The sequence below is a fragment of the Eurosta solidaginis genome, chromosome 4 (genome assembly GCF_040869045.1).
Source record: "Eurosta solidaginis isolate ZX-2024a chromosome 4, ASM4086904v1, whole genome shotgun sequence".
Lineage (NCBI taxonomy): Eukaryota > Metazoa > Arthropoda > Insecta > Diptera > Tephritidae > Eurosta > Eurosta solidaginis.
Window position 1 is genome coordinate 83,225,058 of NC_090322.1, and position 72,089 is coordinate 83,297,146.

A 72,089-nucleotide genomic window follows, 5' to 3' on the forward strand; every position below is an offset into this window, starting at 1 on the left:
AGCATGCTAACCTTTAGCCCGGTAAGCAAATTAAAAAAAAACGCATTATGTAGGCTACACGAGAACGGAGACGTCGAGTAACCAAAACAAATGCGTTAAACAAATTCGTACACGTTATTTATCAATTTAACTCTAGAATTAAAGGATATACAACGAGAAACAACGTTTGACAACCTATAAACAGTTTTAATAACTATCTCAAAAATTGTCGCTCTGATGCAAACAACTGCTGAGTTATCTACTCAAATTTGTTGAACAAAACGACTTACGTATTTTAAGCATGCTAACCTTTAGCCCGGTAAGCAAATTAAAAAAAAAACACAATATGTAGGCTACACGAGAACGGAGACGTCGAGTAACCAAAACAAATGCGTTAAACAAATTCGTACACGTTATTTATCAATTTAACTCTAGAATTAAAGGATATACAACGAGAAACAACGTTTGACAACCTTTAAACAGTTTTAATAACTATCTCAAAAATTGTCGCTCTGATGCAAACAACTGATGAGTTATCTACTTAAATTTGTTGAACAAAACGACTTACGTATTTTAAGCATGCTAACCTTTAGCCCGGTAAGCAAATTAAAAAAAAAACGCAATATGTAGGCTACACGAGAACGGAGACGTCGAGTAACCAAAACAAATGCGTTAAACAAATTTGTACACGTTATTTATCAATTTAACTCTAGAATTAAAGGATATACAACGAGAAACAACGTTTGATAACCTTTAAACAGTTTTAATTACTATCTCAAAAAATGTCGCTCTGATGCAATCAACTGATGAGTTATCTACTTAAATTTGTTGAACAAAACGACTTACGTATTTTAAGCATGCTAACCTTTAGCCCGGTAAGCAAATTAAAAAAAAAACGCAATATGTAGGCCACACGAGAACGGAGACGTCGAGTAACCAAAACAAATGCGTTAAACAAATTCGTACACGTTATTTATCAATTTAACTCTAGAATTAAAGGATATACAACGAGAAACAACGTTTGACAACCTTTAAACAGTTTTAATAACTATCTCAAAAATTGTCGCTCTGATGCAAACAACTGATGAGTTATCTACTTAAATTTGTTGAAACAAACGACTTACGTATTTTAAGCATCCTAACCTTTAGCCCGGTAAGCAAATTAAAAAAAAAACGCAATATGTAGGCTACACGAGAACGGAGACGTCGAGTAACCAAAACAAATACGTTAAACAAATTCCTACACGTTATTTATCAATTTAACTCTAGAATTAAAGGATATACAACGAGAAACAACGTTTGACAACCTTTAAACAGTTTTAATAACTATCTCAAAAATTGTCGCTCTGATGCAAACAACTGATGAGTTATCTACTTAAATTTGTTGAACAAAACGACTTACGTATTTTAAGCATGCTAACCTTTAGCCCGGTAAGCAAATGAAAAAAAAAAAACGCAATATGTAGGCTACACGAGAACGGAGACGTCGAGTAACCAAAACAAATACGTTAAACAAATTCCTACACGTTATTTATCAATTTAACTCTAGAATTAAAGGATATACAACGAGAAACAACGTTTGACAACCTTTAAACAGTTTTAATAACTATCTCAAAAATTGTCGCTCTGATGCAAACAACTGATGAGTTATCTACTTAAATTTGTTGAACAAAACGACTTACGTATTTTAAGCATGCTAACCTTTAGCCCGGTAAGCAAATTAAAAAAAAAACGCAATATGTAGGCTACACGAGAACGGAGACGTCGAGTAACCAAAACAAATGCGTTAAACAAATTTCTACACGTTATTTATCAATTTAACTCTCGAATTAAAGGATATACAACGAGAAACAACGTTTGACAACCTTTAAACAGTTTTAATAACTATCTCAAAAATTGTCGCTCTGATGCAAACAACTGATGAGTTATCTACTCAAATTTGTTGAACAAAACAACTTACGTATTTTAAACATGCTAACCTTTAGTCCGGTAAGCAAATTAAAAAAAAAAACGCAATATGTAGGCTACACGAGAACGGAGACGTCGAGTAACCAAAACAAATGCGTTAAACAAATTCCTACATGTTATTTATCAATTTAACTCTAGAATTAAAGGATATACAACGAGAAACAACGTTTGACAACCTTTAAACAGTTTTAATAACTATCTCAAAAATTGTCGCTCTGATGCAAACAACTGATGAGTTATCTACTTAAATTTGTTGAACAAAACGACTTACGTATTTTAAGCATGCTAACCTTTAGCCCTGTAAGCAAATTAAAAAAAAAACGCAATATGTAGGCTACACGAGAACGGAGACGTCGAGTAACCAAAAAAAATGCGTTAAACAAATTCGTACACGTTATTTATCAATTTAACTCTAGAATTAAAGGATATACAACGAGAAACAACGTTTGACAACCTTTAAACAGTTTTAATAACTATCTCAAAAATTGTCGCTCTGATGCAAGCAACTGATGAGTTATCTACTTAAATTTGTTGAACAAAACGACTGACGTATTTTAAGCATGCTAACCTTTAGCCCGGTAAGCAAATTAAAAAAAAAAAACGCAATATGTAGGCTACACGAGAACGGAGACGTCGAGTAACCAAAACAAATGCGTTAAACAAATTCGTACACGTTATTTATCAATTTAACTCTAGAATTAAAGGATATACAACGAGAAACAACGTTTGACAACCTTTAAACAGTTTTAATAACTATCTCAAAAATTGTCGCTCTGATGCAAACAACTGATGAGTTATCTACTTAAATTTGTTGAACAAAACGACTTACGTATTTTAAGCATGCTAGCCTTTAGCCCGGTAAGCAAATTAAAAAAAAAACGCAATATGTAGGCTACACGAGAACGGAGACGTCGAGTAACCAAAACAAATGCGTTAAACAAATTTCTACACGTTATTTATCAATTTAACTCTAGAATTAAAGGATATACAACGAGAAACAACGTTTGACAACCTTTAAACAGTTTTAATAACTATCTCAAAAATTGTCGCTCTGATGCAAACAACTGATGAGTTATCTACTTAAATTTGTTGAACAAAACGACTTACGTATTTTAAGCATGCTAACCTTTAGCCCGGTAAGCAAATGAAAAAAAAAAAACGCAATATGTAGGCTACACGAGAACGGAGACGTCGAGTAACCAAAACAAATGCGTTAAACAAATTCGTACACGTTATTTATCAATTTAACTCTAGAATTAAAGGATATACAACGAGAAACAACGTTTGACAACCTTTAAACAGTTTTAATAACTATCTCAAAAATTGTCGCTCTGATGCAAACAACTGATGAGTTATCTACTTAAATTTGTTGAACAAAACGACTTACGTATTTTTAGCCCGGTAAGCAAATTAAAAAAAAAACGCAATATGTAGGCTACACGAGAACCGAGACGTCGAGTAACCAAAACAAATGCGTTAAACAAATTCCTACACGTTATTTATCAATTTAACTCTAGAATTAAAGGATATACAACGAGAAACAACGTTTGACAACCTTTAAACAGTTTTAATAACTATCTCAAAAATTGTCGCTCTGATGCAAACAACTGATGAGTTATCTACTCAAATTTGTTGAACAAAACGACTTACGTATTTTAAACATGCTAACCTTTAGTCCGGTAAGCAAATTAAAAAAAAAACGCAATATGTAGGCTACACGAGAACGGAGACGTCGAGTAACCAAAACAAATGCGTTAAACAAATTCCTACACGTTATTTATCAATTTAACTCTAGAATTAAAGGATATACAACGAGAAACAACGTTTGACAACCTTTAAACAGTTTTAATAACTATCTCAAAAATTGTCGCTCTGATGCAAACAACTGAAGAGTTATCTACTTAAATTTGTTGAACAAAACGACTTACGTATTTTAAGCATGCTAACCTTTAGCCCGGTAAGCAAATTAAAAAAAAAACGCGATATGTAGGCTACACGAGAACGGAGACGTCGAGTAACCAAAACAAATGCGTTAAACAAATTCCTACACGTTATTTATCAATTTAACTCTAGAATTAAAGGATATACAACGAGTAACAACGTTTGAAAACCTTTAAATAGTTTTAATAACTATCTCAAAAATTGTCGCTCTGATGGAAACATCTGCTGAGTTATCTACTCAAATTTGTTGAACAAAACGACTTACGTATTTTAAGCATGCTAACCTTTAGCCCGGTAAGCAAATTAAAAAAAAAACGCAATATGTAGGCTACACGAGAACGGAGACGTCGAGTAACCAAAACAAATGCGTTAAACAAATTCGTACACGTTATTTATCAATTTAACTCTAGAATTAAAGGATATACAACGAGAAACAACGTTTGACAACCTTTAAACAGTTTTAATAACTATCTCAAAAATTGTCGCTCTGATGCAAACAACTGCTGAGTTATCTACTCAAATTTGTTGAACAAAACGACTTACGTATTTTAAGCATGCTAACCTTTAGCCCGGTAAGCAAATTAAAAAAAAAAACGCAATATGTAGGCTACACGAGAACGGAGACGTCGAGTAACCAAAACAAATGCGTTAAACAAATTCGTACACGTTATTTATCAATTTATCTCTAGAATTAAAGGATATACAACGAGAAACAACGTTTGACAACCTTTAAACAGTTTTAATAACTATCTCAAAAATTGTCGCTCTGATGCAAACAACTGATGAGTTATCTACTTAAATTTGTTGAACAAAACGACTTACGCATTTTAAGCATGCTAACCTTTAGCCCGGTAAGCAAATTAAAAAAAAAACGCAATATGTAGGCTACACGAGAACGAAGACGTCGAGTAACCAAAACAAATGCGTTAAACAAATTTCTACACGTTATTTATCAATTTAACTCTAGAATTAAAGGATATACAACGAGAAACAACGTTTGACAACCTTTAAACAGTTTTAATAACTATCTCAAAAATTGTCGCTCTGATGCAAACAACTGATGAGTTATCTACTTAAATTTGTTGAACAAAACGACTTACGTATTTTAAGCATGCTAACCTTTAGCCCGGTAAGCAAATTTAAAAAAAAATGCAATATGTAGGCTACACGAGAACTGAGACGTCGAGTAACCAAAACAAATGCGTTAAACAAATTCGTACACGTTATTTATCAATTTAACTCTAGAATTAAAGGATATACAACGAGAAACAACGTTTGACAACCTTTAAACAGTTTTAATAACTATCTCAAAAATTGTCGCTCTGATGCAAACAACTGATGAGTTATCTACTTAAATTTGTTGAACAAAACGACTTACGTATTTTAAGCATGCTAACCTTTAGCCCGGTAAGCAAATTAAAAAAAAAACGCAATATGTAAGCCACACGAGAACGGAGACGTCGAGTAACCAAAACAAATGCGTTAAACAAATTTCTACACGTTATTTATCAATTTAACTCTAGAATTAAAGGATATACAACGAGAAACAACGTTTGACAACCTTTAAACAGTTTTAATAACTATCTCAAAAATTGTCGCTCTGATGCAAACAACTGATGAGTTATCTACTTAAATTTGTTGAACAAAACGACTTACGTATTTTAAGCATGCTAGCCTTTAGCCCGGTAAGCAAATTAAAAAAAAAACGCAATATGTAGGCTACACGAGAACGGAGACGTCGAGTAACCAAAACAAATGCGTTAAACAAATTCCTACACGTTATTTATCAATTTAACTCTAGAATTAAAGGATATACAACGAGAAACAACGTTTGACAACCTTTAAACAGTTTTAATAACTATCTCAAAAATTGTCGCTCTGATGCAAACAAATGATGAGTTATCTACTCAAATTTGTTGAACAAAACAACTTACGTATTTTAAAAATGCTAACCTTTAGTCCGGTAAGCAAATTAAAAAAAAAACGCAATATGTAGGCTACACGAGAACGGAGACGTCGAGTAACCAAAACAAATACGTTAAACAAATTCCTACACGTTATTTATCAATTTAACTCTAGAATTAAAGGATATACAACGAGAAACAACGTTTGACAACCTTTAAACAGTTTTAATAACTATCTCAAAAATTGTCGCTCTGATGCAAACAACTGATGAGTTATCTACTTAAATTTGTTGAACAAAACGACTTACGTATTTTAAGCATGCTAACCTTTAGCCCGGTAAGCAAATTAAAAAAAAAACGCAATATGTAGGCTACACGAGAACGGAGACGTCGAGTAACCAAAACAAATGCGTTAAACAAATTCGTACACGTTATTTATCAATTTAACTCTAGAATTAAAGGATATACAACGAGAAACAACGTTTGACAACCTTTAAACAGTTTTAATAACTATCTCAAAAATTGTCGCTCTGATGCAAACAACTGATGAGTTATCTACTTAAATTTGTTGAACAAAACGACTTACGTATTTTAAGCATGCTAACCTTTAGCCCGGTAAGCAAATTAAAAAAAAACGCAATATGTAGGCTACACGAGAACGGAGACATCGAGTAACCAAAACAAATGCGTTAAACAAATTTCTACACGTTATTTATCAATTTAACTCTAGAATTAAAGGATATACAACGAGAAACAACGTTTGACAACCTTTAAACAGTTTTAATAACTATCTCAAAAATTGTCGCTCTGATGCAAACAACTGATGAGTTATCTACTTAAATTTGTTGAACAAAACGACTTACGTATTTTAAGCATGCTAACCTTTAGCCCGGTAAGCAAATGAAAAAAAAAAACGCAATATGTAGGCTACACGAGAACGGAGACGTCGAGTAACCAAAACAAATGCGTTAAACAAATTCGTACACGTTATTTATCAATTTAACTCTAGAATTAAAGGATATACAACGAGAAACAACGTTTGACAACCTTTAAACAGTTTTAATAACTATCTCAAAAATTGTCGCTCTGATGCAAACAACTGATGAGTTATCTACTTAAATTTGTTGAACAAAACGACTTACGTATTTTAAGCATGCTAACCTTTAGCCCGGTAAGCAAATTAAAAAAAAAACGAAATATGTAGGCTACACGAGAACGGAGACGTCGAGTAACCAAAACAAATGCGTTAAACAAATTCCTACACGTTATTTATCAATTTAACTCTAGAATTAAAGGATATACAACGAGAAACAACGTTTGACAACCTTTAAACAGTTTTAATAACTATCTCAAAAATTGTCGCTCTGATGCAAACAACTGATGAGTTATCTACTGAAATTTGTTGAACAAAACGACTTACGTATTTTAAACATGCTAACCTTTAGTCCGGTAAGCAAATTAAAAAAAAACGCAATATGTAGGCTACACGAGAACGGAGACGTCGAGTAACCAAAACAAATGCGTTAAACAAATTCCTACACGTTATTTATCAATTGAACTCTAGAATTAAAGGATATACAACGAGAAACAACGTTTGACAACCTTTAAACAGTTTTAATAACTATCTCAAAAATTTCGCTCTGATGCAAACAACTGATGAGTTATCTACTTAAATTTGTTGAACAAAACGACTTACGTATTTTAAACATGCTAACCTTTAGCCCGGTAAGCAAATTAAAAAAAAAAACGCAATATGTAGGCTACACGAGAACGGAGATGTCGAGTAACCAAAACAAATACGTTAAACAAATTCCTACACGTTATTTATCAATTTAACTCTAGAATTAAAGGATATACAACGAGAAACAACGTTTGACAACCTTTAAACAGTTTTAATAACTATCTCAAAAATTGTCGCTCTGATGCAAACAACTGATGAGTTATCTACTTAAATTTGTTGAACAAAACGACTTACGTATTTTAAGCATGCTAACCTTTAGCCCGGTAAGCAAATTAAAAAAAAAAACGCAATATGTAGGCTACACGAGAACGGAGACGTCGAGTAACCAAAACAAATGCGTTAAACAAATTCGTACACGTTATTTATCAATTTAACTCTAGAATTAAAGGATATACAACGAGAAACAACGTTTGACAACCTTTAAACAGTTTTAATAACTATCTCAAAAATTGTCGCTCTGATGCAAACAACTGATGAGTTATCTACTTAAATTTGTTGAACAAAACGACTTACGTATTTTAAGCATGCTAACCTTTAGCCCGGTAAGCAAATTAAAAAAAAAACGCAATATGTAGGCTACACGAGAACGGAGACGTGGAGTAACCAAAACAAATGCGTTAAACAAATTCCTACACGTTATTTATCAATTTAACTCTAGAATTAAAGGATATACAACGAGAAACAACGTTTGACAACCTTTAAACAGTTTTAATAACTATCTCAAAAATTGTCGCTCTGATGCAAACAACTGAAGAGTCATCTACTTAAATTTGTTGAACAAAACGACTTACGTATTTTAAGCATGCTAACCTTTAGCCCGGTAATCAAATTTAAAAAAAAACGCAACATGTAGGCTACACGAGAAAGGAGACGTCGAGTAACCAAAACAAATGCGTTAAACAAATTCCTACACGTTATTTATCAATTTAACTCTAGAATTAAAGGATATACAACGAGTAACAACGTTTGACAACCTTTAAATAGTTTTAATAACTATCTCAAAAATTGTCGCTCTGATGGAAACAACTGCTGAGTTATCTACTCAAATTTGTTGAACAAAACGACTTACGTATTTTAAGCATGCTAACCTTTAGCCCGGTAAGCAAATTAAAAAAAAACGCATTATGTAGGCTACACGAGAACGGAGACGTCGAGTAACCAAAACAAATGCGTTAAACAAATTCGTACACGTTATTTATCAATTTAACTCTAGAATTAAAGGATATACAACGAGAAACAACGTTTGACAACTTTTAAACAGTTTTAATAACTATCTCAAAAATTGTCGCTCTGATGCAAACAACTGCTGAGTTATCTACTCAAATTTGTTGAACAAAACGACTTACGTATTTTAAGCATGCTAACCTTTAGCCCGGTAAGCAAATTAAAAAAAAAAACGCAATATGTAGGCTACACGAGAACGGAGACGTCGAGTAACCAAAACAAATGCGTTAAACAAATTCGTACACGTTATTTATCAATTTAACTCTAGAATTAAAGGATATACAACGAGAAACAACGTTTGACAACCTTTAAACAGTTTTAATAACTATCTCAAAAATTGTCGCTCTGATGCAAACAACTGATGAGTTATCTACTTAAATTTGTTGAACAAAACGACTTACGTATTTTAAACATGCTAACCTTTAGCCCGGTAAGCAAATTAAAAAAAAAACGCAATATGTAGGCTACACGAGAACGGAGACGTCGAGTAACCAAAACAAATACGTTAAACAAATTCCTACACGTTATTTATCAATTTAACTCTAGAATTAAAGGATATACAACGAGAAACAACGTTTGACAACCTTTAAACAGTTTTAATAACTATCTCAAAAATTGTCGCTCTGATGCAAACAACTGATGAGTTATCTACTTAAATTTGTTGAACAAAACGACTTACGTATTTTAAGCATGCTAACCTTTAGCCCGGTAAGCAAATTAAAAAAAAAAACGCAATATGTAGGCTACACGAGAACGGAGACGTCGAGTAACCAAAACAAATGCGTTAAACAAATTCGTACACGTTATTTATCAATTTAACTCTAGAATTAAAGGATATACAACGAGAAACAACGTTTGACAACCTTTAAACAGTTTTAATAACTATCTCAAAAATTGTCGCTCTGATGCAAACAACTGATGAGTTATCTACTTAAATTTGTTGAACAAAACGACTTACGTATTTTAAGCATGCTAACCTTTAGCCCGGTAAGCAAATTAAAAAAAAAACGCAATATGTAGGCTACACGAGAACGGAGACGTCGAGTAACCAAAACAAATGCGTTAAACAAATTTCTACACGTTATTTATCAATTTAACTCTAGAATTAAAGGATATACAACGAGAAACAACGTTTGACAACCTTTAAACATTTTTAATAACTATCTCAAAAATTGTCGCTCTGATGCAAACAACTGATGAGTTATCTACTTAAATTTGTTGAACAAAACGACTTACGTATTTTAAGCATGCTAACCTTTAGCCCGGTAAGCAAATTAAAAAAAAAACGCAATATGTAAGCTACACGAGAACGGAGACGTCGAGTAACCAAAACAAATGCGTTAAACAAATTTCTACACGTTATTTATCAATTTAACTCTAGAATTAAAGGATATACAACGAGAAACAACGTTTGACAACCTTTAAACAGTTTTAATAACTATCTCAAAAATTGTCGCTCTGATGCAAGCAACTGATGAGTTATCTACTGAAATTTGTTGAACAAAACGCCTTACGTATTTTAAACATGCTAACCTTTAGTCCGGTAAGCAAATTAAAAAAAAAACGCAATATGTAGGCTACACGAGAACGGAGACGTCGAGTAACCAAAACAAATGCGTTAAACAAATTCCTACACGTTATTTATCAATTTAACTCTAGAATTAAAGGATATACAACGAGAAACAACGTTTGACAACCTTTAAACAGTTTTAATAACTATCTCAAAAATTGTCGCTCTGATGCAAACAACTGATGAGTTATCTACTTAAATTTGTTGAACAAAACCACTTACGTATTTTAAACATGCTAACCTTTAGCCCGGTAAGCAAATTAAAAAAAAAACGCAATATGTAGGCTACACGAGAACGGAGACGTCGAGTAACCAAAACAAATACGTTAAACAAATTCCTACACGTTATTTATCAATTTAACTCTAGAATTAAAGGATATACAACGAGAAACAACGTTTGACAACCTTTAAACAGTTTTAATAACTATCTCAAAAATTGTCGCTCTGATGCAAACAACTGATGAGTTATCTACTTAAATTTGTTGAACAAAACGACTTACGTATTTTAAGCATGCTAACCTTTAGCCCGGTAAGCAAATTAAAAAAAAAACGCAATATGTAGGCTACACGAGAACGGAGACGTCGAGTAACCAAAACAAATGCGTTAAACAAATTCGTACACGTTATTTATCAATTTAACTCTAGAATTAAAGGATATACAACGAGAAACAACGTTTGACAACCTTTAAACAGTTTTAATAACTATCTCAAAAATTGTCGCTCTGATGCAAACAACTGATGAGTTATCTACTTAAATTTGTTGAACAAAACGACTTACGTATTTTAAGCATGCTAACCTTTAGCCCGGTAAGCAAATTAAAAAAAAAACGCAATATGTAGGCTACACGAGAACGGAGACGTCGAGTAACCAAAACAAATGCGTTAAACAAATTTCTACACGTTAGTTATCAATTTTACTCTAGAATTAAAGGATATACAACGAGAAACAACGTTTGACAACCTTTAAACAATTTTAATAACTATCTCAAAAATTGTCGCTCTGATGCAAACAACTGATGAGTTATCTACTTAAATTTGTTGAACAAAACGACTTACGTATTTTAAGCATGCTAACCTTTAGCCCGGTAAGCAAATTAAAAAAAAAAACGCAATATGTAGGCTACACGAGAACGGAGACGTCGAGTAACCAAAACAAATGCGTTAAACAAATTCCTACACGTTATTTATCAATTTAACTCTAGAATTAAAGTATATACAACGAGAAACAACGTTTGACAACCTTTAAACAGTTTTAATAACTATCTCAAAAATTGTCGCTCTGATGCAAACAACTGATGAGTTATCTACTTAAATTTGTTGAACAAAACGACTTACGTATTTTAAGCATGCTAACCTTTAGCCCGGTAAGCAAATTAAAAAAAAACGCAATATGTAGGCTACACGAGAACGGAGACGTCGAGTAACCAAAACAAATGCGTTAAACAAATTCCTACACGTTATTTATCAATTTAACTCTAGAATTAAAGGATATACAACGAGAAACAACGTTTGACAACCTTTAAACAGTTTTAATAACTATCTCAAAAATTGTCGCTCTGATGCAAACAACTGAAGAGTTATCTACTTAAATTTGTTGAACAAAACGACTTACGTATTTTAAGCATGCTAACCTTTAGCCCGGTAATCAAATTAAAAAAAAAACGCAATATGTAGGCTACACGAGAAAGGAGACGTCGAGTAACCAAAACAAATGCGTTAAACAAATTCCTACACGTTATTTATCAATTTAACTCTAGAATTAAAGGATATACAACGAGTAACAACGTTTGACAACCTTTAAATAGTTTTAATAACTATCTCAAAAATTGTCGCTCTGATGGAAACAACTGCTGAGTTATCTACTCAAATTTGTTGAACAAAACGACTTACGTATTTTAAGCATGCTAACCTTTAGCCCGGTAAGCAAATTAAAAAAAAACGCATTATGTAGGCTACACGAGAACGGAGACGTCGAGTAACCAAAACAAATGCGTTAAACAAATTCGTACACGTTATTTATCAATTTAACTCTAGAATTAAAGGATATACAACGAGAAACAACGTTTGACAACCTTTAAACAGTTTTAATAACTATCTCAAAAATTGTCGCTCTGATGCAAACAACTGCTGAGTTATCTACTCAAATTTGTTGAACAAAACGACTTACGTATTTTAAGCATGCTAACCTTTAGCCCGGTAAGCAAATTAAAAAAAAAACACAATATGTAGGCTACACGTGAACGGAGACGTCGAGTAACCAAAACAAATGCGTTAAACAAATTCGTACACGTTATTTATCAATTTAACTCTAGAATTAAAGGATATACAACGAGAAACAACGTTTGACAACCTTTAAACAGTTTTAATAACTATCTCAAAAATTGTCGCTCTGATGCAAACAACTGATGAGTTATCTACTTAAATTTGTTGAACAAAACGACTTACGTATTTTAAGCATGCTAACCTTTAGCCCGGTAAGCAAATTAAAAAAAAAACGCAATATGTAGGCTACACGAGAACGGAGACGTCGAGTAACCAAAACAAATGCGTTAAACAAATTTGTACACGTTATTTATCAATTTAACTCTAGAATTAAAGGATATACAACGAGAAACAACGTTTGACAACCTTTAAACAGTTTTAATTACTATCTCAAAAAATGTCGCTCTGATGCAATCAACTGATGAGTTATCTACTTAAATTTGTTGAACAAAACGACTTACGTATTTTAAGCATGCTAACCTTTAGCCCGGTAAGCAAATTAAAAAAAAAAACGCAATATGTAGGCCACACGAGAACGGAGACGTCGAGTAACCAAAACAAATGCGTTAAACAAATTCGTACACGTTATTTATCAATTTAACTCTAGAATTAAAGGATATACAACGAGAAACAACGTTTGACAACCTTTAAACAGTTTTAATAACTATCTCAAAAATTGTCGCTCTGATGCAAACAACTGATGAGTTATCTACTTAAATTTGTTGAACAAAACGACTTACGTATTTTAAGCATGCTAACCTTTAGCCCGGTAAGCAAATTAAACAAAAAACGCAATATGTAGGCTACACGAGAACGGAGACGTCGAGTAACCAAAACAAATGCGTTAAACAAATTCGTACACGATATTTATCAATTTAACTCTAGAATTAAAGGATATACAACGAGAAACAACGTTTGACAACCTTTAAACAGTTTTAATAACTATCTCAAAAATTGTCGCTCTGATGCAAACAACTGAAGAGTTATCTACTTAAATTTGTTGAACAAAACGACTTACGTATTTTAAGCATGCTAACCTTTAGCCCGGTAATCAAATTAAAAAAAAAACGCAATATGTAGGCTACACGAGAAAGGAGACGTCGAGTAACCAAAACAAATGCGTTAAACAAATTCCTACACGTTATTTATCAATTTAACTCTAGAATTAAAGGATATACAACGAGTAACAACGTTTGACAACCTTTAAATAGTTTTAATAACTATCTTAAAAATTTTCGCTCTGATGGAAACAACTGCTGAGTTATCTACTCAAATTTGTTGAACAAAACGACTTACGTATTTTAAGCATGCTAACCTTTAGCCCGGTAAGCAAATTAAAAAAAAACGCATTATGTAGGCTACACGAGAACGGAGACGTCGAGTAACCAAAACAAATGCGTTAAACAAATTCGTACACGTTATTTATCAATTTAACTCTAGAATTAAAGGATATACAACGAGAAACAACGTTTGACAACCTTTAAACAGTTTTAATAACTATCTCAAAAATTGTCGCTCTGATGCAAACAACTGCTGAGTTATCTACTCAAATTTGTTGAACAAAACGACTTACGTATTTTAAGCATGCTAACCTTTAGCCCGGTAAGCAAATAAAAAAAAAAACGCAATATGTAGGCTACACGAGAACGGAGACTTCGAGTAACCAAAACAAATGCGTTAAACAAATTCGTACACGTTATTTATCAATTTAACTCTAGAATTAAAGGATATACAACGAGAAACAACGTTTGACAACCTTTAAACAGTTTTAATAACTATCTCAAAAATTGTCGCTCTGATGCAAACAACTGATGAGTTATCTACTTAAATTTGTTGAACAAAACGACTTACGTATTTTAAGCATGCTAACCTTTAGCCCGGTAAGCAAATTAAAAAAAAACGCAATATGTAGGCTACACGAGAACGGAGACGTCGAGTAACCAAAACAAATGCGTTAAACAAATTTGTACACTTTATTTATCAATTTAACTCTAGAATTAAAGGATATACAACGAGAAACAACGTTTGACAACCTTTAAACAGTTTTAATTACTATCTCAAAAAATGTCGCTCTGATGCAATCAACTGATGAGTTATCTACTTAAATTTGTTGAACAAAACGACTTACGTATTTTAAGCATGCTAACCTTTAGCCCGGTAAGCAAATTAAAAAAAAAATGCAATATGTAGGCTACACGAGAACGGAGACGTCGAGTAACCAAAACAAATGCGTTAAACAAATTCGTACACGTTATTTATCAATTTAACTCTAGAATTAAAGGATATACAACGAGAAACAACGTTTGACAACCTTTAAACAGTTTTAATAACTATCTCAAAAATTGTCGCTCTGATGCAAACAACTGATGAGTTATCTACTTAAATTTGTTGAACAAAACGACTTACGTATTTTAAGCATGCTAACCTTTAGCCCGGTAAGCAAATTAAAAAAAAAACGCAATATGTAGGCCACACGAGAACGGAGACGTCGAGTAACCAAAACAAATGCGTTAAACAAATTCGTACACGTTATTTATCAATTTAACTCTAGAATTAAAGGATATACAACGAGAAACAACGTTTGACAACCTTTAAACAGTTTTAATAACTATCTCAAAAATTGTCGCTCTGATGCAAACAACTGATGAGTTATCTACTTAAATTTGTTGAACAAAACGACTTACGTATTTTAAGCATCCTAACCTTTAGCCCGGTAAGCAAATTAAAAAAAAAAACGCAATATGTAGGCTACACGAGAACGGAGACGTCGAGTAACCAAAACAAATACTTTATACAAATTCCTACACGTTATTTATCAATTTAACTCTAGAATTAAAGGATATACAACGAGAAACAACGTTTGACAACCTTTAAACAGTTTTAATAACTATCTCAAAAATTGTCGCTCTGATGCAAACAACTGATGAGTTATCTACTTAAATTTGTTGAACAAAACGACTTACGTATTTTAAGCATGCTAACCTTTAGCCCGGTAAGCAAATTAAAAAAAAAAACGCAATATGTAGGCTACACGAGAACGGAGACGTCGAGTAACCAAAACAAATGCGTTAAACAAATTCGTACACGTTATTTATCAATTTAACTCTAGAATTAAAGGATATACAACGAGAAACAACGTTTGACAACCTTTAAACAGTTTTAATAACTATCTCAAAAATTGTCGCTCTGATGCAAACAACTGATGAGTTATCTACTTAAATTTGTTGAACAAAACGACTTACGTATTTTAAGCATGCTAACCTTTAGCCCGGTAAGCAAATTAAAAAAAAAACGCAATATGTAGGCTACACGAGAACGGAGACGTCGAGTAACCAAAACAAATGCGTTAAACAAATTTCTACACGTTATTTATCAATTTAACTCTAGAATTAAAGGATATACAACGAGAAACAACGTTTGACAACCTTTAAACAGTTTTAATAACTATCTCAAAAATTGTCGCTCTGATGCAAACAACTGATGAGTTATCTACTTAAATTTGTTGAACAAAACGACTTACGTATTTTAAGCATGCTAACCTTTAGCCCGGTAAGCAAATTAAAAAAAAAACGCAATATGTAGGCTACACGAGAACGGAGACGTCGAGTAACCAAAACAAATGCGTTAAACAAATTTCTACACGTTATTTATCAATTTAACTCTAGAATTAAAGGATATACAACGAGAAACAACGTTTGACAACCTTTAAACAGTTTTAATAACTATCTCAAAAATTGTCGCTCTGATGCAAACTGATGAGTTATCTACTGAAATTTGTTGAACAAAACGACTTACGTATTTTAAACATGCTAACCTTTAGTCCGGTAAGCAAATTTAAAAAAAAACGCAATATGTAGGCTACACGAGAACGGAGACGTCGAGTAACCAAAACAAATGCGTTAAACAAATTCCTACACGTTATTTATCAATTTAACTCTAGAATTAAAGGATATACAACGAGAAACAACGTTTGACAACCTTTAAACAGTTTTAATAACTATCTCAAAAATTGTCGCTCTGATGCAAACAACTGATGAGTTATCTACTTAAATTTGTTGAACAAAACGACTTACGTATTTTAAACATGCTAACCTTTAGCCCGGTAAGCAAATTAAAAAAAAACGCAATATGTAGGCTACACGAGAACGGAGACGTCGAGTAACCAAAACAAATACGTTAAACAAATTCCTACACGTTATTTATCAATTTAACTCTAGAATTAAAGGATATACAACGAGAAACAACGTTTGACAACCTTTAAACAGTTTTAATAACTATCTCAAAAATTGTCGCTCTGATGCAAACAACTGATGAGTTATCTACTTAAATTTGTTGAACAAAACGACTTACGTATTTTAAGCATGCTAACCTTTAGCCCGGTAAGCAAATTAAAAAAAAAACGCAATATGTAGGCTACACGAGAACGGAGACGTCGAGTAACCAAAACAAATGCGTTAAACAAATTCGTACACGTTATTTATCAATTTAACTCTAGAATTAAAGGATATACAACGAGAAACAACGTTTGACAACCTTTAAACAGTTTTAATAACTATCTCAAAAATTGTCGCTCTGATGCAAACAACTGCTGAGTTATCTACTCAAATTTGTTGAACAAAACGACTTACGTATTTTAAGCATGCTAAACTTTAGCCCGGTAAGCAAATTAAAAAAAAAAACGCAATATGTAGGCTACACGAGAACGGAGACGTCGAGTAACCAAAACAAATGCGTTAAACAAATTCGTACACGTTATTTATCAATTTAACTCTAGAATTAAAGGATATACAACGAGAAACAACGTTTGACAACCTTTAAACAGTTTTAATAACTATCTCAAAAATTGTCGCTCTGATGCAAACAACTGATGAGTTATCTACTTAAATTTGTTGAACAAAACGACTTACGTATTTTAAGCATGCTAACCTTTAGCCCGGTAAGCAAATTAAAAAAAAAACGCAATATGTAGGCTACACGAGAACGGAGACGTCGAGTAACCAAAACAAATGCGTTAAACAAATTTGTACACGTTATTTATAAATTTAACTCTAGAATTAAAGGATATACAACGAGAAACAACGTTTGACAACCTTTAAACAGTTTTAATTACTATCTCAAAAAATGTCGCTCTGATGCAATCAACTGATGAGTTATCTACTTAAATTTGTTGAACAAAACGACTTACGTATTTTAAGCATGCTAACCTTTAGCCCGGTAAGCAAATTAAAAAAAAAAAACGCAATATGTAGGCCACACGAGAACGGAGACGTCGAGTAACCAAAACAAATGCGTTAAACAAATTCGTACACGTTATTTATCAATTTAACTCTAGAATTAAAGGATATACAACGAGAAACAACGTTTGACAACCTTTAAACAGTTTTAATTACTATCTCAAAAAATGTCGCTCTGATGCAATCAACTGATGAGTTATCTACTTAAATTTGTTGAACAAAACGACTTACGAATTTTAAGCATGCTAACCTTTAGCCCGGTAAGCAAATTAAAAAAAAACGCAATATGTAGGCTACACGAGAACGGAGATGTCGAGTAACCAAAACAAATACGTTAAACAAATTCCTACACGTTATTTATCAATTTAACTCTAGAATTAAAGGATATACAACGAGAAACAACGTTTGACAACCTTTAAACAGTTTTAATAACTATCTCAAAAATTGTCGCTCTGATGCAAACAACTGATGAGTTATCTACTTAAATTTGTTGAACAAAACGACTTACGTATTTTAAGCATGCTAACCTTTAGCCGGTAAGCAAATTAAAAAAAAACGCAATATGTAGGCTACACGAGAACGGAGACGTCGAGTAACCAAAACCAATGCGTTAAACAAATTCGTACACGTTATTTATCAATTTAACTCTAGAATTAAAGGATATACAACGAGAAACAACGTTTGACAACCTTTAAACAGTTTTAATAACTATCTCAAAAATTGTCGCTCTGATGCAAACAACTGCTGAGTTATCTACTCAAATTTGTTGAACAAAACGACTTACGTATTTTAAGCATGCTAACCTTTAGCCCGGTAAGCAAATTAAAAAAAAAACGCAATATGTAGGCTACACGAGAACGGAGACGTCGAGTAACCAAAACAAATGCGTTAAACAAATTCGTACACGTTATTTATCAATTTAACTCTAGAATTAAAGGATATACAACGAGAAACAACGTTTGACAACCTTTAAACAGTTTTAATAACTATCTCAAAAATTGTCGCTCTGATGCAAACAACTGATGAGTTATCTACTTAAATTTGTTGAACAAAACGACTTACGTATTTTAAGCATGCTAACCTTTAGCCCGGTAAGCAAATTAAAAAAAAAACGCAATATGTAGGCTACACGACAACGGAGACGTCGAGTAACCAAAACAAATGCGTTAAACAAATTTGTACACGTTATTTATAAATTTAACTCTAGAATTAAAGGATATACAACGAGAAAAAACGTTTGACAACCTTTAAACAGTTTTAATTACTATCTAAAAAAATGTCGCTCTGATGCAATCAACTGATGAGTTATCTACTTAAATTTGTTGAACAAAACGACTTACGTATTTTAAGCATGCTAACCTTTAGCCCGGTAAGCAAATTAAAAAAAAAACGCAATATGTAGGCCACACGAGAACGGAGACGTGGAGTAACCAAAACAAATGCGTTAAACAAATTCGTACACGTTATTTATCAATTTAACTCTAGAATTAAAGGATATACAACGAGAAACAACGTTTGACAACCTTTAAACAGTTTTAATAACTATCTCAAAAATTGTCGCTCTGATGCAAACAACTGATGAGTTATCTACTTAAATTTGTTGAACAAAACGACTTACGTATTTTAAGCATCCTAACCTTTAGCCCGGTAAGCAAATTAAAAAAAAAACGCAATATGTAGGCTACACGAGAACGGAGACGTCGAGTAACCAAAACAAATACGTTAAACAAATTCCTACACGTTATTTATCAATTTAACTCTAGAATTAAAGGATATACAACGAGAAACAACGTTTGACAACCTTTAAACAGTTTTAATAACTATCTCAAAAATTGTCGCTCTGATGCAAACAACTGATGAGTTATCTACTTAAATTTGTTGAACAAAACGACTTACGTATTTTAAGCATGCTAACCTTTAGCCCGGTAAGCAAATTAAAAAAAAAACGCAATATGTAGGCTACACGAGAACGGAGACGTCGAGTAACCAAAACAAATGCGTTAAACAAATTCGTACACGTTATTTATCAATTTAACTCTAGAATTAAAGGATATACAACGAGAAACAACGTTTGACAACCTTTAAACAGTTTTAATAACTATCTCAAAAATTGTCGCTCTGATGCAAACAACTGAAGAGTTATCTACTTAAATTTGTTGAACAAAACGACTTACGTATTTTAAGCATGCTAACCTTTAGCCCGGTAATCAAATTAAAAAAAAAACGCAATATGTAGGCTACACGAGAAAGGAGACGTCGAGTAACCAAAACAAATGCGTTAAACAAATTCCTACACGTTATTTATCAATTTAACTCTAGAATTAAAGGATATACAACGAGTAACAACGTTTGACAACCTTTAAATAGTTTTAATAACTATCTCAAAAATTGTCGCTCTGATGGAAACAACTGCTGAGTTATCTACTCAAATTTGTTGAACAAAACGACTTACGTATTTTAAGCATGCTAACCTTTAGCCCGGTAAGCAAATTAAAAAAAAAGCGCATTATGTAGGCTACACGAGAACGGAGACGTCGAGAAACCAAAACAAATGCGTTAAACAAATTCGTACACGTTATTTATCAATTTAACTCTAGAATTAAAGGATATACAACGAGAAACAACGTTTGACAACCTTTAAACAGTTTTAATAACTATCTCAAAAATTGTCGCTCTGATGCAAACAACTGCTGAGTTATCTACTCAAATTTGTTGAACAAAACGACTTACGTATTTTAAGCATGCTAACCTTTAGCCCGGTAAGCAAATTAAAAAAAAAACGCAATATGTAGGCTACACGAGAACGGAGACGTCGAGTAACCAAAACAAATGCGTTAAACAAATTCGTACACGTTATTTATCAATTTAACTCTAGAATTAAAGGATATACAACGAGAAACAACGTTTGACAACCTTTAAACAGTTTTAATAACTATCTCAAAAATTGTCGCTCTGATGCAAACAACTGCTGAGTTATCTACTCAAATTTGTTGAACAAAACGACTTACGTATTTTAAGCATGCTAACCTTTAGCCCGGTAAGCAAATTAAAAAAAAAACGCAATATGTAGGCTACACGAGAACGGAGACGTCGAGTAACCAAAACAAATGCGTTAAACAAATTCGTACACGTTATTTATCAATTTAACTCTAGAATTAAAGGATATACAACGAGAAATAACGTTTGACAACCTTTAAACAGTTTTAATAACTATCTCAAAAATTGTCGCTCTGATGCAAACAACTGATGAGTTATCTACTTAAATTTGTTGAACAAAACGACTTACGTATTTTAAGCATGCTAACCTTTAGCCCGGTAAGCAAATTAAAAAAAAAACGCAATATGTAGGCTACACGAGAACGGAGACGTCGAGTAACCAAAACAAATGCGTTAAACAAATTTGTACACGTTATTTATAAATTTAACTCTAGAATTAAAGGATATACAACGAGAAACAACGTTTGACAACGTTTAAACAGTTTTAATTACTATCTCAAAAAATGTCGCTCTGATGCAATCAACTGATGAGTTATCTACTTAAATTTGTCGAACAAAACGACTTACGTATTTTAAGCATGCTAACCTTTAGCCCGGTAAGCAAATTAAAAAAAAAACGCAATATGTAGGCCACACGAGAACGGAGACGTCGAGTAACCAAAACAAATGCGTTAAACAAATTCGTACACGTTATTTATCAATTTAACTCTAGAATTAAAGGATATACAACGAGAAACAACGTTTGACAACCTTTAAACAGTTTTAATAACTATCTCAAAAATTGTCGCTCTGATGCAAACAACTGATGAGTTATCTACTTAAATTTGTTGAACAAAACGACTTACGTATTTTAAGCATCCTAACCTTTAGCCCGGTAAGCAAATTAAAAAAAAAAACGCAATATGTAGGCTACACGAGAACGGAGACGTCGAGTAACCAAAACAAATACGTTAAACAAATTCCTACACGTTATTTATCAATTTAACTCTAGAATTAAAGGATATACAACGAGAAACAACGTTTGACAACCTTTAAACAGTTTTAATAACTATCTCAAAAATTGTCGCTCTGATGCAAACAACTGATGAGTTATCTACTTAAATTGGTTGAACAAAACGACTTACGTATTTTAAGCATGCTAACCTTTAGCCCGGTAAGCAAATTAAAAAAAAAACGCAATATGTAGGCTACACGAGAACGGAGACGTCGAGTAACCAAAACAAATGCGTTAAACAAATTCGTACACGTTATTTATCAATTTAACTCTAGAATTAAAGGATATACAACGAGAAACAACGTTTGACAACCTTTAAACAGTTTTAATAACTATCTCAAAAATTGTCGCTCTGATGCAAACAACTGAAGAGTTATCTACTTAAATTTGTTGAACAAAACGACTTACGTATTTTAAGCATGCTAACCTTTAGCCCGGTAATCAATTTAAAAAAAAAACGCAATATGTAGGCTACACGAGAAAGGAGACGTCGAGTAACCAAAACAAATGCGTTAAACAAATTCCTACACGTTATTTATCAATTTAACTCTAGAATTAAAGGATATACAACGAGTAACAACGTTTGACAACCTTTAAATAGTTTTAATAACTATCTCAAAAATTGTCGCTCTGATGGAAACAACTGCTGAGTTATCTACTCAAATTTGTTGAACAAAACGACTTACGTATTTTAAGCATGCTAACCTTTAGCCCGGTAAGCAAATTAAAAAAAAAACGCAATATGTAGGCCACACGAGAACGGAGACGTCGAGTAACCAAAACAAATGCGTTAAACAAATTCGTACACGTTATTTATCAATTTAACTCTAGAATTAAAGGATATACAACGAGAAACAACGTTTGACAACCTTTAAACAGTTTTAATAACTATCTCAAAAATTGTCGCTCTGATGCAAACAACTGATGAGTTATCTACTTAAATTTGTTGAACAAAACGACTTACGTATTTTAAGCATCCTAACCTTTAGCCCGGTAAGCAAATTAAAAAAAAAAAACGCAATATGTAGGCTACACGAGAACGGAGACGTCGAGTAACCAAAACAAATACGTTAAACAAATTCCTACACGTTATTTATCAATTTAACTCTAGAATTAAAGGATATACAACGAGAAAAAACGTTTGACAACCTTTAAACAGTTTTAATAACTATCTCAAAAATTGTCGCTCTGATGCAAACAACTGATGAGTTATCTACTTAAATTTGTTGAACAAAACGACTTACGTATTTTAAGCATGCTAACCTTTAGCCCGGTAAGCAAATTAAAAAAAAAAACGCAATATGTAGGCTACACGAGAACGGAGACGTCGAGTAACCAAAACAAATGCGTTAAACAAATTCGTACACGTTATTTATCAATTTAACTCTAGAATTAAAGGATATACAACGAGAAACAACGTTTGACAACCTTTAAACAGTTTTAATAACTATCTCAAAAATTGTCGCTCTGATGCAAACAACTGAAGAGTTATCTACTTAAATTTGTTGAACAAAACGACTTACGTATTTTAAGCATGCTAACCTTTAGCCCGGTAATCAAATTAAAAAAAAAAACGCAATATGTAGGCTACACGAGAAAGGAGACGTCGAGTAACCAAAACAAATGCGTTAAACAAATTCCTACACGTTATTTATCAATTTAACTCTAGAATTAAAGGATATACAACGAGTAACAACGTTTGACAACCTTTAAATAGTTTTAATAACTATCTCAAAAATTGTCGCTCTGATGGAAACAACTGCTGAGTTATCTACTCAAATTTGTTGAACAAAACGACTTACGTATTTTAAGCATGCTAACCTTTAGCCCGGTAAGCAAATTAAAAAAAAAACGCATTATGTAGGCTACACGAGAACGGAGACGTCGAGTAACCAAAACAAATGCGTTAAACAAATTCGTACACGTTATTTATCAATTTAACTCTAGAATTAAAGGATATACAACGAGAAACAACGTTTGACAACCTTTAAACAGTTTTAATAACTATCTCAAAAATTGTCGCTCTGATGCAAACAACTGCTGAGTTATCTACTCAAATTTGTTGAACAAAACGACTTACGTATTTTAAGCATGCTAACCTTTAGCCCGGTAAGCAAATTAAAAAAAAAACGCAATATGTAGGCTACACGAGAACGGAGACTTCGAGTAACCAAAACAAATGCGTTAAACAAATTCGTACACGTTATTTATCAATTTAACTCTAGAATTAAAGGATATACAACGAGAAACAACGTTTGACAACCTTTAAACAGTTTTAATAACTATCTCAAAAATTGTCGCTCTGATGCAAACAACTGATGAGTTATCTACTTAAATTTGTTGAACAAAACGACTTACGTATTTTAAGCATGCTAACCTTTAGCCCGGTAAGCAAATTAAAAAAAAAACGCAATATGTAGGCTACACGAGAACGGAGACGTCGAGTAACCAAAACAAATGCGTTAAACAAATTTGTACACGTTATTTATCAATTTAACTCTAGAATTAAAGGATATACAACGAGAAACAACGTTTGACAACCTTAAAACAGTTTTAATTACTATCTCAAAATATGTCGCTCTGATGCAATCAACTGATGAGTTATCTACTTAAATTTGTTGAACAAAACGACTTACGTATTTTAAGCATGCTAACCTTTAGCCCGGTAAGCAAATTAAAAAAAAAATGCAATATGTAGGCTACACGAGAACGGAGACGTCGAGTAACCAAAACAAATGCGTTAAACAAATTCGTACACGTTATTTATCAATTTAACTCTAGAATTAAAGGATATACAACGAGAAACAACGTTTGACAACCTTTAAACAGTTTTAATAACTATCTCAAAAATTGTCGCTCTGATGCAAACAACTGATGAGTTATCTACTTAAATTTGTTGAACAAAACGACTTACGTATTTTAAGCATGCTAACCTTTAGCCCGGTAAGCAAATTAAAAAAAAAACGCAATATGTAGGCCACACGAGAACGGAGACGTCGAGTAACCAAAACAAATGCGTTAAACAAATTCGTACACGTTATTTATCAATTTAACTCTAGAATTAAAGGATATACAACGAGAAACAACGTTTGACAACCTTTAAACAGTTTTAATAACTATCTCAAAAATTGTCGCTCTGATGCAAACAACTGATGAGTTATCTACTTAAATTTGTTGAACAAAACGACTTACGTATTTTAAGCATCCTAACCTTTAGCCCGGTAAGCACATTAAAAAAAAAACGCAATATGTAGGCTACACGAGAACGGAGACGTCGAGTAACCAAAACAAATACGTTAAACAAATTCCTACACGTTATTTATCAATTTAACTCTAGAATTAAAGGATATACAACGAGAAACAACGTTTGACAACCTTTAAACAGTTTTAATAACTATCTCAAAAATTGTCGCTCTGATGCAAACAACTGATGAGTTATCTACTTAAATTTGTTGAACAAAACGACTTACGTATTTTAAGCATGCTAACCTTTAGCCCGGTAAGCAAATTAAAAAAAAAAACGCAATATGTAGGCTACACGAGAACGGAGACGTCGAGTAACCAAAACAAATGCGTTAAACAAATTCGTACACGTTATTTATCAATTTAACTCTAGAATTAAAGGATATACAACGAGAAACAACGTTTGACAACCTTTAAATAGTTTTAATAACTATCTCAAAAATTGTCGCTCTGATGCAAACAACTGATGAGTTATCTACTTAAATTTGTTGAACAAAACGACTTACGTATTTTAAGCATGCTAACCTTTAGCCCGGTAAGCAAATTAAAACAAAAACGCAATATGTAGGCTACACGAGAACGGAGACGTCGAGTAACCAAAACAAATGCGTTAAACAAATTTCTACACGTTATTTATCAATTTAACTCTAGAATTAAAGGATATACAACGAGAAACAACGTTTGACAACCTTTAAACAGTTTTAATAACTATCTCAAAAATTGTTGCTCTGATGCAAACAACTGATGAGTTATCTACTGAAATTTGTTGAACAAAACGACTTACGTATTTTAAACATGCTAACCTTTAGTCCGGTAAGCAAATTAAAAAAAAAACGCAATATGTAGGCTACACGAGAACGGAGACGTCGAGTAACCAAAACAAATGCGTTAAACAAATTCCTACACGTTATTTATCAATTTAACTCTAGAATTAAAGGATATACAACGAGAAACAACGTTTGACAACCTTTAAACAGTTTTAATAACTATCTCAAAAATTGTCGCTCTGATGCAAACAACTGATGAGTTATCTACTTAAATTTGTTGAACAAAACGACTTACGTATTTTAAACATGCTAACCTTTAGCCCGGTAAGCAAATTAAAAAAAAACGCAATATGTAGGCTACACGAGAACGGAGACGTCGAGTAACCAAAACAAATACGTTAAACAAATTCCTACACGTTATTTATCAATTTAACTCTAGAATTAAAGGATATACAACGAGAAACAACGTTTGACAACCTTTAAACAGTTTTAATAACTATCTCAAAAATTGTCGCTCTGATGCAAACAACTGATGAGTTATCTACTTAAATTTGTTGAACAAAACGACTTACGTATTTTAAGCATGCTAACCTTTAGCCCGGTAAGCAAATTAAAAAAAAAACGCAATATGTAGGCTACACGAGAACGGAGACGTCGAGTAACCAAAACAAATGCGTTAAACAAATTCGTACACGTTATTTATCAATTTAACTCTAGAATTAAAGGATATACAACGAGAAACAACGTTTGACAACCTTTAAACAGTTTTAATAACTATCTCAAAAATTGTCGCTCTGATGCAAACAACTGATGAGTTATCTACTTAAATTTGTTGAACAAAACGACTTACGTATTTTAAGCATGCTAACCTTTAGCCCGGTAAGCAAATTAAAAAAAAAACGCAATATGTAGGCTACACGAGAACGGAGACGTCGAGTAACCAAAACAAATGCGTTAAACAAATTTCTACACGTTATTTATCAATTTAACTCTAGAATTAAAGGATATACAACGAGAAACAACGTTTGACAACCTTTAAACAGTTTTAATAACTATCTCAAAAATTGTCGCTCTGATGCAAACAACTGATGAGTTATCTACTTAAATTTGTTGAACAAAACGACTTACGTATTTTAAGCATGCTAACCTTTAGCCCGGTAAGCAAATTAAAAAAAAAAAACGCAATATGTAGGCTACACGAGAACGGAGACGTCGAGTAACCAAAACAAATGCGTTAAACAAATTCGTACACGTTATTTATCAATTTAACTCTAGAATTAAAGGATATACAACGAGAAACAACGTTTGACAACCTTTAAACAGTTTTAATAACTATCTCAAAAATTGTCGCTCTGATGCAAACAACTGATGAGTTATCTAGTTAAATTTGTTGAACAAAACGACTTACGTATTTTAAGCATGCTAACCTTTAGCCCGGTAAGCAAATAAAAAAAAAAAAACGCAATATGTAGGCTACACGAGAACGGAGACGTCGAGTAACCAAAACAAATGCGTTAAACAAATTCCTACACGTTATTTATCAATTTAACTCTAGAATTAAAGGATATACAACGAGAAACAACGTTTGACAACCTTTAAACAGTTTTAATAACTATCTCAAAAATTGTCGCTCTGATGCAAACAACTGAAGAGTTATCTACTTAAATTTGTTGAACAAAACGACTTACGTATTTTAAGCATGCTAACCTTTAGCCCGGTAATCAAATTAAAAAAAAAAACGCAATATGTAGGCTACACGAGAAAGGAGACGTCGAGTAACCAAAACAAATGCGTTAAACAAATTCCTACACGTTATTTATCAATTTAACTCTAGAATTAAAGGATATACAACGAGTAACAACGTTTGACAACCTTTAAATAGTTTTAATAACTATCTCAAAAATTGTCGCTCTGATGGAAACAACTGCTGAGTTATCTACTCAAATTTGTTGAACAAAACGACTTACGTATTTTAAGCATGCTAACCTTTAGCCCGGTAAGCAAATTAAAAAAAAAACGCATTATGTAGGCTACACGAGAACGGAGACGTCGAGTAACCAAAACAAATGCGTTAAACAAATTCGTACACGTTATTTATCAATTTAACTCTAGAATTAAAGGATATACAACGAGAAACAACGTTTGACAACCTTTAAACAGTTTTAATAACTATCTCAAAAATTGTCGCTCTGATGCAAACAACTGCTGAGTTATCTACTCAAATTTGTTGAACAAAACGACTTACGTATTTTAAGCATGCTAACCTTTAGCCCGGTAAGCAAATTAAAAAAAAAACGCAATATGTAGGCTACACGAGAACGGAGACGTCGAGTAACCAAAACAAATGCGTTAAACAAATTCGTACACGTTATTTATCAATTTAACTCTAGAATTAAAGGATATACAACGAGAAACAACGTTTGACAACCTTTAAACAGTTTTAATAACTATCTCAAAAATTGTCGCTCTGATGCAAACAACTGATGAGTTATCTACTTAAATTTGTTGAACAAAACGACTTACGTATTTTAAGCATGCTAACCTTTAGCCCGGTAAGCAAATTAAAAAAAAACGCAATATGTAGGCTACACGAGAACGGAGACGTCGAGTAACCAAAACAAATGCGTTAAACAAATTTGTACACGTTATTTATCAATTTAACTCTAGAATTAAAAAATATACAACGAGAAACAACGTTTGACAACCTTTAAACAGTTTTAATTACTATCTCAAAAAATGTCGCTCTGATACAATCAACTGATGAGTTATCTACTTAAATTTGTTGAACAAAACGACTTACGTATTTTAAGCATGCTAACCTTTAGCCCGGTAAGCAAATTAAAAAAAAATGCAATATGTAGGCTACACGAGAACGGAGACGTCGAGTAACCAAAACAAATGCGTTAAACAAATTCGTACACGTTATTTATCAATCTAACTCTAGAATTAAAGGATATACAACGAGAAACAACGTTTGACAACCTTTAAACAGTTTTAATAACTATCTCAAAAATTGTCGCTCTGATGCAAACAACTGATGAGTTATCTACTTAAATTTGTTGAACAAAACGACTTACGTATTTTAAGCATGCTAAACTTTAGCCCGGTAAGCAAATAAAAAAAAAAACGTAATATGTAGGCCACACGAGAACGGAGACGTCGAGTAACCAAAACAAATGCGTTAAACAAATTCGTACACGTTATTTATCAATTTAACTCTAGAATTAAAGGATATACAACGAGAAACAACGTTTGACAACCTTTAAACAGTTTTAATAACTATCTCAAAAATTGTCGCTCTGATGCAAACAACTGATGAGTTATCTACTTAAATTTGTTGAACAAAACGACTTACGTATTTTAAGCATCCTAACCTTTAGCCCGGTAAGCAAATTAAAAAAAAAAACGCAATATGTAGGCTACACGAGAACGGAGACGTCGAGTAACCAAAACAAATGCGTTAAACAAATTCCTACACGTTATTTATCAATTTAACTCTAGAATTAAAGGATATACAACGAGAAACAACGTTTGACAACCTTTAAACAGTTTTAATAACTATCTCAAAAATTGTCGCTCTGATGCAAACAACTGATGAGTTATCTACTCAAATTTGTTGAACAAAACGACTTACGTATTTTAAACATGCTAACCTTTAGTCCGGTAAGCAAATTTAAAAAAAAACGCAATATGTAGGCTACACGAGAACGGAGACGTCGAGTAACCAAAACAAATGCGTTAAACAAATTCCTACACGTTATTTATCAATTTAACTCTAGAATTAAAGGATATACAACGAGAAACAACGTTTGACAACCTTTAAACAGTTTTAATAACTATCCTAAAAATTGTCGCTCTGATGCAAACAACTGATGAGTTATCTACTTAAATTTGTTGAACAAAACGACTTACGTATTTTAAACATGCTAACCTTTAGCCCGGTAAGCAAATTAAAAAAAAACGCAATATGTAGGCTACACGAGAACGGAGACGTCGAGTAACCAAAACAAATACGTTAAACAAATTCCTACACGTTATTTATCAATTTAACTCTAGAATTAAAGGATATACAACGAGAAACAACGTTTGACAACCTTTAAACAGTTTTAATAACTATCTCAAAAATTGGCGCTCTGATGCAAACAACTGATGAGTTATCTACTTAAATTTGTTGAACAAAACGACTTACGTATTTTAAGCATGCTAATCTTTAGCCCGGTAAGCAAATTAAAAAAAAAACCGCAATATGTAGGCTACACGAGAACGGAGACGTCGAGTAACCAAAACAAATGCGTTAAACAAATTCGTACACGTTATTTATCAATTTAACTATAGAATTAAAGGATATACAACGAGAAACAACGTTTGACAACCTTTAAACAGTTTTAATAACTATCTCAAAAATTGTCGCTCTGATGCCAACAACTGATGAGTTATCTACTTAAATTTGTTGAACAAAACGACTTACGTATTTTAAGCATGCTAACCTTAGCCCAGTAAGCAAATTAAAAAAAAAAACGCAATATGTAGCCTACGCGAGAACGGAGACGTCGAGTAACCAAAACAAATGCGTTAAACAAATTCGTACACGTTATTTATCAATTTAACTCTAGAATTAAAGGATATACAACGAGAAACAACGTTTGACAACCTTTAAACAGTTTTAATAACTATCTCAAAAATTGTCGCTCTGATGCAAACAACTGATGAGTTATCTACTTAAATTTGTTGAACAAAACGACTTACGTATTTTAAGCATGCTAACCTTTAGCCCGGTAAGCAAATTAAAAAAAAAACGCAATATGTAGGCTACACGAGAACGGAGACGTCGAGTAACCAAAACAAATGCGTTAAACAAATTCGTACACGTTATTTATCAATTTAACTCTAGAATTAAAGGATATACAACGAGAAACAACGTTTGACAACCTTTAAACAGTTTTAATAACTATCTCAAAAATTGTCGCTCTGATGCAAACAACTGATGAGTTATCTACTTAAATTTGTTGAACAAAACAACTTACGTATTTTAAGCATGCTAACCTTTAGCCCGGTAAGCAAATTAAAAAAAAAAACGCAATATGTAGGCTACACGAGAACGGAGACGTCGAGTAACCAAAACAAATGCGTTAAACAAATTCCTGCACGTTATTTATCAATTTAACTCTAGAATTAAAGGATATACAACGAGAAACAACGTTTGACAACCTTTAAACAGTTTTAATAACTATCTCAAAAATTGTCGCTCTGATGCAAACAACTGATGAGTTATCTACTTAAATTTGTTGAACAAAACGACTTACGTATTTTAAGCATGCTAACCTTTAGCCCGGTAAGCAAATTAAAAAAAAAAAACCGCAATATGTAGGCTACACGAGAACGGAGACGTCGAGTAACCAAAACAAATGCGTTAATCAAATTCCTACACGTTATTTATAAATTTAACTCTAGAATTAAAGGATATACAACGAGAAACAACGTTTGACAACCTTTAAACAATTTTAATAACTATCTCAAAAATTTTCGCTCTGATGCAAACAACTGATGAGTTATCTACTTAAATTTGTTGAACAAAACGACTTACGTATTTTAAGCATGCTAACCTTTAGTCCGGTAAGCAAATTAAAAAAAAACGCAATATGTAGGCTACACGAGAACGGAGGCGTCGAGTAACCAAAACAAATGCGTTAAACAAATTCGTACACGTTATTTATCAATTTAACTCTAGAATTAAAGGATATACAACGAGAAACAACGTTTGACAACCTTTAAACAGTTTTAATAACTATCTCAAAAATTGTCGCTCTGATGCAAACAACTGATGAGTTATCTACTTAAATTTGTTGAACAAAACGACTTACGTATTTTAAGCATGCTAACCTTTAGCCCGGTAAGCAAATTAAAAAAAAAACGCAATATGTAGGCTACACGAGAACGGAGACGTCGAGTAACCAAAACAAATGCGTTAAACAAATTCCTACACGTTATTTATCAATTTAACTCTAGAATTAAAGGATATACAACGAGAAACAACGTTTGACAACCTTTAAACAGTTTTAATAACTATCTCAAAAATTGTCGCTCTGATGCAAACAACTGATGAGTTATCTACTCAAATTTGTTGAACAAAACGACTTACGTATTTTAAACATGCTAACCTTTAGTCAGGTAAGCAAATTAAAAAAAAACGCAATATGTAGGCTACACGAGAACTGAGACATCGAGTAACCAAAACAAATGCGTTAAACAAATTCCTACACGTTATTTATCAATTTAACTCTAGAATTAAAGGATATACAACGAGAAACAACGTTTGTCAACCTTTAAACAGTTTTAATAACTATCTCAAAAATTGTCGCTCTGATGCAAACAACTGATGAGTTATCTACTTAAATTTGTTGAACAAAACGACTTACGTATTTTAAACATGCTAACCTTTAGCCCGGTAAGCAAATTAAAAAAAAAAACGCAATATGTAGGCTACACGAGAACGGAGACGTCGAGTAACCAAAACAAATACGTTAAACAAATTCCTACACGTTATTTATCAATTTAACTCTAGAATTAAAGGATATACAACGAGAAACAACGTTTGACAACCTTTAAACAGTTTTAATAACTATCTCAAAAATTGTCGCTCTGATGCAAACAACTGATGAGTTATCTACTTAAATTTGTTGAACAAAACGACTTACGTATTTTAAGCATGCTAACCTTTAGCCCGGTAAGCAAATTAAAAAAAAAACCGCAATATGTAGGCTACACGAGAACGGAGACGTCGAGTAACCAAAACAAATGCGTTAAACAAATTCGTACACGTTATTTATCAATTTAACTATAGAATTAAAGGATATGCAACGAGAAACAACGTTTGACAACCTTTAAACAGTTTTAATAACTATCTCAAAAATTGTCGCTCTGATGCAAACAACTGATGAGTTATCTACTTAAATTTGTGGAACAAAACGACTTACGTATTTTAAGCATGCTAACCTTTAGCGCGGTAAGCAAATTAAAAAAAAACGCAATATGTAGGCTACACGAGAACGGAGACGTCGAGTAACCAAAACAAATGCGTTAAACAAATTCGTACACGTTATTTATCAATTTAACTCTAGAATTAAAGGATATACAACGAGAAACAACGTTTGACAACCTTTCAACAGTTTTAATAACTATCTCAAAAATTGTCGCTCTGATGAAAACAACTGATGAGTTATCTACTTAAATTTGTTGAACAAAACGACTTACGTATTTTAAGCATGCTAACCTTTAGCGCGGTAAGCAAATTAAAAAAAAACGCAATATGTAGGCTACACGAGAACGGAGACGTCGAGTAACCAAAACAAATGCGTTAAACAAATTCGTACACGTTATTTATCAATTTAACTCTAGAATTAAAGGATATACAACGAGAAACAACGTTTGACAACCTTTAAACAGTTTTAATAACTATCTCAAAAATTGTCGCTCTGATGCAAACAACTGATGAGTTATCTACTTAAATTTGTTGAACAAAACGACTTACGTATTTTAAGCATGCTAACCTTTAGCCCGGTAAGCAAATTAAAAAAAAAACGCAATATGTAGGCTACACGAGAACGGAGACGTCGAGTAACCAAAACAAATGCGTTAAACAAATTCCTACACGTTATTTATCAATTTAACTCTAGAATTAAAGGATATACAACGAGAAACAACGTTTGACAACCTTTAAACAGTTTTAATAACTATCTCAAAAATTGTCGCTCTGATGCAAACAACTGATGAGTTATCTACTTAAATTTGTTGAACAAAACGACTTAAGCATTTTAAGCATGCTAACCTTTAGCCCGGTAAGCAAATTAAAAAAAAAACGCAATATGTAGGCTACACGAGAACGGAGACGTCGAGTAACCAAAACAAATGCGTTAAACAAATTCGTACACGTTATTTATCAATTTAACTCTAGAATTAAAGGATATACAACGAGAAACAACGTTTGACAACCTTTAAACAGTTTTAATAACTATCTCAAAAATTGTCGCTCTGATGCAAACAACTGATGAGTTATCTACTTAAATTTGTTGAACAAAACGACTTACGTATTTTAAGCATGCTAACTTTTAGCCCGGTAAGCAAATTAAAACAAAACGCAATATGTAGGCTACACGAGAACGGAGACGTCGAGTAATGCGTTAAACAAATTCCTACACGTTATTTATCAATTTAACTCTAGAATTAAAGGATATACAACGAGAAACAACGTTTGACAACCTTTAAAAAGTTTTAATAACTATCTCAAAAATTTTCGCTCTGATGCAAACAACTGATGAGTTATCTACTTAAATTTGTTGAACAAAACGACTTACGTATTTTAAGCATGCTAACCTTTAGCCCGGTAAGCAAATTAAAAAAAAAAAACGCAATATGTAGGCTACACGAGAACGGAGACGTCGAGTAACCAAAACAAATGCGTTAAACAAATTCCTACACGTTATTTATCAATTTAACACTAGAATTAAAGGAAATGCAACGAGAAACAACGTTTGACAACCTTTAAACAGTTTTAATAACTATCTCAAAAATTGCCGCTCTGATGCAAACAACTGATGAGTTATCTACTTAAATTTGTTGAACAAAACGACTTACGTATTTTAAACATGCTAACCTTTAGCCCGGTAAGCAAATTAAAAAAAAAACGCAATATGTAGGCTACACGAGAACGGAGACGTCGAGTAACCAAAACAAATTCGTTAAACAAATTCGTGCACGTTATTTATCAATTTAACTCTAGAATTAAAGGATATACAACGAGAAACAACGTTTGACAACCTTTAAACAGTTTTAATAACTATTTCAAAAATTGTCGCTCTGATGCAAACAACTGATGAGTTATCTACTTAAATTTGTTGAACAAAACGACTTACGTATTTTAAGCATGCTAACCTTTAGCCCGGTAAGCAAATTAAAAAAAAAATGCAATATGTAGGCTACACGAGAACGGAGACGTCGAGTAACCAAAACAAATGCGTTAAACAAATTCCTACACGTTATTTATCAATTTAACTCTAGAATTAAAGGATATACAACGAGAAACAACGTTTGACAACCTTTAAACAGTTTTAATAACTATCTCAAAAATTGTCGCTCTGATGCAAACAACTGATGAGTTATCTACTTAAATTTGTTGAACAAAACGACTTACGTATTTTAAGCATGCTAACCTTTAGCCCGGTAAGCAAATTAAAAAAAAAACGCAATATGTAGGCTACACGAGAACGGAGACGTCGAGTAACCAAAACAAATGCGTTAAACAAATTCGTACACGTTATTTATCAATTTAACTCTAGAATTAAAGGATATACAACGAGAAACAACGTTTGACAACCTTTAAACAGTTTTAATAACTATCTCAAAAATTGTCGCTCTGATGCAAACAACTGATGAGTTATCTACTTAAATTTGTTGAACAAAACGACTTACGTATTTTAAGCATACTAACCTTTAACCCGGTAAGCAAATTAAAAAAAAACGCAATATGTAGGCTACACGAGAACGGAGACGTCGAGTAACCAAAACAAATGCGTTAAACAAATTCGTGCACGTTATTTATCAATTTAACTCTAGAATTAAAGGATATACAACGAAAAACAACGTTTGACAACCTTTAAACAGTTTTTATTACTATCTCAAAAATTGTCGCTCTGATGCAAACAACTGATGAGTTATCTACTTAAATTTGTTGAACAAAACGACTTACGTATTTTAAGCATGCTAACCTTTAGCCCGGTAAGCAAACTAAAAAAAAACGCAATATGTAGGCTACACGAGAGCGGATACGTCGAGTAACCAAAACAAATGCGTTAAACAAATTCGTACACGTTATTTATCAATTTTACTCTAGAATTAAAGGATATACAACGAGAAACAACGTTTGACAACCTTTAAACAGTTTTAATAACTATCTCAAAAATTGTCGCTCTGATGCAAACAACTGATGAGTTATCTACTTAAATTTGTTGAACAAAACGACTTACGTATTTTAAGCATGCTAACCTTTAGCCCGGTAAGCAAATAAAAAAAAAAACGCAATATGTAGGCTACACGAGAACGGAGACGTCGAGTCACCAAAACAAATGCGTTAAACAAATTCGTGCACGTTATTTATCAATTTAACTCTAGAATTAAAGGATATACAACGAGAAACAACGTTTGACAACCTTTAAACAGTTTTAATAACTATCTCAAAAATTGTCGCTCTGATGCAAACAACTGATGAGTTATCTACTTAAATTTGTTGAACAAAACGACTTACGTATTTTAAGCATGCTAACCTTTAGCCCGGTAAGCAAATTAAAAAAAAAACGCAATATGTAGGCTACACGAGAACGGAGATGTCGAGTAACCAAAACAAATGCGTTAAACAAATTCCTACACGTTATTTATCAATTTAACTCTAGAATTAAAGGATATACAACGAGAAACAACGTTTGACAACCTTTAAACAGTTTTAATAACTATCTCAAAAATTGTCGCTCTGATGCAAACAACTGATGAGTTATCTACTTAAATTTGTTGAACAAAACGACTTACGTATTTTAAGCATGCTAACCTTTAGCCCGGTAAGCAAATTAAAAAAAAAAAACGCAATATGTAGGCTACACGAGAACGGAGACGTCGAGTAACCAAAACAAATGCGTTAAACAAATTCGTGCACGTTATTTATCAATTTAACTCTAGAATTAAAGGAGAACAACGTTTGACAACCTTTAAACAGTTTTAATAACTATCTCAAAAATTGTCGCTCTGATGCAAACAACTGATGAGTTATCTACTCAAATTTGTTGAACAAAACGACTTACGTATTTTAAGCATGCTAACCTTTAGCCCGGTAAGCAAATTAAAAAAAAAACGCAATATGTAGGCTACACGAGAACGGAGACGTCGAGTAACCAAAACAAATGCGTTAAACAAATTCGTGCACGTTATTTATCAATTTAACTCTAGAATTAAAGGATATACAACGAGAAACAACGTTTGACAACCTTTAAACAGTTTTAATAACTATCTCAAAAATTGTCGCTCTGATGCAAACAACTGCTGAGTTATCTACTCAAATTTGTTGAACAAAACGACTTACGTATTTTAAGCATGCTAACCTTTAGCCCGGTAAGCAAATTAAAAAAAAAACGCAATATGTAGGCTACACGAGAATGGAGACGTCGAGTAACAAAAACAAATGCGTTAAACAAATTCGTACACGTTATTTATCAATTTAACTCTAGAATTAAAGGATATACAACGAGAAACAACGTTTGACAACCTTTAAACAGTTTTAATAACTATCTCAAAAATTGTCGCTCTGATGCAAACAACTGATGAGTTATCTACTTAAATTTGTTGAACAAAACGACTTACGTATTTTAAACATGCTAACCTTTAGCCCGGTAAGCAAATTAAAAAAAAACGCAATATGTAGGCTACACGAGAACGGAGACGTCGAGTAACCAAAACAAATGCGTTAAACAAATTCCTACACGTGATTTATCAATTTAATTCTAGAATTAAAGGATATACAACGAGAAACAACGTTTGACAACCTTTAAACAGTTTTAATAACTATCTCAAAAATTGTCGCTCTGATGCAAACAACTGATGAGTTATCTACTTAAATTTGTTGAACAAACGACTTACGTATTTTAAGCATGCTAACCTTTAGCCCGGTAAGCAAATTAAAAAAAAAAACGCAATATGTAGGCTACACGAGAACGGAGACGTCGAGTAACCAAAACAAATGCGTTAAACAAATTCCTACACGTTATTTATCAATTTAACTCTAGAATTAAAGGATATACAACGAGAAACAACGTTTGACAACCTTTAAACAGTTTTAATAACTATCTCAAAAATTGTCGCTCTGATGCAAACAACTGATGAGTTATCTACTTAAATTTGTTGAACAAAACGACTTACGTATTTTAAGCATGCTAACCTTTAGCCCGGTAAGCAAATTAAAAAAAAAAAGCAATATGTAGGCTACACGAGAACGGAGACGTCGAGTAACCAAAACAAATGCGTTAAACAAATTCCTACACGTTATTTATCAATTTAACTCTAGAATTAAAGGATATACAACGAGAAACAACGTTTGACAACCTTTAAACAGTTTTAATAATTATCTCAAAAATTGTCGCTCTGATGCAAACAACTGATGAGTTATCTACTTAAATTTGTTGAACAAAACGACTTACGTATTTTAAACATGCTAACCTTTAGCCCGGTAAGCAAATTAAAAAAAAACGCAATATGTAGGCTACACGAGAGCGGAGACGTCGAGTAACCAAAACAAATGCGTTAACCAAATTCGTACACGTTATTTATCAATTTAACTCTAGAATTAAAGGATATACAACGAGAAACAACGTTTGACAACCTTTAAACAGTTTTAATAACTATCTCAAAAATTGTCGCTCTGATGCAAACAACTGATGAGTTATCTACTTAAATTTGTTGAACAAAACGACTTACGTATTTTAAGCATGCTAACCTTTAGCCCGGTAAGCAAATTAAAAAAAAAACGCAATATATAGGCTACACGAGAACGGAGACGTCGAGTAACCAAAACAAATGCTTTAAACAAATTCGTACACGTTATTTATCAATTTAACTCTAGAATTAAAGGATATACAACGAGAAACAACGTTTGACAACCTTTAAACAGTTTTAATAACTATCTCAAAAATTGTCGCTCTGATGCAAACAACTGATGAGTTATCTACTTAAATTTGTTGAACAAAACGACTTACGTATTTTAAGCATGCTAACCTTTAGCCCGGTAAGCAAATTAAAAAAAAAAACGCAATATGTAGGCTACACGAGAACGGAGACGTCGAGTCACCAAAACAAATGCGTTAAACAAATTCCTACACGTTATTATCAATTTAACTCTAGAATTAAAGGATATACAACGAGAAACAACGTTTGACAACCTTTAAACAGTTTTAATAACTATCTCAAAAATTGTCGCTCGGATGCAAACAACTGATGAGTTATCTACTTAAATTTGTTGAACAAAACGACTTACGTATTTTAAGCATGCTAACCTTTAGCCCGGTAAGCAAATTAAAAAAAAAACGCAATATGTAGGCTACACGAGAACGGAGACGTCGAGTAACCAAAACAAATGCGTTAAACAAATTCCTACACGTTATTTATCAATTTAACTTTAGAATTAAAGGATATACAACGAGAAACAACGTTTAACAACCTTTAAACAGTTTTAATAACTATCTCAAAATTGTCGCTCTGATGCAAACAACTGAAGAGTTATCTACTTAAATTTGTTGAAAAAACGACTTACGTATTTTAAGCATGCTAACCTTTAGCCCGGTAAGCAAATTTAAAAAAAAAACGCAATATGTAGGCTACACGAGAACGGAGACGTCGAGTAACCAAAACAAATGCGTTAAACAAATTCCTACACGTTATTTATCAATTTAACTCTAGAATTAAAGGATATACAACGAGTAACAACGTTTGACTACCTTTAAAGAGTTTTAATAACTATCTCAAAAATTGTCGCTCTGATGCAAACAACTGCTGAGTTATCTACTCAAATTTGTTGAACAAAACGACTTACGTATTTTAAACATACTAACCTTTAGCCCGGTAAGCAAATTAAAAAAAAAAACGCAATATGTAGGCTACACGAGAACGGAGACGTCGAGTAACCAAAACAAATGCGTTAAACAAATTCCTACACGTTATTTATCAATTTAATTCTAGAATTAAAGGATATACAACGAGAAACAACGTTTGACAACCTTTAAACAGTTTTAATAACTATCTCAAAAATTGTCGCTCTGATGCAAACAACTGATGAGTTATCTACTTAAATTTGTTGAACAAACGACTTACGTATTTTAAGCATGCTAACCCTTAGCCCGGTAAGCAAATTAAAAAAAAAACGCAATATGTAGGCTACACGAGAATGGAGACGTCGAGTAACCAAAACAAATGCGTTAAACAAATTCCTACACGTTATTTATCAATTTAACTCTAGAATTAAAGGATATACAACGAGAAACAACATTTGACAACCTTTAAACAGTTTTAATAACTATCTCAAAAATTGTCGCTCTGATGCAAACAACTGATGAGTTATCTACTTAAATTTGTTGAACAAAATGACTTACGTATTTTAAGCATGCTAACCTTTAGCCCGGTAAGCAAATTAAAAAAAAAAACGCAATATGTAGGCTACACGAGAACGGAGACTTCGAGTAACCAAAACAAATGCGTTAAACAAATTCCTACACGTTATTTATCAATTTAACTCTAGAGTTAAAGGATATACAACGAGAAACAACGTTTGACAACCTTTAAACAGTTTTAATAACTATCTCAAAAATTGTCGCTCTGATGCAAACAACTGAAGAGTTATCTACTTAAATTTGTTGAACAAAACGACTTACGTATTTTAAGCATGCTAACCTTTAGCCCGGTAAGCAAATTAAAAAAAAAAACGCAATATGTAGGCTACACGAGAACGGAGACGTCGAGTAACCAAAACAAATGCGTTAAACAAATTCCTACACGTTATTTATCAATTTAACTCTAGAATTAAAGGATATACAACGAGTAACAACGTTTGACAACCTTTAAATAGTTTTAATAACTATCTCAAAAATTGTCGCTCTGATGCAAACAACTGCTGAGTTATCTACTCAAATTTGTTGAACAAAACGACTTACGTATTTTAAGCATGCTAACCTTTAGCCCGGTAAACAAATTAAAAAAAAAACGCAATATGTAGGCTACACGAGAACGGAGACATCGAGTAACCAAAACAAATGCGTTAAACAAATTCCTACACGTTATTTATCAATTTAACTCTAGAATTAAAGGATATACAACGAGAAACAACGTTTGACAACCTTTAAACAGTTTTAATAACTATCTCAAAATTGTCGCTCTGATGCAAACAACTGAAGAGTTATCTACTTAAATTTGTTGAACAAAACGACTTACGTATTTTAAGCATGCTAACCTTTAGCCCGGTAAGCAAATTAAAAAAAAAAACGCAATATGTAGGCTACACGAGAACGGAGACGTCGAGTAACCAAAACAAATGCGTTAAACAAATTCCTACACGTTATTTATCAATTTAACTCTAGAATTAAAGGATATACAACGAGTAACAACGTTTGACAACCTTTAAATAGTTTTAATAACTATCTCAAAAATTGTCGCTCTGATGCAAACAACTGCTGAGTTATCTACTCAAATTTGTTGAACAAAACGACTTACGTATTTTAAGCATGCTAACCTTTAGCCCGGTAAACAAATTAAAAAAAAAACGCAATATGTAGGCTACACGAGAACGGAGACATCGAGTAACCAAAACAAATGCGTTAAACAAATTCCTACACGTTATTTATCAATTTAACTCTAGAATTAAAGGATATACAACGAGAAACAACGTTTGACAACCTTTAAACAGTTTTAATAACTATCTCAAAAATTGTCGCTCTGATGCAAACAACTGATGAGTTATCTACTTAAATTTGTTGAACAAAACGACTTACGTATTTTAAGCATGCTAACCTTTAGCCCGGTAAGCAAATTAAAAAAAAAACGCAATATGTAGGCTACACGAGAACGGAGACGTCGATTAACCAAAACAAATGCGTTAAACAAATTCCTACACGTTATTTATCAATTTAACTCTAGAATTAAAGGATATACAACGAGAAACAACGTTTGACCACCTTTAAACAGTTTTAATAACTATCTCAAAAAATGTCGCTCTGATGCAAACAACTGATGAGTTATCTACTTAAATTTGTTGAACAAAACGACTTACGTATTTTAAGCATGCTAACCTTTAGCCCGGTAAGCAAATTAAAAAAAAACGCAATATGTAGGCTACACGAGAACGGAGACGTCGAGTCACCAAAACAAATGCGTTAAACAAATTCGTGCACGTTATTTATCAATTTAACTCTAGAATTAAAGGATATACAACGAGAAACAACGTTTGACAACCTTTAAACAGTTTTAATAACTATCTCAAAAATTGTCGCTCTGATGCAAACAACTGATGAGTTATCTACTCAAATTTGTTGAACAAAACGACTTACGTATTTTAAACATGCTAACCTTTAGCCCGGTAAGCAAATTAAAAAAAAACGCAATATGTAGGCTACACGAGAACGGAGACGTCGATTACCAAAACAAATGCGTTAAACAAATTCGTACACGTTATTTATCAATTTAACTCTAGAATTAAAGGATATACAACGAGAAACAACGTTTGACAACCTTTAAACAGTTTAAATAACTATCTCAAAAATTGTCGCTCTGATGCAAACAACTGATGAGTTATCTACTTAAATTTGTTGAACAAAACGACTTACGTATTTTAAGCATGCTAACCTTTAGCCCGGTAAGCAAATTAAAAAAAAAAACGCAATATGTAGGCTACACGAGAACGGAGACGTCGATTACCAAAACAAATGCGTTAAACAAATTCGTACACGTTATTTATCAATTTAACTCTAGAGTTAAAGGATATACAACGAGAAACAACGTTTGACAACCTGTAAACAGTTTTAATAACTATCTCAAAAATTGTCGCTCTGATGCAAACAACTGATGAGTTATCTACTTAAATTTGTTGAACAAAACGACTTACGTATTTTAAACATGCTAACCTTTAGCCCGGTAAGCAAATTAAAAAAAAAAACGCAATATGTAGGCTACACGAGAACGGAGACGTCGAGTAACCAAAACAAATGCGTAAAAGTTAAAGTTAAAGTTAAGGTTAAAGTCAAGTCAAAGTTAAAGTTAAATTTAAATTTAAAATTAAAGTTAAAGTTAAAGTTAAATTTAAATTTAAAATTAAAGTTAAATTTAAATTTAAAGTTAAATTTAAAGTTAAGGTTCAAGTCAAAGTTAAAGTTAAAGTTAAAGTGGAAGTTAAAGTTAAAGTTAAAGTGAATGTTAAAGTTAAAGTGAAAGTTAAATTTAAAGTTAAAAATAAAGTTAAAGTTAAAATTAAAGTTAAAGTTAAAGATAAAGTTAAAGTTAAAGTTAAGGTGAAAATTAAAGTTAAAGTTAAATTTAAATTTAAAATTAAAAATAAAGTTAAAGTTAAAGTAAAGGTTAAAGTTAAAGTTAAAGTTAAATTAAAGTGGAAGTTAAAGTTAAAGTGAATGTTAAAGTTAAAGTGAAAGTTAAATTTAATGTTAAAAATAAATTTAAAGTTAAAGTTAAAGTTAAGGTTAAAGTTAAAGTTAAAGTTAAAATTAAAGTTAAAGTTAGAGTTAAAGTTAAAGTTAAAGTAAAAGTTAAAGTTAAAGTTGAAGTTAAAGTTAAGGTTAAAGTCAAAGTCAAAGTTAAAGTTAAAGTTAAAGTTAAATTTAAACTTAAAATTAAAGTTAAAGTTAAAGTTAAAGTTAAGGTTAAAGTTAAAGTCAAAGTTAAAGTTAAAGTTAAATTTAAATTTAAATTAGCCCGGTAAGCAAATTAAAAAAAAAAACGCAATATGTAGGCTACACGAGAACGGAGACGTCGAGTAACCAAAACAAATGCGTTAAACAAATTTCTACACGTTATTTATCAATTTAACTCTAGAATTAAAGGTTATACAACGAGAAACAACGTTTGACAACCTTTAATAACTATCTCAAAAATTGTCGCTGTGATGCAAACAACTGATGAGTTATCTACTTAAATTTGTTGAACAAAACGACTTACGTATTTTAAGCATGCTAACCTTTAGCCCGGTAAGCAAATTAAAAAAAAAACGCAATATGTAGGCTACACGAGAACGGAGACGTCGAGTAACCAAAACAAATGCGTTAAACAAATTCCTACACGTTATTTATCAATTTAACTCTAGAATTAAAGGATATACAACGAGAAACCACGTTTGACAACCTTTAAACAGTTTTAATAACTATCTCAAAAATTGTCGCTCTGATGCAAACAACTGATGAGTTATCTACTTAAATTTGTTGAACAAAACGACTTACGTATTTTAAGCATGCTAACCTTTAGTCCGGTAAGCAAATTTAAAAAAAAAACGCAATATGTAGGCTACACGAGAACGGAGACGTCGAGTAACCAAAACAAATGCGTTAAACAAATTCGTACACGTTATTTATCAATTTAACTCTAGAATTAAAGGATATACAACGAGAAACAACGTTTGACAACCTTTAAACAGTTTTAATAACTATCTCAAAAATTGTCGCTCTGATGCAAACAACTGATGAGTTATCTACTTAAATTTGTTGAACAAAACGACTTGCGTATTTTAAGCATGCTAACCTTTAGCCCGGTAAGCAAATTAAAAAAAAAACGCAATATGTAGGCTACACGAGAACGGAGACGTCGAGTAACCAAAACAAATGCGTTAAACAAATTCGTACACGTTATTTATCAATTTAACTCTAGAATTAAAGGATATACAACGAGAAACAACGTTTGACAACCTTTAAACAGTTTTAATAACTATCTCAAAAATTGTCGCCCTGATGCAAACAACTGATGAGTTATCTACTTAAATTTGTTGAACAAAACGACTTACGTATTTTAAGCATGCTAACCTTTAGCCCGGTAAGCAAATTAAAAAAAAAAAACGCAATATGTAGGCTACACGAGAACGGAGACGTCGAGTCACCAAAACAAATGCGTTAAACAAATTCGTGCACGTTATTTATCAATTTAACTCTAGAATTAAAGGATATACAACGAGAAACAACGTTTGACAACCTTTAAACAGTTTTAATAACTATCTCAAAAATTGTCGCTCTGATGCAAACAACTGATGAGTTATCTACTCAAATTTGTTGAACAAAACGACTTACGTATTTTAAACATGCTAACCTTTAGCCCGGTAAGCAAATTAAAAAAAAACGCAATATGTAGGCTACACGAGAACGGAGACGTCGATTACCAAAACAAATGCGTTAAACAAATTCGTACACGTTATTTATCAATTTAACTCTAGAATTAAAGGATATACAACGAGAAACAACGTTTGACAACCTTTAAACAGTTTTAATAACTATCTCAAAAATTGTCGCTCTGATGCAAACAACTGATGAGTTATCTACTCAAATTTGTTGAACAAAACGACTTACGTATTTTAAACATGCTAACCTTTAGCCCGGTAAGCAAATTAAAAAAAAACGCAATATGTAGGCTACACGAGAACGGAGACGTCGATTACCAAAACAAATGCGTTAAACAAATTCGTACACGTTATTTATCAATTTAACTCTAGAATTAAAGGATATACAACGAGAAACAACGTTTGACAACCTTTAAACAGTTTAAATAAATATCTCAAAAATTGTCGCTCTGATGCAAACAACTGATGAGTTATCTACTTAAATTTGTTGAACAAAACGACTTACGTATTTTAAGCATGCTAACCTTTAGCCCGGTAAGCAAATTAAAAAAAAAAAACGCAATATGTAGGCTACACGAGAACGGAGACGTCGATTACCAAAACAAATGCGTTAAACAAATTCGTACACGTTATTTATCAATTTAACTCTAGAATTAAAGGATATACAACGAGAAACAACGTTTGACAACCTTTAAACAGTTTTAATAACTATCTCAAAAATTGTCGCTCTGATGCAAACAACTGATGAGATATCTACTTAAATTTGTTGAACAAAACGACTTACGTATTTTAAGCATGCTAACCTTTAGCCCGGTAAGCAAATTAAAAAAAAAAAACGCAATATGTAGGCTACACGAGAACGGAGACGTCGAGTCACCAAAACAAATGCGTTAAACAAATTCGTGCACGTTATTTATCAATTTAACTCTAGAATTAAAGGATATACAACGAGAAACAACGTTTGACAACCTTTAAACAGTTTTAATAACTATCTCAAAAATTGTCGCTCTGATGCAAACAACTGATGAGTTATCTACTCAAATTTGTTGAACAAAACGACTTACGTATTTTAAACATGCTAACCTTTAGCCCGGTAAGCAAATTAAAAAAAAAAACGCAATATGTAGGCTACACGAGAACGGAGACGTCGATTACCAAAACAAATGCGTTAAACAAATTCGTACACGTTATTTATCAATTTAACTCTAGAATTAAAGGATATACAACGAGAAACAACGTTTGACAACCTTTAAACAGTTTTAATAACTATCTCAAAAATTGTCGCTCTGATGCAAACAACTGATGAGTTATCTACTCAAATTTGTTGAACAAAACGACTTACGTATTTTAAACATGCTAACCTTTAGCCCGGTAAGCAAATTAAAAAAAAACGCAATATGTAGGCTACACGAGAACGGAGACGTCGATTACCAAAACAAATGCGTTAAACAAATTCGTACACGTTATTTATCAATTTAACTCTAGAATTAAAGGATATACAACGAGAAACAACGTTTGACAACCTTTAAACAGTTTAAATAACTATCTCAAAAATTGTCGCTCTGATGCAAACAACTGATGAGTTATCTACTTAAATTTGTTGAACAAAACGACTTACGTATTTTAAGCATGCTAACCTTTAGCCCGGTAAGCAAATTAAAAAAAAAAACGCAATATGTAGGCTACACGAGAACGGAGACGTCGATTACCAAAACAAATGCGTTAAACAAATTCGTACACGTTATTTATCAATTTAACTCTAGAATTAAAGGATATACAACGAGAAACAACGTTTGACAACCTTTAAACAGTTTTAATAACTATCTCAAAAATTGTCGCTCTGATGCAAACAACTGATGAGTTATCTACTTAAATTTGTTGAACAAAACGACTTACGTATTTTAAACATGCTAACCTTTAGCCCGGTAAGCAAATTAAAAAAAAAAACGCAATATGTAGGCTACACGAGAACGGAGACGTCGAGTAACCAAAACAAATGCGTAAAAGTTAAAGTTAAAGTTAAGGTTAAAGTCAAGTCAAAGTCAAAGTTAAAGTTAAATTTAAATTTAAAATTAAAGTTAAAGTTAAAGTTAAATTTAAATTTAAAATTAAAGTTAAATTTAAATTTAAAGTTAAATTTAAAGTTAAGGTTCAAGTCAAAGTTAAAGTTAAAGTTAAAGTGGAAGTTAAAGTTAAAGTTAAAGTGAATGTTAAAGTTAAAGTGAAAGTTAAATTTAAAGTTAAAAATAAAGTTAAAGTTAAAATTAAAGTTAAAGTTAAAGTTAAAGTTAAAGATAAAGTTAAAGTTAAAGTTAAGGTGAAAATTAAAGTTAAAGTTAAATTTAAATTTAAAATTAAAAATAAAGTTAAAGTTAAAGTAAAGGTTAAAGTTAAAGTTAAAGTTAAATTAAAGTGGAAGTTAAAGTTAAAGTGAATGTTAAAGTTAAAGTGAAAGTTAAATTTAATGTTAAAAATAAATTTAAAGTTAAAGTTAAAGTTAAGGTTAAAGTTAAAGTTAAAATTAAAGTTAAAGTTAGAGTTAAAGTTAAAGTTAAAGTAAAAGTTAAAGTTAAAGTTGAAGTTAAAGTTAAGGTTAAAGTCAAAGTCAAAGTTAAAGTGAAAGTTAAAGTTAAATTTAAATTTAAAATTAAAGTTAAAGTTAAAGTTAAAGTTAAGGTTAAAGTTAAAGTCAAAGTTAAAGTTAAAGTTAAATTTAAATTTAAATTAGCCCGGTAAGCAAATTAAAAAAAAAAACGCAATATGTAGGCTACACGAGAACGGAGACGTCGAGTAACCAAAACAAATGCGTTAAACAAATTTCTACACGTTATTTATCAATTTAACTCTAGAATTAAAGGTTATACAACGAGAAACAACGTTTGACAACCTTTAAACAGTTTTAATAACTATCTCAAAAATTGTCGCTGTGATGCAAACAACTGATGAGTTATCTACTTAAATTTGTTGAACAAAACGACTTACGTATTTTAAGCATGCTAACCTTTAGCCCGGTAAGCAAATTAAAAAAAAAACGCAATATGTAGGCTACACGAGAACGGAGACGTCGAGTAACCAAAACAAATGCGTTAAACAAATTCCTACACGTTATTTATCAATTTAACTCTAGAATTAAAGGATATACAACGAGAAACCACGTTTGACAACCTTTAAACAGTTTTAATAACTATCTCAAAAATTGTCGCTCTGATGCAAACAACTGATGAGTTATCTACTTAAATTTGTTGAACAAAACGACTTACGTATTTTAAGCATGCTAACCTTTAGTCCGGTAAGCAAATTTAAAAAAAAAAACGCAATATGTAGGCTACACGAGAACGGAGACGTCGAGTAACCAAAACAAATGCGTTAAACAAATTCGTACACGTTATTTATCAATTTAACTCTAGAATTAAAGGATATACAACGAGAAACAACGTTTCACAACCTTTAAACAGTTTTAATAACTATCTCAAAAATTGTCGCTCTGATGCAAACAACTGATGAGTTATCTACTTAAATTTGTTGAACAAAACGACTTGCGTATTTTAAGCATGCTAACCTTTAGCCCGGTAAGCAAATTAAAAAAAAAACGCAATATGTAGGCTACACGAGAACGGAGACGTCGAGTAACCAAAACAAATGCGTTAAACAAATTCGTACACGTTATTTATCAATTTAACTCTAGAATTAAAGGATATACAACGAGAAACAACGTTTGACAACCTTTAAACAGTTTTAATAACTATCTCAAAAATTGTCGCCCTGATGCAAACAACTGATGAGTTATCTACTTAAATTTGTTGAACAAAACGACTTACGTATTTTAAGCATGCTAACCTTTAGCCCGGTAAGCAAATTAAAAAAAAAAAAACGCAATATGTAGGCTACACGAGAACGGAGACGTCGAGTAACCAAAACAAATGCGTTAAACAAATTCGTACACGTTATTTATCAATTTAACTCTAGAATTAAAGGATATACAACGAGAAACAACGTTTGACAACCTTTAAACAGTTCTAATAACTATCTCAAAAATTGTCGCTCTGATGCAAACAACTGATGAGTTATCTACTTAAATTTGTTGCACAAAACGACTTACGTATTTTAAGCATGCTAACCTTTAGCCCGGTAAGCAAATTAAAAAAAAAACGCAATATGTAGGCTCCACGAGAACGGAGACGTCGAGTAACCAAAACAAATGCGTTAAACAAATTCGTACACGTTATTTATCAATTTAACTCTAGAATTAAAGGATATACAACGAGAAACAACGTTTGACAACCTTTAAACAGTTTTAATAACTATCTCAAAAATTGTCGCTCTGATGCAAACAGCTGATGAGTTATCTACTTAAATTTGTTGAACAAAACGACTTACGTATTTTAAGCATGCTAACCTTTAGCCCGGTAAGCAAATTAAAAAAAAAACGCAATATGTAGGCTACACGAGAACGGAGACGTCGAGTAACCAAAACAAATGCGTTAAACAAATTCCTACGCGTTATTTATCAATTTAACTCTAGAATTAAAGGATATACATCGAGAAACAGCGTTTGACAACCTTTAAACAGTTTTAATAACTATCTCAAAAATTGTCGCTCTGATGCAAACAACTGATGAGTTATCTACTTAAATTTGTTGAACAAAACGACTTACGTATTTTAAGCATGCTAACCTTTAGCCCGGTAAGCAAATTAAAAAAAAACGCAATATGTAGGCTACACGAGAACGGAGACGTCGAGTCACCAAAACAAATGCGTTAAACAAATTCGTGCACGTTATTTATCAATTTAACTCTAGAATTAAAGGATATACAACGAGAAACAACGTTTGACAACCTTTAAACAGTTTTAATAACTATCTCAAAAATTGTCGCTCTGATGCAAACAACTGATGAGTTATCTACTCAAATTTGTTGAACAAAACGACTTACGTATTTTAAACATGCTAACCTTTAGCCCGGTAAGCAAATTAAAAAAAAAAAACGCAATATGTAGGCTACACGAGAACGGAGACATCGATTACCAAAACAAATGCGTTAAACAAATTCGTACACGTTATTTATCAATTTAACTCTAGAATTAAAGGATATACAACGAGAAAAAACGTTTGACAACCTTTAAACAGTTTTAATAACTATCTCAAAAATTGTCGCTCTGATGCAAACAACTGATGAGTTATCTACTCAAATTTGTTGAACAAAACGACTTACGTATTTTAAACATGCTAACCTTTAGCCCGGTAAGCAAATTAAAAAAAAAACGCAATATGTAGGCTACACGAGAACGGAGACGTCGATTACCAAAACAAATGCGTTAAACAAATTCGTACACGTTATTTATAAATTTAACTCTAGAATTAAAGGATATACAACGAGAAACAACGTTTGACAACCTTTAAACAGTTTTAATAACTATCTCAAAAATTGTCGCTCGGATGTAAACAACTGATGAGTTATCTACTTAAATTTGTTGAACAAAACGACTTACGTATTTTAAGCATGCTAACCTTTAGCCCGGTAAGCAAATTTAAAAAAAAAAACGCAATATGTAGGCTACACGAGAACGGAGACGTCGAGTCACCAAAACAAATGCGTTAAACAAATTCCTACACGTTATTTATCAATTTAATTCTAGAATTAAAGGATATACAACGAGAAACAACGTTTGACAACCTTTAAACAGTTTTAATAACTATCTCAAAAATTGTCGCTCGGATGCAAACAACTGATGATTTATCTACTTAAATTTGTTGAACAAAACGACTTACGTATTTTAAGCATGCTAACCTTTAGCCCGGTAAGCAAATTAAAAAAAAAAACGCAATATGTAGGCTACACGAGAACGGAGACGTCGAGTAACCAAAACAAATGCGTTAAACAAATTCCTACACGTTATTTATCAATTTAACTCTAGAATTAAAGGATATACAACGAGAAACAACGTTTGACAACCTTTAAACAGTTTTAATAACTATCTCAAAAATTGTCGCTCTGATGCAAACAACTGATGAGTTATCTACTTAAATTTGTTGAACAAAACGACTTACGTATTTTAAGCATGCTAACCTTTAGCCCGGTAAGCAAATTAAAAAAAAAACGCAATATGTAGGCTACACGAGAACGGAGACGTCGAGTAACCAAAACAAATGCGTTAAACAAATTTTTACACGTTATTTATCAATTTAACTCTAGAATTAAAGGATATACAACGAGAAACAACGTTTGACAACCTTTAAACAGTTTTAATAACTATCTCAAAAATTGTCGCTCTGATGCAAACAACTGATGAGTTATCTACTTAAATTTGTTGAACAAAACGACTTACGTATTTTAAGCATGCTAACCTTTAGCCCGGTAAGCAAATTAAAAAAAACGCAATATGTAGGCTACACGAGAACGGAGACGTCGAGTAACCAAAACAAATGCGTTAAACAAATTTCTACACGTTATTTATCAATTTAACTCTAGAATTAAAGGATATACAACGAGAAACAACGTTTGACAACCTTTAAACAGTTTTAATAACTATCTCAAAAATTGTCGCTCTGATGCAACCAACTGATGAGTTATCTACCTAAATTTGTTGAACAAAACGACTTACGTATTTTAAGCATGCTAACCTTTAGCCCGGTAAGCAAATTAAAAAAAAATGCAATATGTAGGCTACACGAGAACGGAGACGTCGAGTAACCAAAACAAATGCGTTAAACAAATTCGTACACGTTATTTATCAATTTAACTCTAGAATTAAAGGATATACAACGAGAAACAACGTTTGACAACCTTTAAACAGTTTTAATAACTATCTCAAAAATTGTCGCTCTGATGCAAACAACTGATGAGTTATCTACTTAAATTTGTTGAACAAAACGACTTACGTATTTTAAGCATGCTAACCTTTAGCCCGGTAAGCAAATTAAAAAAAAACGCAATATGTAGGCCACACGAGAACGGAGACGTCGAGTAACCAAAACAAATGCGTTAAACAAATTCGTACACGTTATTTATCAATTTAACTCTAGAATTAAAGGAAATACAACGAGAAACAACGTTTGACAACCTTTAAACAGTTTTAATAACTATCTCAAAAATTGTCGATCTGATGCAAACAACTGATGAGTTATCTACTTAAATTTGTTGAACAAAACGACTTACGTATTTTAAGCATGCTAACCTTTAGCCCGGTAAGCAAATTAAAAAAAAAACGCAATATGTAGGCTACACGAGAACGGAGACGTCGAGTAACCAAAACAAATGCGTTAAACAAATTCCTACACGTTATTTATCAATTTAACTCTAGAATTAAAGGATATACAACGAGAAACAACGTTTGATAACCTTTAAACAGTTTTAATAACTATCTCAAAAATTGTCGCTCTGATGCAAACAACTGATGAGTTATCTACTCAAATTTGTTGAACAAAACGACTTACGTATTTTAAACATGCTAACCTTTAGTCCGGTAAGCAAATTAAAAAAAAAACGCAATATGTAGGCTGCACGAGAACAGAGACGTCGAGTAACCAAAACAAATGCGTTAAACAAATTCCTACACGTTATTTATCAATTTAACTCTAGAATTAAAGGATATACAACGAGAAACAACGTTTGACAACCTTTAAACAGTTTTAGTAACTATCTCAAAAATTGTCGCTCTGATGCAAACAACTGATGAGTTATCTACTTAAATTTGTTGAACAAAACGACTTACGTATTTTAAACATGCTAACCTTTAGCCCGTAAGCAAATTAAAAAAAAAAACGCAATATGTAGGCTACACGAGAACGGAGACGTCGAGTAACCAAAACAAATATGTTAAACAAATTCCTACACGTTATTTATCAATTTAACTCTAGAATTAAAGGATATACAACGAGAAACAACGTTTGACAACCTTTAAACAGTTTTAATAACTATCTCAAAAATTGTCGCTCTGATGCAAACAACTGATGAGTTATCTACTTAAATTTGTTGAACAAAACGACTTACGTATTTTAAGCATGCTAACCTTTAGCCCGGTAAGCAAATTAAAAAAAAAAACGCAATATGTAGGCTACACGAGAACGGAGACGTCGAGTAACCAAAACAAATGCGTTAAACAAATTCGTACACGTTATTTATCAATTTAACTCTAGAATTAAAGGATATACAACGAGAAACAACGTTTGACAACCTTTAAACAGTTTTAATAACTATCTCAAAAATTGTCGCTCTGATGCAAACAACTGATGAGTTATCTACTTAAATTTGTTGAACAAAACGACTTACGTATTTTAAGCGTGCTAACCTTTAGCCCGGTAAGCAAATTAAAAAAAAAACGCAATATGTAGGCTACACGAGAACGGAGACGTCGAGTAACCAAAACAAATGCGTTAAACAAATTCGTACACGTTATTTATCAATTTAACTCTAGAATTAAAGGATATACAACGAGAAACAACGTTTGACAACCTTTAAACAGTTTTAATAACTATCTCAAAAATTGTCGCTCTGATGCAAACAACTGATGAGTTATCTACTTAAATTTGTTGAACAAAACGACTTACGTATTTTAAGCATGCTAACCTTTAGCCCGGTAAGCAAATTAAAAAAAAAACGCAATATGTAGGCTACACGAGAAGGGAGACGTCGAGTAACCAAAACAAATGCGTTAAACAAATTTCTACACGTTATTTATCAATTTAACTCTAGAATTAAAGGATATACAACGAGAAACAACGTTTGACAACCTTTAAACAGTTTTAATAACTATCTCAAAAATTGTCACTCTGATGCAAACAACTGATGAGTTATCTACTTAAATTTGTTGAACAAAACGACTTACGTATTTTAAGCATGCTAACCTGTAGCCCGGTAAGCAAATTAAAAAAAACGCAATATGTAGGCTACACGAGAACGGAGACGTCGAGTAACCAAAACAAATGCGTTAAACAAATTCGTACACGTTATTTATCAATTTAACTCTAGAATTAAAGGATATACAACGAGAAACAACGTTTGACAACCTTTAAACAGTTTTAATAACTATCTCAAAAATTGTCGCTCTGATGCAAACAACTGATGAGTTATCTACTTAAATTTGTTGAACAAAACGACTTACGTATTTTAAGCATGCTAACCTTTAGCCCGGTAAGCAAATTAAAAAAAAAACGCAATATGTAGGCTACACGAGAACGGAGACGTCGAGTAACCAAAACAAATGCGTTAAACAAATGCGTACACGTTATTTATCAATTTAACTCTAGAATTAAAGGATATACAACGAGAAACAACGTTTGACAACCTTTAAACAGTTTTAATAACTATCTCAAAAATTGTCGCTCTGATGCAAACAACTGATGAGTTATCTACTTAAATTTGTTGAACAAAACGACTTACGTATTTTAAGCATGCTAACCTTTAGCCCGGTAAGCAAATTAAAAAAAAACGCAATATGTAGGCTACACGAGAACGGAGACGTCGAGTAACCAAAAAAAATGCGTTAAACAAATTCCTACACGATATTTATCAATTTAACTCTAGAATTAAAGGATATACAACGAGAAACAACGTTTGACAACCTTTAAACAGTTTTAATAACTATCTCAAAAATTGTCGCTCTGATGCAAACAACTGATGAGTTATCTACTTAAATTTGTTGAACAAAACGACTTACGTATTTTAAGCATGTTAACCTTTAGCCCAGTAAGCAAATTAAAAAAAAAAACGCAATATGTAGGCTACACGAGAACGGAGACGTCGAGTAACCAAAACAAATGCGTTAAACAAATTCCTACACGTTATTTATCAATTTAACTCTAGAATTAAAGGATATACAACGAGAAACAACGTTTGACAACCTTTAAACAGTTTTAATAACTATCTCAAAAATTGTCGCTCTGATGCAAACAACTGATGAGTTATCTACTTAAATTTGTTGAACAAAACGACTTACGTATTTTAAGCATGCTAACCTTTAGTCCGGTAAGCAAATTAAAAAAAAAACGCAATATGTAGGCTACACGAGAACGGAGACGTCGAGTAACCAAAACAAATGCGTTAAACAAATTCCTACACGTTATTTATCAATTTAACTCTAGAATTAAAGGATATACAACGAGAAACAACGTTTGACAACCTTTAAACAGTTTTAATAACTATCTCAAAAATTGTCGCTCTGATGCAAACAACTGATGAGTTATCTACTTAAATTTGTTGAACAAAACGACTTACGTATTTTAAACATGCTAACCTTTAGCCCGGTAAGCAAATTAAAAAAAAAACGCAATATGTAGGCTACACGAGAACGGAGACGTCGAGTAACCAAAACAAATGCGTTAAACAAATTCGTACACGTTATTTATCATTTTAACTCTAGAATTAAAGGAAATACAACGAGAAACAACGTTTGACAACCTTTAAACAGTTTTAATAACTATCTCAAAAATTGTCGATCTGATGCAAACAACTGATGAGTTATCTACTTAAATTTGTTGAACAAAACGACTTACGTATTTTAAGCATGCTAACCTTTAGCCCGGTAAGCAAATTAAAAAAAAAAACGCAATATGTAGGCTACACGAGAACGGAGACGTCGAGTAACCAAAACAAATGCGTTAAACAAATTCCTACAGGTTATTTATCAACTTAACTCTAGAATTAAAGGATATACAACGAGAAACAACGTTTGATAACCTTTAAACAGTTTTAATAACTATCTCAAAAATTGTCGCTCTGATGCAAACAACTGATGAGTTATCTACTCAAATTTGTTGAACAAAACGACTTACGTATTTTAAACATGCTAACCTTTAGTCCGGTAAGCAAATTAAAAAAAAAAACGCAATATGTAGGCTGCACGAGAACAGAGACGTCGAGTAACCAAAACAAATGCGTTAAACAAATTCCTACACGTTATTTATCAATTTAACTCTAGAATTAAAGGATATACAACGAGAAACAACGTTTGACAACCTTTAAACAGTTTTAATAACTATCTCAAAAATTGTCGCTCTGATGCAAACAACTGATGAGTTATCTACTTAAATTTGTTGAACAAAACGACTTACGTATTTTAAACATGCTAACCTTTAGCCCGTAAGCAAATTAAAAAAAAAACGCAATATGTAGGCTACACGAGAACGGAGACGTCGAGTAACCAAAACAAATACGTTAAACAAATTCCTACACGTTATTTATCAATTTAACTCTAGAATTAAAGGATATACAACGTGAAACAACGTTTGACAACCTTTAAACAGTTTTAATAACTATCTCAAAAATTGTCGCTCTGATGCAAACAACTGATGAGTTATCTACTTAAATTTGTTGAACAAAACGACTTACGTATTTTAAGCATGCTAACCTTTAGCCCGGTAAGCAAATTAAAAAAAAAAACGCAATATGTAGGCTACACGAGAACGGAGACGTCGAGTAACCAAAACAAATGCGTTAAACAAATTCGTACACGTTATTTATCAATTTAACTCTAGAATTAAAGGATATACAACAAGAAACAACGTTTGACAACCTTTAAACAGTTTTAATAACTATCTCAAAAATTGTCGCTATTATGCAAACAATTGATGAGTTATCTACTTAAATTTGTTGAACAAAACGACTTACGTATTTTAAGCGTGCTAACCTTTAGCCCGGTAAGCAAATTAAAAAAAAAACGCAATATGTAGGCTACACGAGAACGGAGACGTCGAGTAACCAAAACAAATGCGTTAAACAAATTCGTACACGTTATTTATCAATTTAACTCTAGAATTAAAGGATATACAACGAGAAACAACGTTTGACAACCTTTAAACAGTTTTAATAACTATCTCAAAAATTGTCGCTCTGATGCAAACAACTGATGAGTTATCTACTTAAATTTGTTGAACAAAACGACTTACGTATTTTAAGCATGCTAACCTTTAGCCCGGTAAGCAAATTAAAAAAAAAAACGCAATATGTAGGCTACACGAGAAGGGAGACGTCGAGTAACCAAAACAAATGCGTTAAACAAATTTCTACACGTTATTTATCAATTTAACTCTAGAATTAAAGGATATACAACGAGAAACAACGTTTGACAACCTTTAAACAGTTTTAATAACTATCTCAAAAATTGTCGCTCTGATGCAAACAACTGATGAGTTATCTACTTAAATTTGTTGAACAAAACGACTTACGTATTTTAAGCATGCTAACCTGTAGCCCGGTAAGCAAATTAAAAAAAACGCAATATGTAGGCTACACGAGAACGGAGACGTCGAGTAACCAAAACAAATGCGTTAAACAAATTCGTACACGTTATTTATCAATTTAACTCTAGAATTAAAGGATATACAACGAGAAACAACGTTTGACAACCTTTAAACAGTTTTAATAACTATCTCAAAAATTGTCGCTCTGATGCAAACAACTGATGAGTTATCTACTTAAATTTGTTGAACAAAACGACTTACGTATTTTAAGCATGCTAACCTTTAGCCCGGTAAGCAAATTAAAAAAAAAACGCAATATGTAGGCTACACGAGAACGGAGACGTCGAGTAACCAAAACAAATGCGTTAAACAAATGCGTACACGTTATTTATCAATTTAACTCTAGAATTAAAGGATATACAACGAGAAACAACGTTTGACAACCTTTAAACAGTTTTAATAACTATCTCAAAAATTGTCGCTCTGATGCAAACAACTGATGAGTTATCTACTTAAATTTGTTGAACAAAACGACTTACGTATTTTAAGCATGCTAACCTTTAGCCCGGTAAGCAAATTAAAAAAAAACGCAATATGTAGGCTACACGAGAACGGAGACGTCGAGTAACCAAAACAAATGCGTTAAACAAATTCCTACACGTTATTTATCAATTTAACTCTAGAATTAAAGGATATACAACGAGAAACAACGTTTGACAACCTTTAAACAGTTTTAATAACTATCTCAAAAATTGTCGCTCTGATGCAAACAACTGATGAGTTATCTACTTAAATTTGTTGAACAAAACGACTTACGTATTTTAAGCATGCTAACCTTTAGCCCAGTAAGCAAATTAAAAAAAAAAACGCAATATGTAGGCTACACGAGAACGGAGACGTCGAGTAACCAAAACAAATGCGTTAAACAAATTCCTACACGTTATTTATCAATTTAACTCTAGAATTAAAGGATATACAACGAGAAACAACGTTTGACAACCTTTAAACAGTTTTAATAACTATCTCAAAAATTGTCGCTCTGATGCAAACAACTGATGAGTTATCTACTTAAATTTGTTGAACAAAACGACTTACGTATTTTAAGCATGCTAACCTTTAGTCCGGTAAGCAAATTAAAAAAAAAACGCAATATGTAGGCTACACGAGAACGGAGACGTCGAGTAACCAAAACAAATGCGTTAAACAAATTCCTACACGTTATTTATTAATTTAACTCTAGAATTAAAGGATATACAACGAGAAACAACGTTTGACAACCTTTAAACAGTTTTAATAACTATCTCAAAAATTGTCGCTCTGATGCAAACAACTGATGAGTTATCTACTTAAATTTGTTGAACAAAACGACTTACGTATTTTAAACATGCTAACCTTTAGCCCGGTAAGCAAATTAAAAAAAAAAACGCAATATGTAGGCTACACGAGAACGGAGACGTCGAGTAACCAAAACAAATGCGTTAAACAAATTCCTACACGTTATTTATCAATTTAACTCTAGAATTAAAGGATATACAACGAGAAACAACGTTTGACAACCTTTAAACAGTTTTAATAACTATCTCAAAAATTGTCGCTCTGATGCAAACAACTGATGAGTTATCTACTTAAATTTGTTGAACAAAACGACTTACGTATTTTAAACATGCTAACCTTTAGCCCGGTAAGCAAATTAAAAAAAAAACGCAATATGTAGGCTACACGAGAACGGAGACGTCGAGTAACCAAAACAAATGCGTTAAACAAATTCGTGCACGTTATTTATCAATTTAACTCTAGAATTAAAGGATATACAACGAGAAACAACGTTTGACAACCTTTAAACAGTTTTAATAACTATCTCAAAAATTGTCGCTCTGATGCAAACAACTGATGAGTTATCTACTTAAATTTGTTGAACAAAACGACTTACGTATTTTAAGCATGCTAACCTTTAGCCCGATAAGCAAATTAAAAAAAAAAAACGCAATATGTAGGCTACACGAGAACGGAGACGTCGAGTAACCAAAACAAATGCTTAAACAAATTCCTACACGTTATTTATCAATTTAACTCTAGAATTAAAGGATATACAACGAGAAACAACGTTTGACAACCTTTAAACAGTTTTAATAACTATCTCAAAAATTGTCGCTCTGATGCAAACAACTGATGAGTTATCTACTTAAATTTGTTGAACAAAACGACTTACGTATTTTAAGCATGCTAACCTTTAGCCCGGTAAGCAAATTAAAAAAAAAACGCAATATGTAGGCTACACGAGAACGGAGACGTCGAGTAACCAAAACAAATGCGTTAAACAAATTCGTACACGTTATTTATCAATTTAACTCTAGAATTAAAGGATATACAACGAGAAACAACGTTTGACAACCTTTAAACAGTTTTAATAACTATCTCAAAAATTGTCGCTCTGATGCAAACAACTGATGAGTTATCTACTTAAATTTGTTGCACAAAACGACTTACGTATTTTAAGCATGCTAACCTTTAGCCCGGTAAGCAAATTAAAAAAAAAAAAAACGCAATATGTAGGCTACACGAGAACGGAGACGTCGAGTAACCAAAACAAATGTGTTAAACAAATTCGTACACGTTATTTATCAATTTAACTCTAGAATTAAAGGATATACAACGAGAAACAACGTTTGACAACCTTTAAACAGTTTTAATAACTATCTCAAAAATTGTCGCTCTGATGCAAACAACTGATGAGTTATCTACTTAAATTTGTTGAACAAAACGACTTACGTATTTTAAGCATGCTAACCTTTAGCCCGGTAAGCAAATTAAAAAAAAAAACGCAATATGTAGGCTACACGAGAACGGCGACGTCGAGTAACCAAAACAAATGCGTTAAACAAATTCCTACACGTTATTTATCAATTTAACTCTAGAATTAAAGGATATACAACGAGAAACAACGTTTGACAACCTTTAAACAGTTTTAATAACTATCTCAAAAATTGTCGCTCTGATGCAAACAACTGATGAGTTATCTACTTGACAACCTTTAAACAGTTTTAATTACTATCTCAAAAATTGTCGCTCTGATGCAAACAACTGATGATTTATCTACTTAAATTTGTTGAACAAAACGTCTTACGTATTTTAAGCATGCTAACCTTTAGCCCGGTAAGCAAATTAAAAAAAAACGCAATATGTAGGCTACACGAGAGCGGATACGTCGAGTAACCAAAACAAATGCGTTAAACAAATTCGTACACGTTATTTATCAATTTAACTCTAGAATTAAAGGATATACAACGAGAAACAACGTTTGACAACCTTTAAACAGTTTTAATAACTATCTCAAAAATTGTCGCTCTGATGCAAACAACTGATGAGTTATCTACTTAAATTTGTTGAAGAAAACGACTTACGTATTATAAGCATGCTAAACTTTAGCCCGGTAAGCAAATTAAAAAAAAAACGCAATATGTAGGCTACACGAAAACGGAGACGTCGAGTCACCAAAACAAATGCGTTAAACAAATTCGTGCACGTTATTTATCAATTTAACTCTAGAATTAAAGGATATACAACGAGAAACAACGTTTGACAACCTTTAAACAGTTTTAATAACTATCTCAAAAATTGTCGCTCTGATGCAAACAACTGATGAGTTATCTACTTAAATTTGTTGAACAAAACGACTTACGTATTTTAAGCATGCTAACCTTTAGCCCGGTAAGCAAATTAAAAAAAAAAACGCAATATGTAGGCTACACGAGAACGGAGACGTCGAGTAACCAAAACAAATGCGTTAAACAAATTCCTACACGTTATTTATCAATTTAACTCTAGAATTAAAGGATATACAACGAGAAACAACGTTTGACAACCTTTAAACAGTTTTAATAACTATCTCAAAAATTGTCGCTCTGATGCAAACAACTGATGAGTTATCTACTTAAATTTGTTGAACAAAACGACTTACGTATTTTAAGCATGCTAACCTTTAGCCCGGTAGGCAAATTTAAAAAAAAAACGCAATATGTAGGCTACACGAGAACGGAGACGTCGAGTAACTAAAACAAATGCGTTAAACAAATTCGTACACGTTATTTATCAATTTAACTCTAGAATTAAAGGATATACAACCATAAACAACGTTTGACAACCTTTAAACAGTTTTAATAACTATCTCAAAAATTGTCGCTCTGATGCAAACAACTGCTGAGTTATCTACTTAAATTTGTTGAACAAAACGTCTTACGTATTTTAAACATGCTAACCTTTAGCCCGGTAAGCAAATTAAAAAAAAAACGCAATATGTAGGCTACACGAGGACGGAGACGTCGAGTAACCAAAACAAATGCGTTAAAAAAATTCCTACACGTTATTTATCAATTTAACTCTAGAATTAAAGGATATACAACGAGAAACAACGTTTGACAACCTTTAAACAGTTTTAATAACTATCTCAAAAATTGTCGCTCTGATGCAAACAACTGATGAGTTATCTACTTAAATTTGTTGAACAAACGACTTACGTATTTTAAGCATGCTAACCTTTAGCCCGGTAAGCAAATTAAAAAAAAAAAACGCAATATGTAGGCTACACGAGAGCGGAGACGTCGAGTAACCAAAACAAATGCGTTAAACAAATTCGTACACGTTATTTATCAATTTAACTCTAGAATTAAAGGATATACAACGAGAAACAACGTTTGACAACCTTTAAACAGTTTTAATATCTATCTCAAAAATTGTCGCTCTGATGCAAACAACTGATGAGTTATCTACTTAAATTTGTTGAACAAAAAGACTTACGTATTTTAAGCATGCTAACCTTTAGCCCGGTAAGCAAATTTAAAAAAAACGCAATATGTAGGCTACACGAGAACGGAGACGTCGAGTAACCAAAACAAATGCGTTAAACAAATTCGTACACGTTATTTATCAATTTAACTCTAGAATTAAAGGATATACAACGAGAAACAACGTTTGACAACCTTTAAACAGTTTTAATAACTATCTCAAAAATTGTCGCTCTGATGCAAACAACTGATGAGTTATCTACTTAAATTTGTTGAACAAAACGACTTACGTGTTTTAAGCATGCTAACCTTTAGCCCGGTAAGCAAATTAAAAAAAAAAACGCAATATGTAGGCTACACGAGAACGGAGACGTCGAGTAACCAAAACAAATGCGTTAAACAAATTCGTACACGTTATTTATCAATTTAACTCTAGAATTAAAGGATATACAACGAGAAACAACGTTTGACAACCTTTAAACAGTTTTAATAACTATCTCAAAAATTGTCGCTCTGATGCAAACAACTGATGAGTTATCTACTTAAATTTGTTGAACAAAACGACTTACGTATTTTAAGCATGCTAACCTTTAGCCCGGTAAGCAAATTAAAAAAAAACGCAATATGTAGGCTACACGAGAACGGAGACGTCGAGTCACCAAAACAAATGCGTTAAACAAATTGCTACACGTTATTTATCAATTTAACTCTAGAATTAAAGGATATACAATGAGAAACAACGTTTGACAACCTTTAAACAGTTTTAATAACTATCTCAAAAATTGTCGCTCGGATGCAAACAACTGATGAGTTATCTACTTAAATTTGTTGAACAAAACGACTTACGTATTTTAAGCATGCTAACCTTTAGCCCGGTAAGCAAATTAAAAAAAAAACGCAATATGTAGGCTACACGAGAACGGAGACGTCGAGTCACCAAAACAAATGCGTTAAACAAATTGCTACACGTTATTTATCAATTTAACTCTAGAATTAAAGGATATACAATGAGAAACAACGTTTGACAACCTTTAAACAGTTTTAATAACTATCTCAAAAATTGTCGCTCGGATGCAAACAACTGATGAGTTATCTACTTAAATTTGTTGAACAAAACGACTTACGTATTTTAAGCATGCTAACCTTTAGCCCGGTAAGCAAATTTAAAAAAAACGCAATATTTAGGCTACACGAGAACGGAGACGTCGAGTAACCAAAACAAATGCGTTAAACAAATTCGTACACGTTATTTATCAATTTAACTCTAGAATTAAAGGATATACAACGAGAAACAACGTTTGACAACCTTTAAACAGTTTTAATAACTATCTCAAAAATTGTCGCTCTGATGCAAACAACTGATGAGTTATCTACTTAAATTTGTTGAACAAAACGACTTACGTATTTTAAACATGCTAACCTTTAGCCCGGTAAGCAAATAAAAAAAAAAACGCAATATGTAGGCTACACGAGAACGGAGACGTCGATTACCAAAACAAATGCGTTAAACAAATTCGTACACGTTATTTATCAATTTAACTCTAGAATTAAAGGATATACAACGAGAAACAACGTTTGACAACCTTTAAACAGTTTTAATAACTATCTCAAAAATTGTCGCTCTGATGCAAACAACTGATGAGTTATCTACTCAAATTTGTTGAACAAAACGACTTACGTATTTTAAACATGCTAACCTTTAGCCCGGTAAGCAAATTAAAAAAAAAACGCAATATGTAGGCTACACGAGAACGGAGACGTCGAGTAACCAAAACAAATGCGTTAAACAAATTCCTACACGTTATTTATCAATTTAACTCTAGAATTAAAGGATATACAACGAGAAACAACGTTTGACAACCTTTAAACAGTTTTAATAACTATCTCAAAAATTGTCGCTCGGATGCAAACAACTGATGAGTTATCTACTTAAATTTGTTGAACAAAACGACTTACGTATTTTAAGCATGCTAACCTTTAGCCCGGTAAGCAAATTAAAAAAAAAAACGCAATATGTAGGCTACACGAGAACGGAGACGTCGAGTCATCAAAACAAATGCGTTAAACAAATTCCTACACGTTATTTATCAATTTAACTCTAGAATTAAAGGATATACAACGAGAAACAACGTTTGACAACCTTTAAACAGTTTTAATAACTATCTCAAAAATTGTCGCTCGGATGCAAACAACTGATGAGTTATCTACTTAAATTTGTTGAACAAAACAACTTACGTATTTTAAGCATGCTAACCTTTAGCCCGGTAAGCAAATTAAAAAAAAAAACGCAATATGTAGGCTACACGAGAACGGAGACGTCGAGTAACCAAAACAAATGCGTTAAACAAATTCCTACACGTTATTTATCAATTTAACTCTAGAATTAAAGGATATACAACGAGAAACAACGTTTGACAACCTTTAAACAGTTTTAATAACTATCTCAAAAATTGTCGCTCTGATGCAAACAACTGAAGAGTTATCTACTTAAATTTGTTGAACAAAACGACTTACGTATTTTAAGCATGCTAACCTTTAGCCCGGTAAGCAAATTAAAAAAAAAAAACGCAATATGTAGGCTACATGAGAACGGAGACGTCGAGTAACCAAAACAAATGCGTTAAACAAATTCCTACACGTTATTTATCAATTTAACTCTAGAATTAAAGGATATACAACGAGTAACAACGTTTGACAACCTTTAAATAGTTTTAATAACTATCTCAAAATTTGTCGCTCTGATGGAAACAACTGCTGAGTTATCTACTCGAATTTGTTGAACAAAACGACTTACGTATTTTAAGCATGCTAACCTTTAGCCCGGTAAACAAATTAAAAAAAAAAACGCAATATGTAGGCTACACGAGAACGGAGACGTCGAGTAACCAAAACAAATGCGTTAAACAAATTCCTACACGTTATTTATCAATTTAACTCTAGAATTAAAGGATATACAACGAGAAACAACGTTTGACAACCTTTAAACAGTTTTAATAACTATCTCAAAAATTGTCGCTCTGATGCAAACAACTGATGAGTTATCTACTTAAATTTGTTGAACAAAACGACTTACGTATTTTAAGCATGCTAACCTTTAGCCCGGTAAGCAAATTAAAAAAAAAAACGCAATATGTAGGCTACACGAGAACGGAGACGTCGAGTCACCAAAACAAATGCGTTAAACAAATTCGTGCACGTTATTTATCAATTTAACTCTAGATTTAAAGGATATACAACGAGAAACAACGTTTGACAACCTTTAAACAGTTTTAATAACTATCTCAAAAATTGTCGCTCTGATGCAAACAACTGATGAGTTATCTACTCAAATTTGTTGAACAAAACGACTTACGTATTTTAAACATGCTAACCTTTAGCCCGGTAAGCAAATTAAAAAAAAAAAACGCAATATGTAGGCTACACGAGAACGGAGACGTCGATTACCAAAACAAATGCGTTAAACAAATTCGTCCACGTTATTTATCAATTTAACTCTAGAATTAAAGGATATACAACGAGAAACAACGTTTGTTAACCTTTAAACAGTTTTAATAACTATCTCAAAAATTGTCGCTCTGATGCAAACAACTGATGAGTTATCTACTCAAATTTGTTGAACAAAACGACTTACGTATTTTAAACATGCTAACCTTTAGCCCGGTAAGCAAATTAAAAAAAAAAACGCAATATGTAGGCTACACGAGAACGGAGACGTCGATTACCAAAACAAATGTGTTAAACAAATTCGTACATGTTATTTATCAATTTAACTCTAGAATTAAAGGATATACAACGAGAAACAACGTTTGACAACCTTTAAACAGTTTTAATAACTATCTCAAAAATTGTCGCTCTGATGCAAACAACTGATGAGTTATCTACTTAAATTTGTTGAACAAAACGACTTACGTATTTTAAGCATGCTAACCTTTAGCCCGGTAAGCAAACTAAAAAAAAAAAACGCAATATGTAGGCTACACGAGAGCGGAGACGTCAAGTAACCAAAACAAATGCGTTAAACAAATTCGTACACGTTATTTATCAATTTAACTCTAGAATTAAAGGATATACAACGAGAAACAACGTTTGACAACCTTTAAACAGTTTTAATAACTATCTCAAAAATTGTCGCTCTGATGCAAACAACTGATGAGTTATCTACTTAAATTTGTTGAACAAAACGACTTACGTATTTTAAGCATGCTAACCTTTAGCCCGGTAAGCAAATTAAAAAAAAAAAACGCAATATGTAGGCTAAACGAGAACGGAGACGTCGATTACCAAAACAAATGCGTTAAACAAATTCGTACACGTTATTTATCAATTTAACTCTAGAATTAAAGGATATACAACGAGAAACAACGTTTGACAACCTTTAAACAGTTTTAATAACTATCTCAAAAATTGTCGCTCTGATGCAAACAACTGATGAGTTATCTACTTAAATTTGTTGAACAAAACGACTTACGTATTTTAAACATGCTAACCTTTAGCCCGGTAAGCAAATTAAAAAAAAAAAACTCAATATGTAGGCTACACGAGAACGGAGACGTCGAGTAACCAAAACAAATGCGTTAAACAAATTTCTACACGTTATTTATCAATTTAACTCTAGAATTAAAGGTTATACAACGAGAAACAACATTTGACAACCTTTAAACAGTTTTAATAACTATCTCAAAAATTGTCGCTCTGATGCAAACAACTGATGAGTTATCTACTTAAATTTGTTGAACAAAACGACTTACGTATTTTAAGCATGCTAACCTTTAGCCCGGTAAGCAAATTAAAAAAAAAACGCAATATGTAGGCTACACGAGAACGGAGACGTCGAGTAACCAAAACAAATGCGTTAAACAAATTCCTACACGTTATTTATCAATTTAACTCTAGAATTAAAGGTTATACAACGAGAAACAACGTTTGACAACCTTTAAACTGTTTTAATAACTATCTCAAAAATTGTCGCTCTGATGCAAACAACTGATGAGTTATCTACTTAAATTTGTTGAACAAAACGACTTACGTATTTTAGGCATGCTAACCTTTAGTCCGGTAAGCAAATTAAAAAAAAAAAACGCAATATGTAGGCTACACGAGAACGGAGACGTTGAGTAACCAAAACAAATGCGTTAAACAAATTCCTACACGTTATTTATCAATTTAACTCTAGAATTAAAGGATATACAACGAGAAACAACGTTTGACAACCTTTAAATAGTTTTAATAACTATCTCAAAAATTGTCGCTCTGATGCAAACAACTGATGAGTTATCTACTTAAATTTGTTGAACAAAACGACTTACGTATTTTAAGCATGCTAACCTTTAGCCCGGTAAGCAAATTAAAAAAAAAACGCAATATGTAGGCTACACGAGAACGGAGACGTCGAGTAACCAAAACAAATGCGTTAAACAAATTCGTACACGTTATTTATCAATTTAACTCTAGAATTAAAGGATATACAACGAGAAACAACGTTTGACAACCTTTAAACAGTTTTAATAACTATCTCAAAAATTGTCGCTCTGATGCAAAGAACTGATGAGTTATCTACTTAAATTTGTTGAACAAAACGACTTACGTATTTTAAGCATGCTAACCTTTAGCCCGGTAAGCAAATTAAAAAAAAAAAACGCAATATGTAGGCTACACGAGAACGGAGACGTCGAGTAACCAAAACAAATGCGTTAAACAAATTCGTACACGTTATTTATCAATTTAACTCTAGAATTAAAGTATATACAACGAGACACAACGTTTGACAACCTTTAAACAGTTTTAATAACAATCTCAAAAATTGTCGCTCTGATGCAAACAACTGATGAGTTATCTACTCAAATTTGTTGAACAAAACGACTTACGTATTTTAAACATGCTAACCTTTAGCCCGGTAAGCAAATTAAAAAAAAAACGCAATATGTAGGCTACACGAGAACGGAGACGTCGATTACCAAAACAAATGCGTTAAACAAATTCGTACACGTTATTTGTCGTATATATACCGAATGTCGACACACATGTATATACACGATATATTACTTACGTATCAGGATGTTCGTTTACCAATAAAAGCGTTCAAATGTTAGTTAAAATTAGTAGATATAATTAGTAATCATTTTATAGCAAAGGTATTTGTGATTACAGAGTTATGAATTAATATATGATATTTTATATGAAACAACACTGCTCGTACTCGTATGACCGCTCTTCGGAGATATTCGTTTACTAGTGACGCCGGTAGAGTCGTGTTGTCAGTGTTGAGCTTGTAGGGATGCATTTTAATAGGCGTGACAGCTCGGCTATTCCTGACCTGAATCGTCCTCGATTCCGTCTTCGGATTCAAGTTCAGGGCTATTGCTACACCAAGGTTTTATCTTATCGGAGGAGTAAACGGAGCAAAATTTCTTGTTTGTTATTTGGTAACCTGGGATGTCTTCCAATAAATAGCGATCATTTCCCAGGGCTTTTCGAACTATGTATGGCCCACGGTATTTAGGCTCAAGCTTTCTTGATTCACCCGTCGAATGTGGTTCATTCTCTATTACAACTAGGTCTTCTTCGGTGTATATTTTTGGCTTTTTATGTCGTTGATCGAAACGTTTCTTCCATTTCTCACGTTCGTTGACAATGTTGACTTCGGCTTGATTGCGTTTTTCTAAAGCAGTCAACTTTGATGGCTCTTCGTCGATATCACTATGTATGGCGGCAAGTAATTCGTTAGATACGACGTCTCGGAGTTTAAAATCGAAGACAAGTTCGTTTGGACTAAAACCTGTCGTAGCATTTTTACGCGAATTAACTGACCATTGGAGATCTCTCAATTGCAGATCCCAGTCTTTCGGATTTTCGGTGGTAGTTCGCAGAAATGTTAGAATACATTGGTTCGCGCGCTCAACCTGACCATTTGCACGAGGTGTGCGAACAGCAGTTTTTGTGCGTTTAATGTTATTTTCATTGCAAAAATCTTCAAAGGCTTTCAAAGTAAAAGATGTTCCTCTATCGGTTACGATGTGCGATGGAAGACCAAAATACGATGACATTTCGTTAAGGGACTTAAGAACGTGCAATGTTTTAGTATCGCGAGCGGGCTTTACAACAAGAAATTTACTAAATGCATCAGAAATAGCAATTACGTAGCTATTTCCTCGCTTGCTGCGAATAAAGGGACCTAGGTGATCTATATGAATACGATAGAACGGAATTGGCTTAATAGCGTCGATATAGAGGCTGCCTTCGCTTTTGTCAGTACGTTGTCTTTGATAGCAGCATTTTATACAAGCAGCTATATAGCTCTTCACGTACCTTCTCATATTTGGAAACCAGTACGTCTGTTGAATGCGTTCGAGCGTTTTTTCAAGAGCGGGATGACCTGTCTGATCATGGCATAATTGAACAATGCGCCAGCGTACACCTTTGGGTACAACAAATTTTGCACCACCAGGTTGTTTTCTACACAAACGGTTGTTACGGAGTTGATATTCTGATTTTATTGCTTGTGTTTGTGATGACTTTACTGTACCATTTAAATTATTTATGTGTTGTCGTAGTTTTTCGTCCTGCATTTGCATCGTAAGGAGCCAATCATTCATGTCGATATTTACGTTCAATACGACTCCAGCTGGCTCAACCTCCCTAGCAGGTTGGTCAGGCATTCGGCTCAATGCATCAACATGTTGTAACCTACTACCTTGACGATGTACGCATTCAAAATTGTACTCGAGTAATTTTAGCCACCAGCGTGCTATTTTGGACTTAAGTTCTTTATTCTGCTTTACTTGCGTGATTGCAGAGCAGTCTGTTACAAGACGAAAGGGTTTTCGTAGTAGGTATATGCGAAAACGTTGTAGTGTTTCCACAACAGCGAGAACTTCGAGCTCGTAGCTGTGGTATCGAGTTTCGGTATCGGTGCAATGACGACTATAATAAAATACGGGCCGCAATTCACCCCCATCGGTTGATTGTAGAAGTACACCTGCTAACCCAACACTACTTGCGTCGGTATGTACTTCATGTTGGGCATTGTAGTCATATAACACAAGGATTGGTTCATTCGTTAGTAGGGAAATTAATGTTTCAAAAGCATGCTGTTGCTCAGGACCCCAAGTAAATTTGTCCTGATTATTTTTAGTTAGTAAAATGCAGAGTGGTTTCGATAAAATTGAATAGTCCTTTACGAATTTTCGAAAGAAACCCGTGAGACCTAAAATTCTTCTTACCTCCGTTACATTGGTAGGCCGTTGAAAATTCTTTATGGCGTTGACCTTATGTAGTCCCGGTGTAATGCCGTTCTCGTTAATGCCGTGTCCAAGGTACTCAATCTCTGTTGCCAGGAACTTACACTTATCAGGGCGTAGTGTAAGTCCTGTTTCTTTTAAAAGTTTTAGGAACCGCTCTAAGCGTAGCAGTCCTTCACATACAGTTTTACTTGGTATTACGATGTCGTCTAAATAAATTACAACTTCGCCCGAATTCATTTTTGCCGCGATTTTATTCATTATAGACTGGAAAGTCGCCGGCGCGTTTACGAGACCGAAAGGCATACGGTTAAACTCGAAGTGTCCATCTGACGTTACGAACGCGGTATATTGTTTTGACGGCTCATCGATTTCTATCTGATGATAGCCCATACGGAGGTCGAGAGTACTAAAATACCGGTTACCCGCGAGTTGCGCAAACTGTTCCTCCATGTTCGGCATGGGGAATGGTTGTTTCACTGTGTTTTTGTTAAGGCAACGGTAATCTATGCAGAGTCTATGCTCTTTGTTCTTTTTCTCCACTAAAACAACTGGAGACGAAAACGAAGATTCGCTCGGACGAATTATATTATTTTCTAACAACTCCGAAATTATTTGCGATATTATCGGACGTTTAGCAAACGGAACTCGATATGGTTTTAACTGAATCGGCGTATCATTCTTTAGAACAATTTTCATTTTTGAACCCCCGCATTTTCCAATATTTTCGATACTACTTGCAAACACTCCTCTGTACTCGTTTAGTACGTTTTCGAATTGTTGATTCTCTTTTTCATTTAACCCGTGTGGACTAGTTATGTTACGAACTTGCTCGATACGACATTCATCGTTTTCAATTATTAAACGCGTACTCGAACCGCACAGTACATCCTTCCCGAGGAGTACGTTTTCCGAAATTAGCTCGTCACTAATAACCACTAGATTTGCTTCAAATGCGTGATCATCAATCTTTAACAATACATTCATTACGCAAGTGGAAATGTATTCTCCACCACCAAATCCTCGTAGCACTGTTATTACGTTTTTGAGTGTTCCTATACGGTTAGCAAATGTTTTTCGTACTAGCGTACGGGTACTACCTGGGTCGACGAAACCATTTGTGGCATGACCATTTACGCTTATATTCTTCACGATACCGTCGTTATTTTTTTTAACATTTTTATAAACAACCGGAGCTTCTATTGTGTTTACGATATCTCTCTTTGGGGCCGGACACTCTTCACTTCTATGTGTCGTGCGTTGACACTTTAAACACCTTTGTTTTTTCTGTGGCTCTGTACAGTTAATAGCTAAGTGACCGAATTTAGCACAATTATAGCACTTTAGATTATTTGTTGCACGCGGGATTTGTTCATTGTTAGACGAATTAACGCATTCTTTCACAACTACTGGTTGCGATTTTGTTGTGGAATAACTTATTTTTGGTTTATATGCACTTTGTTGTACGTCGTTATAAACATTGTAACTCATTATGTCCTTCAACAAATCTTGACACCGTGTATATTCGTTCGATATTTTGCGTTTAAGATCGTTATCATTTACACCATTTATAATGTGTCGCGCAATACTAGATTCTGTTAACCCACCTTTATTTCCGAGTGCTAACATTTTATAAAAGTATTCAACCGGCGATTCGTTTTGGTGACGTTTTGTTCGCGAGAGTTTTATATGCGAATCCGCTTCATTAATCGTACACGGAAAATCTGTTAAGAATTTGTTTACAAACTGTGGCCAATTTACAAACGCGCACTGTAGTGAATCGATCCATAATTTTGCGGCACCACGCATTTTTTGTTGCACAGCAAAAATTATGGCACTTTCTTGCCAATTATAGGCATTTTTCAGCATTTCAACACGTTTAACGAATTGTATTGAATTTAAAGATGTTTCGCTTGTTGGGTTATAATCAGGTAATAGCTCAACAATATCTTTGATCTTATAAGAAGAATATTCGGAATACAATGGGATTGGAACACTATTTGCATGAAAAACATTGCTTCCAATTGGAATTTGTTGGAAAGGTGCAGTTGGTATCTCTGCCCTCTGCCACTGCGGCATGAAATTGCCACTTACATACGTTGTTGTTGTTGTTGGTTGCATATTTGTATTACACGTATACACGGGTGTAACAGGTGATGACGATATT